The sequence below is a fragment of the Furipterus horrens genome, unplaced genomic scaffold, assembly GCF_987537825.1.
Source record: "Furipterus horrens unplaced genomic scaffold, mFurHor1.1.pri manual_scaffold_8, whole genome shotgun sequence".
Classification (NCBI taxonomy): domain Eukaryota; kingdom Metazoa; phylum Chordata; class Mammalia; order Chiroptera; family Furipteridae; genus Furipterus; species Furipterus horrens.
In genome coordinates, this window is record NW_028327178.1 from 62,673,032 (window position 1) to 62,743,885 (window position 70,854).

Genomic DNA, 70,854 nt, shown 5'->3' on the forward strand with positions numbered 1-70,854 from the left:
TGGCCTGCAAACTGAAAGATCAATTCCCAGTCAGGGCACATGCCTGGGTTGAGGCTGGTCCCTGGTTGGGGGCGTGTGGCAAGCAGCTGATCGAGGTTTCTCTCCCTTTCTCTCTTCCTTCTCTCTCTAAAAATAAATAAATAAAACCTTAAAAAACAAACAAACCCATAATCTTATTTTTTACACTGCCTGTAAAAACCGGGGTCTTTGTCATCTAACAAACAGCACCATCCTCCTTCGCAACACAAAGTACCAACGCCGCCGTCCAGCACTGCGGCGGTGCAAAACAGTCACTGCAGTCCTTGGCCGTCGCCAATGCAATGAAGTGAAAGACGGCAGCTCAGGGGCGGTGCCGCGCCCGCGCAGACCGAGCCGCGGGGACCCAGGCGTCCACTGGGTGTGGCTTCCGAGCCCTGAGACCAGCGTTGGGGAACCCGCCGGAGTTCGCGGGGAAGGCCCAGGAGCGAGGCTCAGGACGCCGGGAGGGGCGGGGCCCGACGTCACTTCCGTGCAAGGAAGTGGGGCGCTTGGCTGGCCCGTGTTCGCGTCGCCCGTGTTAATGCCGGCTGGTGGGCGGCAGCGGTAGTCGCAGAATGAGCGAGGCGGGCGGGCTGCGGCGGCGCCGGCCCCTGCGCCCGCACGTGGTCGCTGACGGCAGGCAGAGCCCGGAGGCCGAGGACGGCAGGTAGGCCCGGCCCCAGGCCTTTGCCCTGCAGCGGCGGCCGCGCCCCCCAAGCATGGTGGCGGCAGTAGGAGACAGCAGGGCGAACGCGGCGCCGGCGTGCGGTGTGGGATTTAATGCCCGCGGCGACACTCGTTTCACAGGGAAGAAACAGGCTCCGGCAAGCGGACGCACCAGCCCGGCCCTGGAGGCTCTGGGCACTCTGCTCCTTGTTGCCGCCGTGTCCCCGGGCCCTGCTCCGGAGGCCGCCTGGCGCCGCCCCCGCCCCTCCGGCCCCAGGCGGCCTCCGGAGCGGCGGTTTTCTCGCTTGCTCTCCCTCACACCGCCCCCCTCCTGCTGGCGCTCCTGAGCCAGAGCAGCGCCACCTGGCCGCTCCCCGAGTCTTCCGGGCTCCGCGCCCGTACATCCTGAGGGGGGGCCGGCGAGGTGTTTGTTGGGGTCGCAGCTGCGGATCCAGCGAGGCGCTGGCTGCTGCACCTAGACCCTCTCGCTGAGCTGGACCGGTTCTCACCGGGGTTTTCCGGAAAGAGTATCTAACAGAAGTGACTTACAAAGTCAGTGTCCGTGAGAATCCAGCCTTGCAGACTTTTCCTAACAGAGACCGAGAAGCAGAGGAAACTAGCTGTTGGTGCTTAATGAACAAAACCTCAGATTTTTGGCCTTTGCTTCTCCCAACCTTCTAGAATTATATATTCTGTTATTTTAAGTATGCTGTGTTTTGTTAGACAACAACTGAAACATGATTCTTAAACATCTATTTTAATATAAAATAAACTCCTGTTTTTAATTTTGCATCCTGAATCTCATAACTTTGAATATTTTTGGAGAACTAAGTGGCCCTTTATAGACCAAGCTCAAAGTTGTGGAACTGACTGACTTTCAAGCTGATAGAAGTAGTGGAGATATTTATTGCTGTGCCAAGGGGTATGGTACGTTTGAATGACGGACGGTTTTACCAGGACAGACTGAATTTATTCACTGGTGATAATAAGAGGGACACCTTTGAAGGAGAGATATAGCAGAGAGCAGTGTTTTGACTCGCAGAGAAGACTTTCTGGTAATATCTGACTCCTGGCCTCAGTCAAAAGGTCGGGAATATGATATAGTCCTGACTATAGGGTGACCAACCATCCTGGTTTGCACTGGACTCAGAAACTTCCAAGGAGGCAGGACTGTAAGTGCTAATCTTGGCTGAAAACCTAGGCATAGCCATGGCTGGTGAAGTTCAGTGGATTGAGTGCTGACCTGTGTGTGACCTGAAAAGTTGCTGGTTCAGTTCGGAGTCAGACACATGCTTGGGTTGTTGGCCCCATCCTCAGTTGGGGGTATGCAAGAGACAGCTGATCAATGTTTCTCTCCCTCTCTTTCTCCTGCCCTACTCCTCTCGCTAAAAATAAATAAAATATTTGAAAGAAAGAAAGAAAACTGAGGCATATAGTGCCTGAGTGCACTCACTGGATGGGCCCAAATCTCATCTGGGCTGCTCTGACATTCCTGGCCCTGCTGCAGAGGGGCAGAGTTAATTCAGTTGTTTTCCAGTTTTCCTGTGGGGATTTCTGACTTCATGGCAGGGTAAATAGGATATTCCAAAGTTAACTGCTGCTGGTCTTTTCTAGTGTGCCTTTTACATTGTGTTGATCTAAGATACGTTTTCTTTCAGGTTTTTTTTTTTTTAAATATATATTTTATTGATTATGCTCTTACAGTTGTCCAAATTTTTCTCCCTTTGCCCCCTCCTCTACCGGTACCCTCTATTCCCTCTGGCAATCCCCATCCTCTTAGCTCATGTCAGTGGGTCATGAATATAAGTTATTTGGCTACTCCATTCCCTATACTGTTCTTAACATCCTTCTGTCTATTCTGTAACTACCAATTTGTAGTTCTTAATCCCTGCATATTTTGCCCCATTCTCCCTCTTCCCCCTCTCAGCTGGTAACCATCCAAATGATTTCCATATCTATGATTCTGTTTCTGTTCTGCTTAGTTTGTTTTTTAGATTCAATTGTTGATAGTTGTGGATTTATTGCCATTTTAATGTTCATAGTTTTGATCTTATTTTTCTTAAATAAGTCCTTTTAACATTTCATATAATAATGACTTGGTGATGATGAACTCCTTTAGTTTTACCTTGTCTGGAAGCACTTTCATCTGCCCTTCCATTCTAAATGATAGCTTTGCTGGATAGAGTAATCTTGGTTGTAGGTCCTTGCTTTTCATCACTTTTGAGTCCCTTTTTGCCTGCAAAGTTTCTCTTGAGAAATCAACTGATAGTCTATAAAGGAATGTGAAAAATGAACAAATTTAAGGTGCAGTCACTTAAAAAGATGGACTTTGTTGCTGTTTGACTTTTTCAATTTCCAGAGATCACTTTGACACCTGCAATTTTTGTGCTCTATGGATTTGGAGCTTACAGGTTTCCCATAAAAATCACAGGTTGTTTTTAAACTTACAGGGTCTGTCGGTCAGGACTTCAGTCCATGACTCAGGGCTCTGATGTCCTGTGTACAGAAGGGGTTTGAGAATGCCCTTCATATTTGGCTGGTGAAAGTAAAGGATTTTGTAAGTTGTGGTCGAGCTACCAGTAATTGCATCATAGTAATTACATCACTGTAATTGTTCTGTTGCCTTTAGAGACTGGGAAATTTCAGGGTGCAGATGTCCACAAGGAGGTGAGCATTGCCCAGGGCTCTTCCAAGTTGATTTCCCAAACTACACCTGGGAAGAAAGTTGTCAGCTTTCCTGAATGTGTCAGCACAGACTGGGAAGGGGAGTGAGTGCAATGGGCTTTGTCAGTAAAAATGGACAGGGATAAATGGAGTATCCTTTACTTAAGCTACCATAATGCAGGGGTGCAGAGGAGAGGGACACACATGGAGGAAAGACGGAATTGTAGTTGACTGTGAGTTTGCAGGGATGGCAGTGACATGGGCCTGCCAGAACGTTAATGAACCGGGGAGTAAAGTGTGCCTGAGCACAAGTACAGAAACCCCAGCAAGGAACTATGCGCGGATATTCGGATTCACATGCCTCCGGGGAGCTGCAAGTCCTGGAACCCACCGCTTACTGAGAACTTCTGGTGTTCCAGACCCCGCTTTTAGCGTCTGTCACACTGGTTCTTGTACGAGCTTGATGTGGTACTGTGCAGCATGTATGAGGCTGGGGAGAACAGATATGTGCATGTCTGAAGGGTGGTACTCCTTGTGAGGCTGCCCTGCAACTTTGGGTTTCATAGGGTCAGATGTACTGCTTTTTCTGGAGAAGCTGGAAACCAGATTTTTCTGTGAAATCCCTTACTTTCTAGTTTGGGCAACTAAAGCCATTTTGTGGAGTGACAGTTTATGGTTTAGACTAGACCTTTGCCTTGAATTGTGGGCACCACATTTTGTGGGAGACTTTGGCAAACTCTGAAACAGCCAGGAAAGAGAGTTTTCTCAGGCTCCACCAGCAGCACCTCTAGTGTCCATATTTCTGCTCTTAACAGTCTGTTACGGACAATTTAGGTATTCTATAAGATGATATATATTTCTCTCCCATGCTTTTCACTTCTTTCTGAGCCGTTGTTAGCAGAGTCATTAATATCCATATTTCTACTAACAGTCTGTTCAAGGAAATCTAGACTTTTTCTACCCGGCTCCTCAGAATTTTTCTACCAACAGTGCGATTCTAAAGCTACTTTCACCTTTTAGGTGTTTGTTACAGCAGCAACCCACTTCCAGGTAGTAAAACCGGTTTAATGAGAAAAATGTAGTAGTTTTCTATGACTCTTGTGACAAATGACCATACACTTAGCGACCTCAACAACACATTGATTATCTTATAGTTCTAGAGGTCACAAGTCCTGACAGGTCACCTTGCTGACAGCAAGGTGTTCCAGGGCCATGTTTGTGGGGGCTCTAAGGGAGAACCTGTTTCTTGCCCACTCAGATTGTTGGCAGAATTCCCAAACTCTTCAGTCGTGCTGTTCCAAATGTCTGCAGGGTGACATGCTGTGTGAAAGTTTCTTCCTCTCCCCTCCTTTTTCTTTTATTCCTTTTGCCTTTTATTTCCACCTACCCCTATAGAAACAGAATGATTTATTTATTCTGCTTTATTCTAATTTAACACAATCATGCATGTTCAGAACTGGGCAGGACTTTGAGATTCCCTGCCCCACATCTGTGGGCTTTGGGTGAAGAAATACCTGAGGTGGTTTGGCTGGTTGTTGGTAAGTTAGGACTGGCAGCTAGGCCCCCATATTTCTACCTGGAACAGGTTTATGCAGAAGAAGATAGTCCTGTCAAAATCAAGCAAAACACTGGTCTTGAATCAGTTGTTTTTTTAGGTGATTAATTTTAACTCCCTTTCTTTTTCTTCTTTTATTTTTTTTTCTGGAGGGGGGGTTATATTTTATTGATTATGTGGTTACAGTAGTCCCAGTTTTTTTCCCTTTGCTCCCCTCCACCCAGTAACCCCCTTCCCCTCCAGCATTTCCACCCCCCTTAGTTCATGTCCATGGGTTGTGCATATAAGATCTTTGATTTCACCCTTTCCTGTATTATTCTTAACTTTTCCCATGTCTATTTTGTACCAGCCAATTATGCTTCTTAATCCTGCACCATTTCCCCATTTCTCCCCCTTCCCCCTCCCAGCTGATAACCCTCCAAATGATCCCCATACCTATCATTCTGTTCCTATTCTGGTTTGCTTAGTTGGATTTTTTTTTTTTTTTTTTTAGATTCAGTTGTTGATAGTTGTGAGTTTGTTGTCATTTTAATGTTCATAGTTTTGATCTTCTTTTTCTTAAATAAGTCCCTTTAACATTTCATATAATAATGGCTTGGTGATGATGAACTCCATTAGCTTTACCCTGTCTGGGATGCACTTTATCTACCCTTCCATTCTAAATGATAGCTTTGCTGGATAGAGTAATCTTGGTTGTAGGTCCTTGCTTTTCATCACTTTGAATACTTCTTGCTAGTCCCTTCTTGCCTGCAAAGTTTCTTTTGAGAAATCAGCTGATAGTCTTACATGCACCCCTTTGTAGGTAACTCTGCTTTTCTCTTGCTGCTTTTAAGATTCTCTCTTTATCTTGAACCTTTGGCATTTTAATTATGATGTGTCTTGGTGTGGTCCTCCTTGGGTCTAGCTTGTTTGGGACTCTCTGTGCTTCCTTCACCAAATTTGGGGAGTTTTCCTTCATTATTTTTTCACATAAGCTTTCAATTTCTTGCTCTTCCTCTTCTCCTTTTGGCACCCCTATGGTTCGGATGTTGGCACGTTTAAAGTTGTCCCAGAGGTTCCTAAGCCTCTCCTCATTCTTTTCAATTCTTATTTACTCATTCTGTGCTGATTGACTGTTTTTTGTTCCTTATGTTCCAAATCATTGATTTGAACCCCGGTTTCCTTCCCCTCACTATTGGTTTTGTGTGGGTTTTCCTTCGTTTTATTTAGCATAGCCTTCACTTCTTCCCTTATGTGTTTGCCGTACTTAAGCATATCTGTCAAGTCTGTGAGCACCTTTTATCACCAGTGTTTTGAACTCCACATCTATTAGGTTGGCTATCTCCTTATTGCTTAGTTCTCCCACCGGAACCTTGATCTGTTCCCTCTTTTGGGCCATACTTCTCTGTCTCCTCATCTTAACAGGCTCCTGTGTTTGTTTGCCTCTGTGTCTTAGGTACAGCTGTCACGCCTGTTATGTTGTAAGAGGTGGAGCCTTAGGTATTTGTCAATAAAGCGCTACCCATTTCACTACGTTGTGGTGCTGTTCCTTGGGGAGGAGTCCGAGAGGGAACAATGCCACTTACTCAGCACTCGCCCCTTTTCCAGGCACTTCTCCCACTTCCGTATGGGAGTGGCACCTCTCTAGCTGTTCCTGGCCGTTATTCCCAGAGTGGGTGGGTCTGCGGATGTTCTAGGACTGTGGGGGCCCTTTAAACAAGCAGACTGTATTGAGAGACCAGCAGTTTCTTTCTTTGCCCCAACCCCCACTGGTTTGCACAGTTAGAAGCAATGAGGCTTTATTTTCTCCCAGCTGGAACTGTGAGTTTTGTGGTCTGATCTGATGCTGGGAGCACTCCCCAGGTTTCGTTCCCTACTTTTGAAAATGTGTGACTGCACTTTCTGCTGGCCTTCCAGTGCCGCCACTGCTGCCACCATCATACCACATCTTCTCTGCCCTGGCTCCACGCCTCCTACCTTTCTGGATGAGTGTTTCTTCTCTATATTTTTGTTTGTTGGACTTGAATGCAGCTCTGTTTTCTGGAACTTCTGGTTGTCTCTAGTTTCGAGGTAATTGTATTCCTTCTTAGTTGTGGAGGGAGACCCAGCATGTCTGTTGAGGCATTTGTCTTAACTAGAAGTCCCCTGTATTTCCTGATTTCTAAACTCTAATTTCTTTCTTTCTTTCTTTTTTTTTTTTGATAGAAAAAGGTTATTGCCCTGGCCATTGTGGCTTAGTTAGTTGGAGTGTTGTCCCATAAACAGAAGGGTCATGGGTTTGACTACTGGTCAGGGCACATACCTAGGTTTCAGGTTCGGTCTGGTCAGGGTGCGTGTGAGAGACAACCAATTGATCTTTCACTCTCATTGATGTTTCTCTCCCTCTCTTTCTCCCTCCCCTTTCCTTTCTCTAAAATCAATAATCCTGTCCCTGGGTGAGGATAAACAAGAAATAAATAAAAGGAAAAAGATTTTCTGTCTTAGGAGCTCATAAGTTAATCTTGACGTCAAGTGTTTAATAAATTTGAATGCACTTAATGTAAGCAAATAATGATTCTGTGAAGTTTATTTAATACCAAGAGACTTAATGTGTTCACTTTTTTTACCAAATGAGTAATGTTCTATGTCAGGATCGTTTGAGAGAATTTTAGTCACCTTGTCGTTTGTCCAAAAATGTAATGCAAGATTCCCAAGGCAGCTTTCAGATCTTCCTGGGGTTTTAGTAGTGATGACTTGGAATTGTAATTTCTAAATAACTGTCAGTATCTGTCAGACTCTTCCAGATGGAAGAGCTGGGATAACCTTTTGAGTTCTTAAACGTGTGATCTACAAATGACTGCTTAATTGGATGCTCAGGAAGTTGTTCTTACTCTGCCTCATAAATTTGTCTTTGTCTCTTTTATTCACAGAGCCCTGAGAATCTAGGAACACACTGTACTGAGTTTTGCTGCTTTGACTTCATGTACCAGGAAATAGTGTCTTTTGGCAAACACCTATCTTCTCTGTAGATGAGTGTGTCTCCCTTCCCTTATTGCATTTCTTTATTCCCATTATGTTTTGTGTTCATCAGTGCTTTGAGTTTTCTGTCTTTAAAACTCTGCTAGAGGATTCAAGGTATAGCCTATCATACTGTCTGGAAAATAACTGATAAAAGAGTGCCCCACACAGCTGGAAGATTAAAAAATAAAAAAAGAACAAAAGCATGTTTGCCAATGCTAGCAAACTGTGCTAAAGTTTAATCACAAGCCACAGAAGTCAATGTGGCCTCATTGTGGAGACACTGGGTGAAAGGCCTTCTCCTGTTGAAAGGGCTTTGAAACCAGCCAAGTTGTCACTGTCTGAACCTCTGCTGATTACCTTTGTATATATTTCATTTCTGGCAGCTCCTTTAGTGGCAGAGTTTTCCGAGTGACCTTTTTGTTGCTGGCTGTTTCCCTCATCGTTCCCTTTCTTGGAGCCATGATGCTGCTGGATTCTCCTATAGATCCACAGCCTCTCAGGTGAGCTGCCCCAGCAATTCTCGGGAGGGGTTGCTCAGCAAAATATAATAGGCTGGGATGGTTTCTTGACTAATTAAACCAATATGATCTGACAGGTAAGTTATGAGAAAGAGAGCTTTGTGATTTTTTTTCCTGTGTTTTATATTGAATTAGATGTTCCACAGAATATTTGCATGGTGTTGCCCATGTTATTGTTTCAAAAACAAAACTATACAAACCAAAAACAAAAACTAGAAGAATCCCAAATAAGAGAAGCTTAAGTATTAGACATGGTTAACCTGAATTCATAAGAAGTGGCAAAAGCACACACAAATGGAGGTTACCTTTTTTAAATTTTGTAAGTAACTGATTTTTTAAAAAAAAACTTAATTAGTGTTATCTGTTTCCTGTTACCTTTCCTCATTGGGGATCTATGAGTAATGCAGTCTATTATGACGTGATAAAATAGTATGCACCTAAGGGGTTCCATGAAATGTGTTCACATTTTTAGTTATAGTAATACTGAGCCAGGCTCCAGCAAATAGGTATCAGTTAGATACAAAGAGGGTCTTAGACTGACTGATAAGGTATAGAAGAGTCAACTTTTTGTTGTTGGATTTGGCGTTAGTAAAGGTACATGGTGTGGTTAAAACACAATTAGCTTGCGTAAGATTGAGACTGAGTGGAGGCCTGGGCACTCTAGACTCATAATCATGTTTGTTCTGTAATTCCTGGTGTGCCAGTATTTACTTGGAAGGACATCCTATATGTTGTCTCTGAGAGGGTTCTAGGACACACTGAGGGGAGGGGCCTCTCTCTTGCTTATCCCTCTCAACATGTGGAAGGATGTAGCTCAGCCCACCCCAGATAGAAACTGACCCGGACTTTTCTATTCAGTTGGCAAGACGAGAAGATGAACTGTGTCCACAGCTGGAGATTAAAGTCCGGGTTTGGGAGTCAGCCTTGGGAAAGAGGAGGAAAGTGGAGAGAGCAGGTAAAGATGGAGTTTCAGAGTTGGAGTGGGAGGGATGGAACTTAAGTGACTGAAGACTTTTGATCTTAGTAAAAGTGAACTTACGTGTGGAAAGAGTGATGAAGAAACTCAGAGGAAAGATGCATGTGTACTCATGACCAGAAACTGAAAGGAAACATGGTCCACTAAGCATTTAAAGTTGTGCATGTGGGTTCTGCCTGGGCAGTAGATGAGCCTGATGAGGAAAGAAAAGAGGAGAAAATTAGTGAAATCAGTATGGCTGACAGGATCTCTCTCACAGGCTCAGATTTAGGGAATGACTTGCTCAAAAATTAGAAACATGGGCCTCGAAGTGCAGAACAAAAGCAGAAGAGTGATAGGGAGTGTAAGAACAGAAACCAATTGAGGTTTGGGAAGAGTATTAATGACAACAGCATAAAAGCCTTCTTTAAAACTCTTCAGAGCAAAATGAGCAAGGAAGGAGGAGACCCACTGTTTGGTGTGAGTGATGCAGTGTTGATGAGGACAGGAAAGCAGAGCTACGGGCTTATGCTCTGCCTTAGTCATCTCCCAGCCAAAGGAGACACCATGTTCAACAGAATCAGGCCAACTGGTGGGGTGGGAGGTCAGCAATGACAGTGCCTTGGGGACTGTACCTCCAGGGTGCAAATGACCTCTGTTTGAGCTTAGACCATGCTTAGAAATCTATTGAGAAATCAGAACAGACAGACCAGGGACAAGGAGGGGTGGAACCCTCCCTTCCAGAGCAGTTTGTTATGTTTCAATCCTAGGGAGTAAAGTCACCTGGAAGGCTGTAGAGCTTTACTGAAAACCTGCCATGCAAAGCCACTTTCTTTTACTTTTTGGAAGATTGGAGGGCTGTTATATACACAACATAGGTGACTCCTGATGTTGACCAGTGTTTTTCAGCATGCATTTGATACACAGAATTAGCAGGAGTAGTGGAAATTAATGTGAGTTAACAGGAGTTAATTAGTTAAAAAAAGATCACTGACCTTAACCAGAATCCGTGTGGCCTGGCTTGCTGTGAGTACTGATTTGGGCTTCCTGGGGCCACTTTCCTTGGTGCCTTCTGCTGCCAGAGCTGCAGGAATGTGGATTCTTTCCTGCCTATTCTTTGCATTTTCTGTTTTCTACTTGTCTCCCTGCTGAGATAATACTTAGGCTCATTGTGGGTAGGGACAGTGTGCCATATTCTGATTAGTTTGATTCTGCAAATGTTTCTTGAGGATTTCCTGTGTGTAGAGAATTAGACAAGGTCCAAGGACTGGGTGAGAGGGGCTAGTGTCAGGTGTACCCTTCTCTATACCTGGGCTTTATGTGTTTATTTGTGTTGTTCAATCTTCCCATATACCTTTGGGAAGTATGACCTTTCCAAGGTCAGAATTTCAAAGCAGATTTGTCAAACTCCAAAGCTCAGGTTTTTTTCACCAAACATTCAGGTTATAGTCCTGCTCTTCTTTTGGAAATAAAATTCCTAGTCAAATCAAGGGTTTTTTTTCCAGCAGGTTGAAAATCATAATGAGGGGTGGGAGGAACAATTTAACTTGAAGGAAGCTGTGCTGTGTTCTGCATAGGTGCCCACTCAGAGTAGGTGGCAAGGGTGAAGTGCTTTGCCAGCAAGACAGAAAGCTTTTTTCCACATCCTCTACCACCCCCTCCCCCTTGGTTCTCCTGCCCTAGTGCGTTGGCCGGGAAACTGTCTTGCTGGAAGGCAGGGTGGGGAGGGAATTGAGAGATAACCCCTCCATGCTCTCCTCACCCTCTTGCTCTTATAGTGTTCATTATGCCTCTCCTGTATGCCAGGTGGTTAGAATACAGCAGTGAAAAACAGAACAAATCCCTGATGTTATCTGCTCTAGTGGAGATAGACAGACAATAAACATAACAGAATTGAGAAGCTGAAAAGGGCTATGAACCAAATAGTTTCTGGGAGGGGGGACTATGCTTTTTGGGGCAGGTGTTAACCCTTTGCGTGCTAATGTCACTGAGCGATGCTGACAGATTTTCCCAAAAGTGCCAGCATCACTCCCAGCGACTCTTCTCGATGGCTATAAACATAAATAACAATGGAATAATTCATATTTTACGTTTTTTTCTCTTTTTTTGTACCTCAGGTTATATATTGATATAACTTTTTCTCATGTTGATCCAAATTTTGAACTATGCATGGCACTCAAAGGGTTAAATATTAAATTGGATGGTCAGAGTAGGCTTCCCTGAGAAAACGGTGGTGGAAGGAACAGCCAGTGTGAAGGACTTAAGATGAAAGATGACTGGTGCAATCAAGAACCACCAGGGAATGGCTGGTGTGGAAGGGCAGAGTGAACTACTGGGAGAGAAGGAGAGAGAACTGACGGGCCAGATGGTATAGGGCTAAAAGCTACAGCAAGGACTTAGGCTCTGGGTGAGTTGGAGCCATCACAAGGCTTTGAGCAGATAAATGCTATGATCTGACTGTAGTGCTCACATGGCCTACGGGGTTGAGAATAGACTCTAGGGTGGAAGCAGGGGAGAGAAGATGGTGGCCTGGATCAGGGTGGTAACAGAGATCATGGGGTCAAGGGGTTCTGTGATGTCTGTCTTTTGGAGGTGGCGTCAGCATGATTTGCTGCTGGTGGATTGGGAGAAAGGTCATATTTGCATGTGGAGGGAAGGACCTCAGGAGAGGAAAGAGTTCCTGGAGTGCTGAGTGAAGGGAGGGGGGCAGGGCCCAATGGAAGATGTCTTCAGAGAGAAGTCAGGTGGGTCCTGAGGGTGCACCTGTGCTGGATGATGGACCCGTGGCACCAGTTCCTGATGGACTCCTCTCATTTCTTCTGTCTTCTCCATGAAGCAAGGCTGTCAGCTACAAAATGTCCATACAGCTCTCCTCCAACTCCATTGGACTTTTTTTTTTTATTCTTTGTTTTATTTATGTTTTGATCAAGAAGAAGTCCATAATTCTCTTCAGAATATGAATTGTGACACCATTAGTAGTGGGACTTTTCATTCTCTTTCACCATCAACAAGCAATTTTGTTTTCTCCATTGTACTTTAATGGGAGGGCAACCGCTGGCAGTATAAATGCCAGGGTGTGTGAATCAGGGGGTGTGAGGAGGTCTAACCTGTTGTGAGGCATTGGATGGGTGATAAAGAGGTAAGGTGGGTGGAGGCCCTAGAGTGGTCTCAGGTGGCAGGTGATTACAAGATCACCTACCATCTGAGGACAGTTTTTTCTTAAACCTTATATTTCTGGCAAATAAAGATATTATTGGAATGAACCCTCTTTATCAAATGGAATTATGAATGTCATAGGTCCTTAGTAAACACTTTCTTCATGTATTTACTATAGACAAATCCCTATAATTGCATTATTTTACAGCTTTAAAGAACCCCCTCTCTTACTTGGTGTTCTGCAACCAAATACGAAGTTACGACAGGCGGAAAGGCTATTTGAAAATCAACTTATTGGACCAGAGTCCATAGCAAATATTGGGGGTAAGTTAAGCCCTGGACCAGCAAAGTCTGCCTGGGTTGTCTTTGAGGCTGTCTGTTGCTTAAAGGGGGGATTCTGTAAGAACAGCTGCTGGCACCCTGCTCCTGGTTTGGGGAGCCCTCAACATCTTCAGCTGCAGATATTGTAGACACCCTGTGGGAGCTTCTCAGCTCTTTGAGTTGTAGGCTATTTCAGTACTGGGGGATTTTGAGTTCTTGTCTAGGGAGCACTTAATTCTGCTCAAATTCTTGGACCAATTAAAAAGAAAGGAAAAATGCAGACATTGATGTTTAGTTCATTTATCAAAGTTAGATATTTCTTGACAGGACATTGTTTCTTAGCTAAGTTTGTATAGATTTCATTTTTGAAAAGAATATGAATGATTCTTAATATTTCCACTTTTTCTTTTTCTTCAGAATTGGCCAAACCTACGAACTAGAATTGGATCTGGTTCTAATACTAGAGTCTCTAACAACCTGAAACAAGGCACTTTCTATTAGAATGAGAATCAAGCTTTGGAATCAAAAGATAAAATTAAAGTTGCTGTATTTAAAATGGTGTGAGAATTTCTGAGCAGCTTAACTGGGCACTCTGCTCCTTACTTCAAACTACCATATGTTTTCTGTGAAGTAGTTGTGGACAGTTGCTTTTGCGGTTTTCCCTTTGTTTTGTTTTGAAGACGGGTCAAGACCACTCCTTCCATGTTATTGACCATTTATTTGTCTTTCCCAGACCTCCTGTGTGATGCAGGACCCAAACACTGGAGCATTTCTGCAATGGTTTGTTTTTCTGGCAGTCAGAATTGTTTTAAGAGGGATAGGTACTTCATGATAGAACTTCATATTTCCTCTAAAAAGGCATTGACATTCATTATTAATACAGTTTTGCAAATTGTTTTTTTGGTGAAAAATAAAATATTGGAAATCAAAACTAGAACTTGGAGGAGTTAAAGTGATTTATTTTTAAACTTTCAAAGAGAATTGTTTTCTTGCCTTTTTTCTTTCTCCCTGGTCAGATGTCTCATTGTACTCTGTCACCAGATCAAGGAACTAGTTATCTTCCTGGTGACATTTCTGGTTAGGCACGGGGCAGGGGAACGTTGCGGGGAGAGGGGCTGCTTAGTCAGCAGGGGAGGACCCCAGAGGCCTGCTGCTGCTGCCGTATTTAGAAGTTGTCCTGGGGGATGGCTGGCATGTTGCTGGCGGCTGCCAGAGGCACCAGCCCAAGGAGGTACTTGAGTAATCAGTCACCAATTAATGTGTTTTAGTTTTAAAAAAATAAACTTTATTTTTTAGAGCAGTTTTAGATTCACAATAAAATTGAAGTACAGAGATTTCTCATATACCCCTTCCCGCAACATATGCACAGTTTCCACCATTATCAGCGTTCCACACCAGATGGTATTTTTGTTATAGTTGGTACATCATCACCCGAAGGCCATAGTTTACACTGCAGTTCATACTTGGTGTTGTGTATTCTGTGGATTGGACAAATGTAAAATGTATCCATTATTTTAGTATCCTACAGAGTGGTTTTACTGTCTGAAATATCCTCTGTGCTCTGCATATTTATCCTTTCCTCCCTTTAACTTGCCCTGACACCCACTGATCTTTTTACTACTTTCATTGTTTTTATCTCTTCCAGAATTTTATATAGTTGGAATCATACAGCATGCAAATATTTTCTTCCAGTCTGTAACTTGTCTTTCCATTTTCAACAGTGTCTTTATAGAGCATAAGTTTTACATTTAAAAAAAAAAAATTATTTTCAGAGAGAGGGGAATGGAGGGAGAAAAAGAGGGAAAGAAACATCTATTGGTTGCCTCTCATATGCCTCCAACTAGGGACCTGGCCTGTACCTTAGGCATGTGCCCTGACCAGGAATCGAACCTTTAACATTTTGGTTCACAGGCTGGCATTCAATCCACTGAACCACACCAGCCAGGGCAGATGTTTTTAATTTTAGTGAAGTCCAGCTTATCAGTCCTTTCTTTCATGGACTGTGTCTTTACAATTGTATCTAAAACATTATCCCCACACTTAAGGTCAACTAGTTAATATTTATATTATCTTCTAGGAGTTCTGTAGTTTTGTATTTTATGTTTAAATCCATTTTGAGTTAATTTTTGTTAAGGTTGTAAAGTCTGTAGGTCTGTGTCTAGATTTTTTGTGTGTGCATGTGGTTTTCCAATTTTTCTAGCACAATTTGTAGAAAAGACTGTCTTTGCTCTGTTATACTGCCTTTGCTCCTCTGTCAAAGATGAGTTGACTGTATTTGTGTGGCTCTGTTTCTGGACTCTATTCTGTTCCACTGAATCTATTTGCCTTTTCTTTTGCCATTATCATGCTGTCTTGATCCTTGTATCCTGCAAAACCTCCTGGTTTTGTTGTTGATTCTTTTGGATTTTCTCCTTAGACAATTATGTCATCTGTGAAGAAAGACAATTTTATTTCTTTCTTCTCAATTAGTAGAGACATTTATTTCCTTTTCTTGTTTTATGGAATGAGCTAAGACTTCTATTATAATATTATAAATGAGTGGTGAGAGGGGACATTCTTGCATTGTTCCTGATCTTGTTGGGAAAGCTTCTAGTTTGTCACCATTAAGTGTGATGCTCACTGTATGTTTTCTTTTTTTTTAAGATTTTATTTATTTCTTAGAGAGAGAAACATCAGTGTGTGGAGAAAAATCAGTCGGTTGCCTCTCACACCACCCCACCAACTGGGTAGCTGGCCTACATTCCAGGCATGGACCCTGGATCTGGAATCGAACCGGTTACCTTTCAGTTTGCATTTGGTGCTGAAAATTTCTCTTGAAGCACTGCTTTTGCTTCATTCCACAAATTTTAATAAAGTGTTTTTTATTTTCATTTCGTTCAATTTTTTAAAAATTTCCCTTGAGAGTTTTCTTCTTTGACCCATGTGGTATATAGAAGTGTGTGTTACTTAATCTCCCAAGTATTATGGGATTCTTCCAGCTCTTTCTGTTGTTCAGTCCTAGTTTAATTTCATTATGGTCTGAGAGCCGGTATTATATAATTTCTAGCTTATTAAATTTGTTAAGGTTTGCCTTATTGCCCAGAATGTGTTCTTTATTTTATTTTTTTAGGTTTTTCTCCATTCACCTTTATATATTTGTTGAAGGAAAAGAGTATCTAATAAATATTTAATGGAATTTTTGTGATTCTTTTGTGTGTGTGTGCTCAGGTTTTTTTTATTTAATTATTTTTAATTTAAAAAAAATTTTGTTTTTCTATTACAGTTGTCCCACTTTTTCCCCTATTGCCCCCTCCCAACCCAACCCACCCCTTCTCCACAGTCAATCCCCACTCCGCTGTCCATGTCTGTGGGTTATTTATACTAGTTCATTTACTAAACCCTTCCCCTACTTACCCCACTTCTCTCCCTCCCACCCACCCCCTGGTAACTGTTACTCTGTTTCTTGTCTACATGTCTCTGGTTCAACTTTGCTTGTTTGTTTCTGTTGGTCTTTAGTTTCCTTTATTAGGTGATATCATATGGTATTTGTCTTTCGTTGCCTGGCTTATTTCCCTAAGCATAATTCTCTCTAGTTCCATCCATGTTATTTCAAATGGCAGGAGTTCCTTTATTCTTTCTGCTGCATAGTATTCCACTGTGTAAATGTACCACAGTTTTTTAATCCACTCCTCTAGAGATGCGCACTTAGGCTGTTTCCAGCACTTGGCTCTTGTAAACAGCGCTGCTATGAACATAGGGGTGCATAAGTTCTTTTGAATTGGGGTTTCAGGATTCTTCGGGTATAATCCTAGCAGTAGAATTGCTGGTTCAAAAGGCAGTTCCATTTTTAGTTTATTGAGGAAATGCCATACTGTTTTCCACAGTGGCTGTACTAATTTGCATTCCCACCAACAGTGCACTAGGGTTTCTGTTTCTCCACATCCTCGCCAGCACTTGTTTGTTGATTTGTTGATGATGGCCATTCTGACCGGTATGAGGTGGTATCTCATTGTGGTTTTTATTTGCATCTCTGATGGCTAATGATGTTGAACATTCTTTCATATGCCTATGAACCCTCTGTATGTTCTCCTTGGAGAAGTGTTTGTTCAGGTCCTTTGCCCATTTTATAATTGGGTTGTCTATCTTCTTGGTGTTGAGATGTGTAAGTTCTCTATATATTTGCAGATCAATCCCTTGTCTGAGATATCATTGCCAAATATGTTTTCCCATATGGTTGGTTTCCTTTTCATCTTGCTGATGTTTTCTTTTGCTGAGCAGAAACTCTTTAGTTTGATGTAGTCCCATTTGTTTATTCTTTCCTTTATTTCCCTTGCCTTAGGAGATATATCAGTGAAAATGTTGCTACGTGGGATATCTGAAATTTTCCTGCCTATTTTTTCCTCTAGGACTTTTATGGTATCACAGCTTACATTTAAGTCTTTGATCCATTTTGAGTTTATTCTGGTGTATGGTATAAGTTGGTGGTCTAGTTCCATTTTTTTGCATGTCCCTGTCCAGTTCTCCCAACACCATTTGTTGAAGAGGCTCTTTTCACTCCATTTGATGTTCTTTCCCCCTTTGTCAAATATTAATTGACCATATGAACCTGGGTTTATTTCTGGGCTCTCTATTCTGTTCCATTGATCTATAGGTCTCTTTTTATGCCAGTACCAGACTGTTTTGATTACCGTGGCCTTGTAGTATAGTTTGATATCAGGTATTGTGATTCCTCCTACTGTGTTCTTCCTCAAAATTGCTGTGGCTATTTGGGCTCTTTTTTGGTTCCATATAAATTTTTGAAGTATTTGTTCTAGATCTGTGAAATATGTCATTGGTATTTTAATAGGGATTGCATTGAATCTATAAATTGCTTTGGGTAGTATGGACATTTTAATGATGTTGATTCTTCCCGTCCATGAGCATGGTATATGCTTCCATTTATTTGTATCTTCTTTAATTTCTTTCTTCAGTGCTATGTAGTTTTCTGAGTACAGGTCTTTTACCTCCTTGGTTAAGTTTATTCCTAGGTACTTTATTTTTCTTGTTGCTATAGTAAGTGGGATTTTTTTTTTTAGTTTTTATCTCTGATTCTTATTGTTTATGTACAAAAATGCTTTTGATTTCTGAATATTGACTTCATACCCTGCTATTTTGCCAAATTCACTTATTATGTCAAGTTGTTTTTTAATGGAATCTATAGGGTTTTCTATGTACACTATCATATCATCTGCAAATAGTGATAGTTTTACTTCCTCTTTTCCAATTTGGATGCCTTTTATTTCTCTTTCTTGTCTGATTGCTATGGCCAGAACTTCCAACACTGTGTTGAATAGGAGTGGTGAGAGTAGACATCCTTGTCTTGTTCCTGATCTCAAGAGGAATGCTTTCAGTTTTTGTCCATTGAGTATGATGTTGGCTTCAGATTTCTTGTCCAGAATGTGTTCTAATTTGGTAAATGTCCCGTGTGAGCTTGAGAGGAATGTATATTCTCACCAGTTGGATTACCTAGTGGATTATCTATTACCTATCAGTTGATTGATAATGCTATTTAGCTCAACTATGTATTTTGCTGAAGTCTCCAACTCTTATAGTGGATTGAGCTATGTATTTTGACAATTTGTTATTAGGTATGTACACATTAAGAATGTCTTCATGGAGAATTGACCCTTTATCATTATGTAAATTCGGGGTTTTTTTCCTTCACACTTTTCCTTCTTCTGAAGTTGACACTCTGAAATTAATATAGCTATTTTAGCTTTCTATTGTTCAGTGTTGGCATGATATTTGTTTGGTCCTCTATTTTTTAAAAATTTATTTATTTATTCTTAGAGGAGGAGGGAGGAGGAAAGAGATGGAGAGAAACATCAATGTGTGGTTGCCTCTTGCACACCCCAACTGGGGACTTTGCCTGCAACCCAGGCGTGTGCCCTGACTGGAAGTCAAACCGGCGATCCCTTGGTATGTAGGCCGGGACTCAGTCCACTGAGCCACACCAGCCAGGGCCAGTGTTCTATTTTTAATGTATACGTGTCTTTACATTTAAAGTGGGTTCTTACAGACTATATATAGTTGTATATAGTTGTGTCTTTTTTTTTTTTAAATCTACTCTGATTTATAAGTCTTTGTCTTTTAATTGGTATATTGAGACCATTAATGTTTAAAGTAAGAATTGAAGCAGTTGGATTAGTAACTACCTTATTTATTACTGTTTTCTATTTCTTGCCCTTGTTTTTTGTTCCTAATTTTGTCTTCTGTCTCTTTTGTAATTTTTATGATTACACTTTCTGTCCTTTCTTAGCATATCAGTTACTTTTACAAAGAATTTGTTGATGGTTGCCCTACAGTTTATATTATACATTTAAAAATTATGTTATGTGCCCTGGGCTTGTATGGCTCAGTTGGTGGGAACATTGTGCCATTTACCTACTTAGAGCTGCTCAATTAAGTAGTTGAGGGTTTGATCCTGGTCTGGGTGTGTAAGATCCTCAGTCTGGGTGTATATGGGAGGCAACTGATCAATGCTTCTCTCTCACATTAATGTTTTATTCTCTTACTTCTTCTCTCTCTAAAAAAGAAATGAGAAAATGTTCTCGGATGCGGACTTTAAAAAATATATATATATATATATATATATATAAAACGTTTCATGAATCTGCATGTCGTCCTCCTGTGGGGCTGTGCTAATCTCTGTATTTTTTCAATTTTAGTATATGTGCTGCTGAATTGAGCACCTAATGTGCTTTAATTTTATCCTGAGGGACATCCTAGCAGTTCCTTCCATTTAATTCGATATGATCAGCCTCAAAGGCAGACACTGATATAAGATAGACATGAACATGTGTCCCTGAGTGCCAAGCCCAAGAGAGTAGAAAATACTCATGGTTTTATCACTAACTGGTGTCTGCTACACCCTTGCTCCAGTGTCAGGCTCAAGCCCACAGGCAGATGCCTCAGATGCAACAATTTTGCTGCTGCATGTTTTAAGGACTTTTTGTTCCCAGATAACACTTCTCCATCTTCAGAACTGCCATTTCTTCTCTGGAGATGAAAAACACCAGTAAGCTACCGTTGTTGTAGAAGGTAGTATGATTACAGTTCTTTGGCTAACCAAGTAATACTCATTCTTCTTTATTTTTTTAAACAGATGTGATGTTTACTGGTACAGCAGATGGGCGGGTTGTAAAATTTGAAAATGGTGAAGTAGATACCATCGCCCAGTTTGGGTCTGGCCCATGCAGTAAGTCAGTGACAATTTCCCCCACATATGTCTCTTAGTCATTCAGAAAGGTGCCAAATGGCCTGTGTAAGTCAGGTTCACCCTTGGAGAAAAAGAGCTCTGACCAACTGGCAGATAGCCTGATTTGGGTGTTGCCATGTGCTCTTCATTTGCCAGTAGTCCTTGGACCTCATGGTGCCTGGCTGTCATCCTTCATCTCAGTTTCCTAGGAAAGCAGTGGTCATGGCAACTGCTAGTTATTTCTCAGCCCTACCACTTGCCATTCTGCAGAGGCCTGTGCTCACTTTTGAGGTAACTTGAAGCTTAACAGATGTTGTTCGAGTGCTACTAGAGCAAAGCAGTCAACTTTGTCATTACTTGGATGCTTGAATGTAATTCCTGCATTAGCTTCTCAGAAATTTCAGCAGTGTCATTCAAAGTGAAAATACCCTGAAGTCACTTCAGTTTTAGAAAACTAGAGTGCAAGAATCTTGCTGTTCAAACACTGGGAGTCCTGACTTCATATTAGCTATCATTTTTTAATAGCTAGAATGTTTTTGTAAAAATGATGCATTTTCATTGTGAAATGCAAGCAACACAAAAGTACAAAGAAGAAAGAAAAAACTACCCCAGAGTCTTTTCAGATGTAACTGTTATTGGCATATTAATGACTAACTTCTCAGATATCTTTATGTTCATGGATGTTTACAGCCACCCATGGTTATATCAGATGGAAGCATACTCTACACTTGGTTCTTTAACCTGCCTTTTTCCACTCCATATTTTGACTCTAAATGCCTCTAAGTAAGCACCATGCAGCAAGCACCCCTGCTTCTGCTGTTAGCTTCTCTGCAGTGAACACTCTGCAGTAAACACTCCATGGTAAACACCTTACAATGGGCACCCTTTGGTAGGTACTCACAGTAAGCACCTTACAGGAAGCACCTTGCAGTAAGCTCTCTCCATAGTGGGCACCCTGAATTAAGGATCCTTGTAGTAAGTACCCTGCAGTAAATATGCATTGCCACTGGTTTTAAAAGAGTGTAAGTAGTAGAGCAAGGGAGTTAATCTAAGGAATTAAATAGTAACTCTTCCTTTATGCCAGTAGGGAGAAAACCATCATGCTCCAGGCTGTTGAGATTAACCTTCCAACTCCTGAGGTTCTGCAGGGATTCTGAAATTTAAGCCTGGTTCCTGATGACATCCCTGAGTTAACTGTTAAAATCTTGGGGTGCTGATGTGAACACAATTCTTTGGTACCTATTGCTGTGCATATGTCCAAATCTGGATTCTGAGGTGGTTCCTCTGGACATGCAGGACAATTGTCCTAAATTCTAGGGGACTAGAATACTGGGGGGTGGGTTTGTCTGCAAGGTTGTTGTCTTTTTTTGTTCTCTACAGCGCTGTGCATAGTTAGGAAGGGATGGATGAGGTGCTTGTATACTGATGGGGGCACAGGCAGAATCGGACCAGCCACCAATTTATGTCCATTTGTTTCTCTAGAAACCCGAGATGATGAACCTACTTGTGGTAGACCCTTGGGCATCCGGGCAGGGCCCAACGGGACCCTTTTTGTGGTTGATGCATACAAGGGACTATTTGAAGTAAATCCTTGGAAACGTATGTGACAATATTTTATTTCCTTCTGTGATGATTTCAGATTTTTAAAACAATATGTGCATAAGTGGATTTAGTAGATTTGTTCAATACAGTCTACTGGAGATGCTAATATTTTCTTATTCATTGATTGGAACTGAAAGCTTTGCCTTATGAATATCAGCTAATATAAATACCATATAAATTCCTACTCATGTTCATTTAATTAATATCTTAATTTCTTCTGGCGTTTGTGTTTTAGCCACAGGCTCAAAAGGACTTATTTTGAGGATGTTAGACCTACTCCTTCCATCTTTGTTTTTCTTGTCTCTCTTTATGTCTTGGCTTTCTGTATTTTTGCCTCTTAGACTTCTCTTATCCTTACCCTACATCTCTGTCTTTTCATCTTCTTTCTCCAGCTCCTCCACCCGTTCCTCTCCCTTGACTGGTCATGATATCACTTTGACCAGCAGTGTAACATTTGCTGTATGTGCTTTAGCAGGGGAGGGTCATGCTATAGAGGGGTTTGTTATCACAGGTGGTGCGTGGGACCCTGGGTTCAGGCACTACAGACTGACTGCATGGGTCTGCTCTGCCATTGGCTGGCTCTGTGACTATGTAAGTTACTTGGCTTCTCTGCGCAAACTTTCCTCATCCACGAATAGGGGTAATGTTGTCGCCTGCCATGTCGGTTGTTGTGAGGGTTTAATGTTATACATGGAAAGAGCTTAACACTTAATAAATGTTTATTCTACTCTTTAAAACACTTACTACCTTTCTTATTTATTTAAAAGCAAATTAATAGAACATTTTCTCTTTCTTTCAAACAAATAGAAAATTGCCTTTTCCTAAGACTTTTAATAGATTTTTAAGTCCGTTAGTCTTGATAAGAAAAAGTTCCTTATCCTTAAAGGAAGGGTTTTTCTTTAATGTAGTTAGTCTAAAAATAAATTCATCAGTTAACTGATGAAAGGAAGAAAAACATTTTTTTTACTATAAGAAGGAATAAGTCTTCTAACATGTGGCATGGAGAAGCCATTTTAGTTTTTCTTTTTAAATCAGTCTAAATAATATTATTTGTTTATTTATTTATTTTTAGAGAGAGGGGAAGGGAGGGAGGAAGAGAGGGAGAGAAACATCAATGTGTGGTTGCCTCCTGTGCGCTCCCAACCAGGGACCTGGCCTGCAATCCAGGCATGTGCCCTGACTGGGAATCAAACTGCTGATCCTTTGATTTACAGTCACTGAGCCATACCAGCCAGTGCTAAATAATATTTTTAAATAATTGACGTACAAGTTCTTAGAATGAAAGCAAGTCTTTTTCTCCCTCCTTTCCTTTTCTTTCTTTCTTTCTTTCTTTCTTTTCTTCCTTCCTTCCTTCCTTTTTCTTCTTTGCTGCTTCAGGCGAAGTGAAATTGTTGCTATCCTCTGACATACCCATTGAGGGGCGGAAGATGTCCTTTGTGAATGACCTCACAATAACTCGGGATGGGAGGAAAATTTATTTTACGGATTCTAGCAGCAAATGGCAAAGACGAGATTATCTACTTCTGGTTATGGAAGGAACGGATGATGGACGGTGAGTGTGTATTTTATATCTTCTGCTTAGTAAGATCATCAATCAGGTAAGGTAACTTTAGCAGAGCTGATTATTTCTGGGATTGGGTGTATTTCTGAGCATAACATTTCAGCATTTCAGATAGGACCTTAATGGCTTCTTGAAATGGGTGATGGATGCAACAAAGCAGAGCAAGATGGTCTTACTCTGTCTTTGATGAGAAGAAATAAAAATAGGCCAGTCCCTGTGCGGGTGTGGTCTAGGCAGTTTGGGAGAGTCCTACAAGCAGGCCTGGATTTTAGGTTGCCCCTCTAGAGGCTGGAACCATAGTGGCCTCCCTATGCTGAGCCAGCTCCCATGTCAATGAGAGAACTAACTGGGGCATGTCTGGAAGAGGATGCCTAGGGCTGCCATGGATGGGGAAGGGCCCCTAGGGACCAGCCTGGAACCAGATTTGAGCAGGGAACCACCAGGGGCCTTGTCACTCTAGTGTACAGTTGAGTCACCTTCCACAGGTCCCTGCACAAAGGGGAGCAAGGCCCCAACCCAGTAGGGGCGTTCAGTACTCTCCCTGTGTGACCTTTTGCTGTTGGCATCCACAGCCTACTAGAATATGATACTGAGACCAAGGAAGTAAGGGTTTTACTGGACCATTTGCGGTTCCCTAATGGAGTGCAGCTTTCTCCTGCAGAGGACTTCATCCTGGTGGCAGAGACAACCATGGCAAGGATAAGAAGGTATGTGTAGCATCTGCTGAGCTGTCAGTGTTCACCAGAGCTCTTTGTGCTCGGGATGGGCATGTAGGTGTTGCTGGACAGAATCTGAGAATCAGCAGGGCACTTTCTCCTTTGTGTAACAGTGATAATGTCAAACTCAAGGGTGCATTTTTTTCCTCCCATTTCTCAGACTACTTGAGCGTCATAGTCTGCGAGACTTAATTTAATGTTGACTGTGTATCCCAGGTCCCTTTCCCTACCAGTGGCTCTTGATCCACCACTTTTTTCAAAACTGTGTCTAGCTGGACCCAGGGCTCATGAGTACCTCTTTCAGTAGGTATATCTTTGTTTATAATGGACATGTTTATAGTTGTTTCCATAAACTTATTGGAACCAAGACTAATTCGGTGCTTGGTTAAATTTGGGGGCGGGGCGCTGCTGCTCACACCTGCTTGGGTGAATTTTTCAGATTCTACATTTCTGGCCTGATGAAAGGAGGGGCCGACCTGTTTGTGGAGAACCTGCCTGGATTCCCAGACAACATCCGGCCCAGCAGCTCTGGAGGGTATTGGGTCTGCATGTCAACCATTCGCTCCAACCCTGGGTTTTCAATGTTGGATTTCTTATCTGGGAGACCTAGTATTAAAAGAATGATTTTTAAGGTAACAGAAAACTGTAATTCCAAAAACCAAATAATTAGAAGATGCATCTAATTATGACTTCTTTTGATTTATATCTCTAGAAATTCTAGTTCTGTTTATAATATTTAGTACTTTTAGTGACTTCTTTAAAAGACCTTTTATTCTTCAACCTGACATGTAAACTTAAACATCTGAACTCTGATTTTTTTCTTCTGGTTTTCTGGTCTGGGGGTTTCTATCATTACTCACCATCCTGACCTTTTGGGGCCTCTACCTGCCTGTCATCTTTGCTTTTCTTGCTGTGAGATGGCTTTTTTCAGACCTTCTGCCCTCTGCTCCAAACTCTGCAACGTGGCCTCCCCCTTCCTGCTAGCAGGTGACACTGCTCCTCAAAGGGTTATCAGGTGTGTCTTCCTGTGGCCATACATGTAAACCCACTCACCTTTGGTTCCCATTCTGCCCTGCTCCCTTTTCCCTTCTTGGAACCTCCTGTCAGTCACCCCTCTCCACAGAATTTTGCTTTTTGACATTTTAGCACACTAAATTCTTTCCGTTAAAAAAAAAACTTCTACCCTCACCAATAGCCCTTCAGTGAAGCCTTTAAATGACCCCTCAGTACAGCCTTTATTAAATGTTCATCATTTTTTCAGTGATGTCAGTGAAATACCCCACATGTAACCTAACATGTTTTACAATGAGATTGAGTAACTTGATACAGACAGGTACTTTTATCAGACAGAAATCTTGTTTTTAAAAAACTCAATTTTATAGTCTGAATAGTATTTGAAATTGATATTGAATATTTGAATATATATTAAAATATTTGTAACTTAAAGTCCTGGAAGATACCAGGCAGCAATTACTGAGTCAATGTGGTGCCAGGCCCTGTGTCTGGGCCCTGGAAAGGGGCTGCTCAGTCAGGCTGGCCCATGGCTTTCAGTGTTGTTCTGAATTGAGTGGGTCATTGTAGAAAATCCTGATCTGTTCAGAAACGACACATTCCTCCTCTTTGTCTTCTTGGCTTCATAGCCAACATCTGTTCTCACTAGAACCTAGGAGAAGGCAGAATGATAGGGCGGGCAACAAGAGAGGTTTTGAAGAAGACTACATCAATTGTGGGACCATGGGCAGATATGGTCTCTCTGCCTCAATTTTTTTCATCAGTCAAGTGGAAAGAATACTAGCATTTCATTAGGTGCTGAAAAAAATGTAATGAGACTATACACAGTACACCCTTTGCTGAGTGTAGTAAGTGTTCAGTTTCTGTACCTGTCAGTTTTTCTTCAGCAAAGATGTAATCTCTTGGTGGTGGGTGTTTGTTTCTCTCCCTTGATAGAATGTGTGCTTCTTCAGAATGGGTATTTTTTAAAAATTATATTTTATTGATTATGCTATTACAGTTCCAATTTTTCCCCCTTGTCCCCCCTCCAGCCAGCACCCCCCACTGTGTCAGGCAATCCCCACATCATTGTCCATGTCCATGGGTCATGTGTATAGTTCTTTGGCAACTCCATTTCCTATACTGCACTTTACACCCCCCATGGCTGTTTTGTAACTACCTATCTATACTACGTTTTTATGTTTCATTTAATTTTTTAATTATATTTTATGATATGCTATTACAGTTGTGCCAATTTTCCCCCCTATGCCTCCTTCCATCTGCATCCCCCACTCCTTCAGGCAATCCCCACACCATTGGTTCTTTGGCTACTACATTTCCTGTACTGTACTTTACATCCTCATGGCTATTCCATAACTACCTACTTGTACTTCTTAATCCCCTCACCTCTTCACCAATTCCCCTACACCCCCCTCCCATCTGGCAACTATCAAAACACTCTCTGTGTCCATGATTCTGTCTGTGTTCTTTTTGTTTGCTTAGTTTGTTTTTTAGATTCAATTATTGATAGATATGTATTTATTGCCATTTTATTGTTCATAGTTTTGATCTTCTTTTTATTAAATAAGTCCTTTTAACATTTCATATAATAATGGTGTGGTGATGATGAACTCCTTTATTTTTTTCTTGTCTGGGAACCTCTTTATCTGCCTTTCAATTCTAAATGATAAATTTGCAGGGTAGAGCAGCCTTGGCTCTTGGTCCCTGCTTTTCTTGACTTTGAATATTTCTTGCCATTTCCTTCTAGCCTGCAAAGTATCTTTTGAAAAGTCAGCTGACAGTCTTAGGGGAACTCCCCTGTAGGTAACTATCTTCTTTTCTCTTGCTGCTTTTAAGATTCTCTCTTTTAAAAAAAAAATTATTTATTTATTATTTTTAGAGATGGGAAGGGAGGGAGAAAGAGGAGAGAAACATCAATGTATGGTTGCCTCTTGCATGCCGCCAGCTGGGGACCTTGCTGGAGACCTGGCCTGCAACTGAGGCATGTGCCCTGACTGGGAATCAAACCAGTGACCCTTTGGTTCGCAGGCCGGCACTCAATCCACTTAGCCACGCCAACCAGGGCTTAAGATTCTCTCTTAATCTTTAACCTTTGGCATTTTAATTCTGACGTGTCTTGGAGTGGGCCTCCATCTTGTTTCAGACTCTGTGCTTCCTGGACCAAATTAGGGAACTCTTCTTTCATTATTTTTTTTCAAATACATTTCCAATTTCTTGCTCTTTCTCTTTTCCTTCTGGCACCCCTATGTTGCAAATGTTGGGATGCTTGAAGTTGTCTCAGTGGCTGTTTACACTATTCTTTTTCTTTTATTTTTATTCTTTGTTCTTGTTCTGATTGGTTGGTTGTTGCTTCCTTATATTCCAAATCATTGATCTGATTCTCAGCTTCATCCACTCTACTGTTGTGTTCCTGTAAATTGTTCTTTATTTTAATTAGTGTATCCTTAATTTTTTTTTTTTAATTTTATTTTTTGGTTATTCAATTACAGTTGTCCCATTTTTCCCCCGTTGCTCCCCCCTCCCCGCCCATCCCTTCTCCCACAATTGTATCCCTCCCCATTGTCCATGTCCATGAGTGATTCATATACGTTCCTTGACTAGACCCTTTCCTTACTCATCCCCCATCTCTCCCTCCCCCCTCCCCCCTACTGACTACTATTCTAGTCTTTGCCTATTTAGTTCGTTTGTTTGTGTTGCTCTTTAGTTTCCTGTATTGGGTGATATCATATGGTATTTTGCTTTCTTTGCCTGGCTTATTTCACTAAGCATAATTCTCTCTAGTTCCATCCATGTTGTCGCAAATGGCAGGAGTTCCTTCTTTCTTTCTGCTACATAGTATTCCATTGTGTAGATGTACCACAGTTTTTTGATCCACTCATCCACAGACGGGCACCTAGGCTGTTTCTAGCACTTAGCTATTGTAAAAAGGGCTGCTATGAACATAGGGGTGCATAAGTTCTCTTGAATTAGGGTTTCAGGATTTTTTGGGTATAATCCTAGCAGTGGAATCACTGGTTCAAAAGGCAGTTCCATTTTTAGTTTTTTGAGGTAATTCCATACTGTTTTCCATAGTGGCTGCATCAGTCTGCATTCCCACCAACAGTGCAGTAGGGTTTCTGTTTCTCCACATCCTCGCCAGCATTTGTTGTTTGTTGATTTGTTGATGATGGCCATTCTGACAGGTGTAAGGTGGTATCTCATTGTGGTTTTTATTTGCATCTCTCTGATGGCCAATGATGTTGAGCATTTTTTCATGTGCCTATGGACCTTCTGTATGTCCTCTTTGGAGAAGTGTTTGTTCAGGTCCTTTGCCCATTTTTTAATTGGGTTGTTTGTTTTCTTGATGTTGAGTTGTATAAGCTCTTCATATATTTGGAGATCAGTCCCCTGTCTGTGATATCATTGGCAAATATGTTTTCCCATATGGTTGGTTTCCTTTTCATCTTGCTGATGTTTTCTTTTGCTGAGCAGAAACTTTTTAGTTTGATGTAGTCCCATTTGTTTATTTTTTCCTTTATTTCTCTTGCCTTGGGAGATGTATCCGTGAAGATATTGTTACGTGGGATATCTGAAATTTTCCTGCCTATGTTTTCCTCTAGGACTTTGATGGTGTCACGGCTTACATTTAAGTCTTTGATCCATCTTGAGTTTATTCTCGTGTGTGGTGTAAGTTGGTGGTCTAGTTTCATTTTTTTGCACGTCCCTGTCCAGTTCTCCCAGCACCATTTGTTAAAGAGGCTCTTCTCACTCCATTTTATGTTCCTTCCTCCTTTATCAAAGATTAGTTGACCATAGAGGCCTGGGTTTATTTCTGGGCTTTCAATTCTGTTCCACTGATCTATATGTCTGTTCTTATTCCAGTACCAGACTGTTTTGATCACAGTGGCTTTGTAGTATTGTTTCATGTCTGGTATCGTGATTCCTCCTGCTGTGTTCTTCTGTTTCAAGATTGCTTTTGCTATTGGGGGTCTTTTTTGGTTCCATATGAATTTTTGGAGGATTTGTTCTAGGTCAGTGAAATATGTCATTGGTATTTTAATAGGGATTGCATTGAATTTGTAAATTGCTTTGGGTAGTGTGACCATTTTGATGATGTTGATTCTTCCCATCCAAGAACATGGTATTTGCCTCCATTTATTTGTATCTTCCTTAATTTCTTTCTTCAGTGTTGCATAATTTTCAGTGTACAGGTCTTTTATCTCTTTGGTTAAGTTTATTCCTAGGTACTTTATTTTTCTTGTTGCTAGAGTAAATGGTATTTTCTTTTTTGCTTCTGTCTCTCAGATTTTATTGTTGGTGTACAGAAATGCCTTATATTTCTGTATATTTATTTTGTACCCCGTTTTTTTTGCCAAATTCACTTATTCTATCAAGTAGTCTTTTAGTGGAGTTTATAGGGTTTTCTAGGTATACTATCATGTCGTCTGCAAATACTGATAGTTTTACTTCTTCTTTCCCAATTTGGATGCCTTTTATTTCTTTGTCTTGTCTGATTGCTGTGGCTAGGACTTCCAACACTATGTTGAATAGAAGTGGGGAAAGTCGACAGCCTTGTCTAGTTCCTGATATCAGGGGGAATGCTTTCAGTTTTTGTCCATTGAGTATGATGTTGGCTTCAGGCTTCTCATATATAGCCTTAATGATGTTAAGGTATGCTCCCTCTATTCCCATTTTGCTGAGTGTTTTCAACATAAATGGGTGTTGTACTTTATCAAATGCTTTTTCTGCATCTATAGATATGATTGTGTGGTTTTTGTCTTTCATTTTGTTTAGGTGATGTATTATATTTATTGATTTGCGAATATTAAACCATCCTTGCATCCCTGGGATGAATCCCAGTTGGTCATGGTGTATGATCTTTTTGATGTATTGTTGAATCCGGTTTGCCAAAATTTTATTGAGGATTTTAGCATCTATGTTCATCAGTGATATTGGCCTGTAGTTTTCTTTCTTTGCTGTGTCTTGACCTGGTTTTGGGATGAGGGTAATACTGGCTTCATAGAAAGAGTTTGGGATTTTTCCCTCTTCTTGGATTTTCTGGAATAGTTTGAGGAGGGTAGGAGTTAGTTCTTCCCTAAATGTTTTGTAAAATTCGCCTGTGAAGCCATCCGGTCCAGGGCTTTTGTGTGCAGGGAGATTTTTGATTACTGTTTCAATTTCCTTCTTTGTTATTGGTCTGTTGAGACTTTCTACTTCTTCTTGATTCAGTTTTGGAAGGTTATATGTTTCTAGAAATCTGTCCATTTCTATTAAGTTGTCAAATTTCTTGCCATATAGTTGTTTGTAGTAGTTTCTCATAATTGTTTGTATTTCTGAGGTATCAGTCGTGATTTCTCCTCTTTCATTTCTGATTTTGTTTATTTGGGTCTTCTCTTTTTTTCCTTAATGAGCCTGGCTAGAGGCTTGTCAATTTTGTTTATTTTTTCAAAGAACCAGCTCCTAGTTTTGTTGATTTTTTGGATTGTTCGTTTCGTTTCTATGTCGTTTAATTCTGCTTTGATCTTGATGATTTCCTTTCTTCTTTTTGCCCTAGGCTTTGTTTGTTGTTGCTGTTCTAGTTCTTGTAGCTTTATGGTTAGGTTTTTTATTTGAGATTCTTCTAGCCTTTTCAGATATGCCTGTATTGCTATGAACTTCCCTCTTAGGACTGCTTTTGCTGTGTCCCATAGGTTTTGGGCTGTTGTGTGTTCATTGTCATTAGTTTCTAGAAATTTCTTGATTTCTTCTTTGATGTCATTGTTAACCCATTCGTTATTTAAGAGCGTGTTATTCATTCTCCATGAGTTTGGGTGTCTTTGATTTTTTTCTCTGAGGTTGATTTTTAGTTTCAAGGCATTGTGGTCTGAAAAGATGCTTGATTTAATTTCAATTTTCTTGAATTCGTTGAGGCTTGTTTTGTGTCCTATTATGTGGTCTATCTTTGAAAATGTCCCATGTGCCTTTGAAAAGAATGTATATTTTGCTTCTTTGGGGTGAAAAGTTCTATATATATCAGTTAAGTCCATGTGGTTTAGTGTGTTGTTCAATGTCTGTATATCCTTGGTGTTTCTTTGCTTGGATGATCTGTCTATTGTTGGTAATGGAGTGTTAAAGTCCCCTACTATGAGTGTGTTGTTCTTAACATCCTTCTTGTGGTCTTCTAGTATTTGCTTTATGTATTTGGGTGCTCCTATGTCGGGTGCATATATGATAAATGTTTATCAATGTTATATCTTCTTGATGAATCGTTCCTTTAAGTATTATGAAATGTCCTTCTTTGTCTCTTTTTATTGCCCTTGCTTTGAAATCCGTTTTGTCTGATATGAGGACTGCTACCCCAGCTTTTTTTTCAGGTCCATTTGCTTGGAATATTTTTTTATATCCCTTTACTTTCAGTCTATGTAAATCTTTTGTTTTGAGGTGTGTTTCTTGTAGACAGCAAATATGTGGGTCCTGTTTTCTTATCCATTCCGTTACCCTATGTCTTTTAATGGGAACATTTAATCCATTTACATTTAACGTTATTATTGACATGTATTTATTCATTTCCCTTTTGTATCTCTGTTCCTCTACCCTTTTTTTGTTTTTTCTCTTCCTTTTTCTTAGAATATTCCCTTTAGCATGTCTTGCAATGCTGGTTTTGTGGAGATGTATTCTTTTAGTTTTCCTCTCTCTGGGAAACTTTATTTCACCTTCCATTTTGAATGAGAGCCTTGCTGGGTAGAGTATTCTTGGTTGTAGGCCTTTGTTTTTCATTGCTTGAAATATTTTTGACCGTTCCCTTCTGGCTTGTAATGTTTCTGTAGAGAAATCGGTCGATAGCCTTATTGGAGCTCCCTTGTATGTTATTTGCTGTTTTTCTCTTGCTGCTTTTAGGATTCTCTCTTTGTCTTGGAGTGTTGCCATTTTAACTATGATGTGCCTTGGAGTGGGTTTTTGGGGTTCCTCTTTATTGGAACTCTCAGTGCTTCTTCGACTTGCATAACTTTTTCTCTCATCAGGTTTGGAAAATTTTCTGTCACTATTTCTCCTATCAGTTTTTCAATTCCATGCTCCTTTTCTTCTCCCTCTCTTATTCCTATGATCCTTAAATTATTTTTTCTACTGCTATCCTGTAATTCCCTTACATCTTGTTCATATTTTTTCAATCTTTTTTCATTTTGCTGTATCATTTGAGAATTATTACCTACATTATCCTCTAACTCACAAATCCGATCCTCTGCTTCGTTTAGTCTGCTTTTGACTGATTCTACTGTGTTTTTCAGTTCAGAGATTGCATTCTTCATTTCTTCCTGGTTCTTGTTGATAGTTTCTATGTCTCTTTTTATGCTGGTGTAGTTCTCTGCAAGTTCCCTGTAATTTTTTTGGAGCTGTTGGTAACTTCCTTGGAGGTTGTCATAGTTGTTTTTGAGGTTTTCGAGCATATCGAGCTTCTTCACCACCATAGTTTTGAATTTCATGTCTGACATTTGGGCTATGTCTATTCCATCTACCTCTCTTTCTGGGGATTCCTGTTTTTTTTTCATTGAGAGGTTGTTTCTGCGTCTTACCATGTTGGATTCTTCTTGTTTGTTTTTGTTGTTTGGATTTGTCTGCTTTGCCTTCCCACCTTTGTGGTATGAGATTTTTTATGGTAGATCTGGGGGTTTCAGTGGTGCAGTCTCTTTGATCTCCTGAGCCTGATCTTCTTGGGGTTCCTTTTATATCGTTTGTTTATGCTGTCTGGTTATATTTCAGATTTTTTTTTGTTAGGATATTCCTTCTGGCTTGTTGATTGAGCGTCACTCTAGCCACTTTATCGCGAATTCTTTTGTGGAGATGCTGTTAAAAACATAAACACACAGCCCCAGCAGGAGACCCGCACCCTCAAAAATATCCCCCACCCTCTATCCTGCTATCATCAGCCAACGAGCCAGTATTAATATAGATGTAGAGAGATTAGAGCTTTTACACTACAGGAAGAATAGATAAGGGTTGTTTTAGTGAGGGAAAAATATGATTTTTTGAGAGAGGGGATAATAGGTTAATAATAGATGAGACTGTGCAAGACAGTAGGTAATATTTACGTTGTATGTTAATAAATATAGAAAAAAAAAGGGGGAAGAGTGCAGAATATAGTAGGAAAGTGGAATTATATAGTATTGGATTTAAATAGTAGTTACAGTCTATTTATTTTGAGTGAAAGGGAGGCTAAACTAGGTCCACAAATAAATAAACAACAATTGAAGAAGAGGGATAAGAGGGAAAGATTATATAAAACAGATTAGAGATATAGTTTGTTTTTCTCTCCTTCCTTCCCCTCCCACTTCTCCCCCCTCCCCTTCTCTTTCAGGAAGAAAAGAAAAAGGAAAAAGGGAAAAAGGAAAAAAAAAAAAAGGAATGTTTTTACTCAGTTCAGCCTTCTTGTGTCGTCTTCTTTTTCTGCGTCCACAGCTGGTCTAATGTGATGGGTCAGAGATTCCTATTCCTTACAGGAGTGGTGTGCGCGTGGTGGCCGGCAGGGCGCAATGCAAGGCAGCCAAGAGCCCACCTCAGGTCTGCCACGCTGTGTTCCAGGAAAGCAGGCCACGTTGCGCTCTGGGGAAGCTGCCCGGCAGCACGCTGTCTCCTGTCCTCCGGCGCCAATGCCACTCGGTCGAGTCCCGTCTCTGCTGGCAGAGACCCGCCCTCCTCCCGACTCCTCTCCGGGGCAGTCAAACAGGCCGTCCCCAGATGGATTCCATCCAATCCAGCAGTGCCCTGGCTCGACTCCTGCCAGTGTCCAGCTGCTGACCGAGACGTTCTGTCCGCAGCTAGTCCAAACTGCACATGGGTCTCGGGAGCCCGAAACCGCAGCCTCTCCTCACTCCTCCGCCATCTTCCCTCCTATATATTGTATCCTTCATTTTTGAATGGATCTTCTTTATGCTGTTGAGGTCCTCACAAAGTTTGAACATCCTTATAACCAGCCTTTTGAACTCTGCATCTGATAGATTGCTTATCTCCATTTCGTTTAGTTCTTTTTCTGGAGTACTGATCTGTTCTTTCATTTGGGCCATGTTTCTTTGTCTCCTTGTCTTGGCAGCCTCCCTGTGTTTGTTTCTATGTATTAGGTAGAGCTGTTATGACTCCTTGTCTTGATAGCATGGCCTAATGTAGTTGGTGTCCTGCAGGGTCCAATGGCACAGCTTCCCCTATCATCCAAGCTGGGTACTTGAGGTGTACCTTTTGTGTGGGCTTGGTACACCCTCCTCTTGTAGTTGAGCCTTAGTTACTGTTGGCAGGTCAATGATACAGATTTATACAGGCCAATCAGCTGCAAGGACTGGCTCTGGGGTTTCGCAGGTGGTGTAGGCCAAGGTCAGCCCCTACCTGTGTTTTGCCTGGATCTACCCTGCCTGGGCTATAAAGCAATCTGAGATAGCTGCTACTTGTGCTGGGCTTTGGAGATTCCCAGGTAAAGCCAAGTTGTGAATCTAGGATGGCTGCTGCTAATGCTGGGAGTGGGGCTACTTAGCAAGAGATACAGGGTTTGGGGGCTTACTGAGGCTGGCTGTTGCTTTTTTGAGAGGATTTAGGAAGTTTTGAAGCATGAGCTAAGACCAGTTGTTCATATGGAAAAGTTTCTGTTAACAGCTTGGAGTCTCTGGATCTCCAGGGCAGGGCAAACAGTTATAGCCAGTTAATGGAGTCTCAGATATGGCACCTGCCTGCCAGCTCTGTTGCTCTGTTGGGAGAGGGTTCAGAAAAGGGACAATGGCCTCTGCCTGCCTTTCTGTGTGGGAGAAAGGTGTCCCCAGCTCTCACTTCAATGGCAGACACCTCAGTTCCTCCCTGTATGCCACTGATGCCTTTCAAGCTGTTATCCCAGTGCTGGAGCTCAGAGGAAGTGAGTTTTAGTGGGTGAGTCTGTGTGTGGTTTCTTTAAGAGGAGCTGCTTGGGATTCCAGAAGTTTCTTCCAACAACTCAGTCCCCAGTGGTTATTGCAGCCAGAAGTTGTGGGGACTTACCTTCCTCGCACTGGAACCCTGGGGTGAGGGGCCTGGTGTGAGGCCAAGACACCTTGCTCCCAAGATATCCCTCCCGAATTTTTATCCACCACACTTGGATGTGGAATCAGGTCATCCCACATCTCCACCCCTCTTACCCATCTCAATGGATGTGGATTCTTTAATTACATAGTTGTCAGACTTCCATTCAACTCAATTTCTGACTGTTCTGAGTGATGATTGTTCTTAATTTTTATGTGATTGTGCAAGGAGGCTAGCCATGTTTACCTATGCTGCCATCTTGACCAGAGGTCCCGTAGTGGGTTTTTTGTTTGTTTGTTTAGTTCACTCCTTTATTCTCAGCACTGAGAACAGTGTCTGGCAACAGTAGGTACTCAGAAGTTATTGTTGAGTAAATGACTCAGAGCACTGAGACTATAAATATGAGACAGAGCTAGAGTGGCAGGATGTGTTCCTCCTGAAAAGTGATTGAAGTCATCAAGTATTTTTTTTAAGTTTTAAGACAGTATCAGACTTAAAAAAGTAGCAAGAGGGTTACAAAGAACTTTTTTCATGAACTATTTGCAAGTAAGTTGTTGACCGGATGCCCCATCATCCTCAGATAGTTCCAGGACCACAGGCCTTGTAGTAAGTTAGATTTTATTCAAAATGTAATCGAAGTCACTGAGGATTTTTTTTTAAGCTTTGAGACAATATTAGACTTAGAAAAATAGCAAGAAGGCTACAAAGAGTTTTCTTCCTGAACTGTTTGCAGGTAAGTTATTGACCTGATGCCCTGTCATTCTCAGATACTTTAGTTATTTCCTACAACAAGGACATTCTCCCTTATGACCAAACAGGAAATTTACATGGGTACTTGCAACTGTTCATCCCACACATCCTATTTAGGTTGTTCCAGTTGCCCCAGTGATGTCCTTTAGTTATTTAGCCCAGGATTAGGCTTGGCCTCTAGTCAACATATCTCTTTATTCTCCTTCAATCTGGAATAGCTTCTCAGTTTTGACCTGTTGGAGGATTATAGGTCAGTTACATTTCAGGATGCCTCTCCATTTGAGCTGTCTAGTGTTTCTCATGATCAGATTCAGGTTATGAATCTCTGGCAGGGAGACCACAGAAGTGAAGTTGGGTTTTCAGTTATGTCTTGTCAGAAGGGGACTGATGTCACCTTGTCCCATGCTGGTAGTGGCAGCATTCATCACTTGAATCAGTGGTGAATGCCAGGCTTCTCCACTGTGAGGTCATTCTTTTTCCATTTGTAATTATTGCATATTTTGTGGGGAGGTACTTTATCACTGAGTAAATATCAGTATGATCTCATGGTTGCCTACTGTACTCAATGGGTTATATACGTAATCTGTTACTATCATTATTTTAATGCTCAAATTGTCCAACTTTGGCTGTAGGAGCCCCTTCAGTGTAGCTCCTTGACCATTGAACATACACCTATCATTCTTAGGGTCGTCCCTTGCTTCCTGGCACCACATTGTTCAGTCTCATCTTGTACTTCCTTGCCTCAACTCTGGAATCAACTATTTGCCCAAGGATTCCTAGTTCTTTCTAGAAGAGATCTGGGTTAAGTGCACATGTTACATTTGGAGCATCACTGCTCACAAATGTCCCTCAGTGGACAATGCAGAGAATGTATACTTGTGTAGTCATATATATACCTATGTACAATATGCATAAACACATTTACACCAACATTTATTTATCATCTGTTTATTTAAATTGAAAACCAGCCCTGGCTCGTACTGGCCTCCGAACCAAAACGTCACAGGTTCGATTTCTGGTCAGGGCACATGCCTGGGTTGCAGGCCAGGTCCCCAGTGAGGGCACGAGAGAGACAACCAATCAGTGTTACTCTCACACATAGATGTTTCTCTCCCTCTCTTTCTCCCTCCCTTCTGCTCTCTCTAAAAATAAATTTAAAAAACCTTAAAAAAAAGAAGAAGAAAACCATAAGTAACGCTGATATCTCTTCTTCCAGTCTAATACCACAGGATTTATTCTAGTTTTTTCCCTTTCTATGATTGTACTTCCTTTATCTAATAATGAGAAACCTGGATCCCATTATCTTTCATACCTACTTGATCAGTTCCTCAAATGTCACCAATTTGTAATGTCCCCATTACATGGCCCCTGCTAGGGCTCTAGCACCCACCTTCTTCCTCCTCTCAACTATGTGAAGGGGCCAGCCTTTCTCCTGAAGGGCTCTGATACCTGCATAAGCTGTCTCCCATGTAAACACCCTCCTCATCCTGTCTGGGCTCTTGATGGCGAGTGCTAGGCCACCCCGCAGTGGAGACACAGTCTCAGCCTGCTTGAGCTCTGATACCGTACTCTGTATCACTGCCCCCACCCTCCTCCGGCGTGAATACTTCCTCACTCAGTTCAGACCTACTCTCCAGTCTGGGCCACTGGGGTTCTACCACCCTCTGTACATACCATCCCTCCTTGGCCCCACAAGCTCCTTTTTGACTGAATTGTTTCAGAGGGGAGTAATGTACTACAAAGAATGGTTTAAAAAGATAACTGTAGCTGCTCTGTGGAGAACAGCCTGTAGTAGGGCTCCACTGGATTGGGGAGCCTGTGTGGAGGTGGTTGGAGTGGCCAGGAGAGGTAGTTGGCAGAGCAGATGACAAGACCCCTTGGTGCTAGGCTTGCAGTGTTGGAGAGAGAGGGATTAAGTGTGAGGGCTGAGTTCCTGGCATCAGCAGCTGGGGTCAGGAGCCCCATCACCTAAGCTGAGGAGTCTGTCGAGTTTGGAAAGCTATTAGAAAAGTACAGATGAAGATTGGTCCCGAACAGTGAGGAATTTAGCACTGGGCATCAGAAAATAGAGGTAGAAAATTGAGAGCTTTCTAGAAAAATGACTAGTTAAACTAATGAGAGGGTATGAGATCTCTTCAGGATAAAATGGAGAGAGTGGAGGGAGAGAACCAATGGCTGAAGGGAGGTGGCATTTCATGGATCCTGGGGAGTTTTATGGAATATTTTGAGCTGTAATGCAACTTTGATCATTTGCTATAAAACCTTCTAGAACACAGTTGACTTGTATATCTGAACATTTTTGTGACTAGGAGATATTATTCATTGGACATTTGTGATTGTGTAGCTATTTCCCCTTATATTAGAAGGTAGAGCCCTGGCCAAGTAGCTCATTTGGTTAGAGCATTGTCCCCATATACCAAGGTTATGGGTTCAATCCCTAGTCAGGGCATATACAAGAATAAACCAATGAATGCATAAATAAATGGAACAACAAATTTATAATAAAAAAAAAGGTAGAGATCTGCCTATTAATTTTCATTTGTTGGTCTTATGCAGTGGTGTCCTTTGTCATCATTTCCTACCTGGTATCCTTCTGTTCTGCCAGAGGTTGCACCATCTGTTTTTCTTTGCTTAAAATCCTTCAGTAGCCTTGTGGGCCTTTTGGCCTAGCTGAACCAAGGGCTAGGCTTCTAGAATGTACCCGCTCAGCATAGGTGTGTTTGATCTCTACACTGTCTACAAGGAGAGCCTAGAGCCATTGTCATATTTCATAGGACATGTTCATTTGACCTGCTGAGTTTCTTTTTTCTTTAGCAAGAATCACATTTAGCTCTCCATCATTTGCACTTCACAGTTAAAACATCTTAAATATAATCAGAGGGTTTGGCATTTATTCTGGTTGGGCTGTGCTGGCTTTAACCCAGCATTTTGGGGTTGATATCAGTCTAGGGCTTGATATCATGTTGTGTCTTCCTCAGAAGGTAAACTCCCCTTATACTGTGCTTTCCTTTCAGCTGTTTAGTCAGGAGATGGTGATGAAGTTTGTGCCACGGTATAGCCTCATTCTAGAACTCAGCGACAGTGGGGCCTTCAGGAGAAGCCTACACGATCCTGATGGGCAAGTGGCCACCTACATCAGTGAAGTGCACGAACATAATGGGCACCTATACTTGGGCTCCTTTAAGGCCCCCTTCCTCGGCAGACTCAACCTTCAGTCTGTCTAGCTGCCCTGATTGCAGTCCTCATCATGGTTGTGCCAGGAGTCACCACACTGGGCACCACGCCTGGTCCAGGACACCATGGACAAAGCCCTTTTCACCTGTAGTACTGGTCCTTGGGAGTGTGGTGTGACACTGTGGATGTATGGGCCCCTGTCGGACAGCTCTCACCTGGGTTTGACTTCATATTTAGAGGGAAGCGTAACATCTGCCATTGGAACATAATAAGTTCATGTAAAACCATTTTCTCTTTAAGAATCCTTTTAAGTACGATAATTCTTTTGTACTTCGGGGATATCATGTACTTTCAGCAGCCCTCAGGGTTTGGTGGATATAGCAGTAGATGAGTTGTTCATGGATCTTGTTTTAGCTACTGGCTCTGTCCTACCAGCCTTGGTATCTTTATTATAAAATGGGGTAATGCCTGTCTTAGGGGGAGGAGCACAGGAAAGGCAAGAATTGCTCAGTGCAAAGTGCATGGAGGCCATTGGATGGAGCTGTGCAAGCACTGATGTTAGCTCTGCATTCTCCAGAGTTGTGTGGGCCTCGGGCCCTTGACCCCTGGGCTTTCCCTTCCATTGTTCCCACCCTCTGGCCTACTGTGGCTCATACCAAGGTTTTTATTAAAACTTCCCAGTCCCTGTCAATCATATAAAGGTAAGGACATGAATAAGTGCATAGGAAAAGCACGTAGATTTCAATAGCTCCAAGAGGACTCATTGGATTTTTCTCTGAAAAACCTACCACCCATATTGAATGACCCAGCAGCTGAGCTAATTTAGGGCAGTCCTGTTGACACACCTTTGTTTCTTACCTCTAGACCTACCACATAAATAATGCACGTGTTAATGTCATATTTACTTGAGTGTCACAAACCCAAAAGTTGGTGTATGTCTACACACTGGTCATAATTTTGTTAGGGAGACCCATTTAATGATGATAATTAAACTTTTATTCTGATTAACCTTTTCTGATGGTGTTGCTGAGGAGTTTCTTCTGTACTTTATAATTATTTTAACAGTGACTGAAATTTGATTCCATCCAGTGTTCATATGAGGATTGTTTTGGCTAGGGTCTTGTTTTAGGGACAAGCAGTTTATCTGATATGCTCAGGACCTCTCATGAGGTAGCAGCCAGCCTCATGCCATTGTCTCCCCTTGTGCCTCCCAGCATAGATTCATTCTTGGGCAGGCTGATACTACACTGCTCTCTTGTTTTCCAGCCTACAAAATGGGTCTATTATCTGTTCCTTTTCTGTTCTGAAGAACAGATTGTGCCTCTGGGATAGTTTTTTTTTTTTTTTTTTTAAGATTCATTTTTAAAGATTTTATTTATTTATTTTAGAGAGTGGGGTAGGGAGAGAGAGGGAAAGAAACATGGATATGAGAGAAAAACATCAATCAGTTACTTCTTGTACATGCCCTGACTGGGGACTGAACCCACAACCTAGGCATGTACCCTTGACTGGGAATTGAACCAATAGCCTCTTGCTTTTGTGGAATGATGCCTAATCTACCGAGCCACATCAGTCAGGGCTCTCTGGGATAGTTTTTAAAAACTTGACAAAGACAATATTTTAAATAAGTAATGATTCTAAATTCAAAGAGGATTGAGAGCTGTGGTAAAATCTGAACCTTTGTGTCTTATTGCTCTGGCTGGCCTTCAACCCCTTAGCTCCCTTTGTCAGCTTCAGCCCCTCACCCCCAACCCCATGTGCTGGTTGGCTTCATTTGGGGGGAAGGTAGTGTCTAGTGGTGGGCTCATCTTGTGTTGCCTCAGGCTAGCTTTATGTGCAGCAACAGTGGAACAGTAGTTTATGCAACCCATATAGTCTCAGATGAATGACAATATTATTTATATAACTTTATAGGAAAGGAAACTGAGTAGTGATTATTAAATATTTTAGTAGATAATGTTGTACCCCACATATTACATATACAAGACTACTAGAGTAAAACCCCATTATTCTGCCACAAAAGTCAATTTATGTGTGCTGGGCCTAAATAAGTTGACTCCTTGACCAAGAATAGAGGGCTTTGCTTTTAGTTCTTAACTTTTACCATTACAAAGAAGCCGGTAAATTGCTTTTTATAGTTTTCGGTAAAGGAGTATTGATTTGACTCAGATGTTAATTTTCTGTCCCAAAGTGTTATTTTCTGCATTTTACTTGTTAGTTTGCCATGGCCAGGTGCAAAATATAGCCTTATTAGGTTTAAATATGTGGTATGTTTTTATTGTAAACATAAAATGGATTTGCTTTAATGTGAATTACTAACGTGGTTTTAAAATTAAATCAAGTTGTTCATTCATTCTGTGCTTCTTTATTATCTATTATAAAAACTCCATCATCAAGAGCCCAACCATAAGAAGGTTCACAACTAACCTCAAAACAAAAATCACCCAGAATTGCCAGAAAATCGAACTGTATGGAAGTCTGACAAGGATTTTAAAGAAGTCATATTCATCCAGATGGGGAACCAGGGTGGAGAGGACATGGTTTGGCAGGGGTGAGGCAGCAGCAGTGGTGGTGGCTGATGGAATGGGCAGACCCACGTTCACATATAGTGAATAAAAAATTGGAAGGGATACCTTGACAGTGAGTGATCTCAGCCCCAGGCCAGACTGCACAGCCCAGGGTTCGAGTGCCAGGAAAATAAGGCCCATAATTTCTGACTATAAAAACCAATGGGCTGCCCTGGCTGCTGTGGCTCAGTGGATTGAGCATCGGCCTGCAAACCAAGTGTCACTGGTTCGATTCCCAGTCAGGGCACATGACTAGGTTGCACATCAGGTCCCCAGTTGGGGGCGCAAATGAGAGGCAACCACACAGTGATGTAAAAAAAAAAAAAAACAAAAAAACAAAAAAGAAAACCAGTGGGGGTTGGGGCAGCTGAAGAAACTGCTGATGTCTCAGGAGAGTCCATTTAAAGGGCCCACATGGTCCCAGAATGTATGCAAACCCACCCACTCTGGGAACCACCACAAGGGCATCAGCCAGAAGAGTGCCAGTTGCATATGGGAAAGGGATGAACTGACTGGAAATGGGAAGAGCTCCAAGCAAGCCTCCAGCAACCAGGCAGTAGCACTGTCTCTTCTCCGACCCCTCCCCCACCTACAGAGCCACAAAGCAGTGAAGCAGGTTGCCCCACCATGATGAATACCTAAGGCTCTACCCCATACAACTTAACAGGTGCACTAGGACGGGAGTCAAAGCAGCTCTACCTAATACACAGAAACAAACACCGGGAGGCTGCCAAATTGAGACAAAGAATTATGGCCCAAAAATAAATGAAACTGAAATAGCCAACCTATCAGATGCAGAGTTCTAAACACTGGTGATAAGGATGTTCAGAGAATTCATTGAGTACAGTAAAAGCATAAGGGAAGAAATGAAGGCTACAGTAAGTGAAACAAAGAAAAATCCACAGGGTACAAAGGGTCCTAATATTTGAGGGGGGGGGATAGTTAATTTTTACGAACCAGGGGTATGGACTTGGAGGGGATTGCTGGGGGAGGGGGGTGCTGGGTGGAGGGGAACAAGGGGGAGAAAATTGGAACTGTTGTAACAATATAATCAATAAAAAACATTTAAAAAAAAAGGCAAGGGGAAGATAGCAAAAGTAAAAAAAAAAAAAAAAAAGAAAAATCCACAGGGAACCAACAGTGAAGCAAAGGGTGCTGGGATTCAAATGAAAAATTTAGAACATAAGAAAGAAATAAACATTTGACCAGAACAGAAAGAAGAAACAAGAATTGAAAAAAAGGAGAGAATAGGAAGACTCTGGGACATTTCCAAAAGTGCCAACATCTGAATGATGGGGATGCCAGAAGAAGAAAAAGAGCAAGAAATTGAAAACTTATTTGAAAAAGTAATGAAAGAAGACTTCCCTAATTTGGTAAGGAAGTAGACATACAAGTCCAGGAAGCACAGAGAATCCCAAACAAGTTGAACCCAAAGAGGACCACACCAAGACACATCATAATTAAAATGCTAAAGTTCAGAGATAGAGAATCTTAAAAAGCAGCAAGAGAAGGGAGTTACCTACAAAGGAGTTCCCATAAGGCTATCAGCTGATTTCTCACAGGAAATTTTGCTGGCAAGAAGGGGCTGTCAGGAAGTATTCAAAGTGATGAAAAGCGAAGACCTGCAACCAAGATTACATTATCCAGCAAAGCTATCATTTAGAATGGAAGGGCAGATAAAGTGCTTCCCAGACAAGGTAAAGCTAAAGGAGTTCATCATCACTAAGACTTTATTATATGAAATGTTAAAGGGACTTATTTAAGGAAAAGAAGATAAAAGCTATGAACAGTAAAATGACCACAAACTCAACTATCGGCACTGAATCTAAAAACAACTAAGCAAACAACTAGGACAGGAACATAATCATAGATATGGAGATCATGTGGAGGTTTATCAGTGGGGAGGGGAAAGGGGGAGAATGGGGGAGAAGGTACAAGGATTAAGAAGCATAATAGGTAGTTACAGAATAGACAAGGATGTTAAGAATAGTAGGAAATGGAGAAGCCAAAGAACTTATATTCGCAACCCATGGACATGAACTAAGGGGGCAGGGGATTGCTGGAGAGAAGGGTGGTACTGGGTGGAGGGGGGCAAAGGAAAGAGAATTGGGACAATAGTATAAGCAATGAAGTATACTTTAAAAAAACTCCAAGATTCAGTTACTGTTTTTTATATGATACAGATCCCACTTTTATTTTAAAGTTTTTCTTTTTTTTACTTTATAGAGAGAGGGGGAGGGAGGGAGAAAGAGAGGGAGAGAAACATCGATGTGTGAGAAAAACATTGATTAGTTAGTTGCCTCTTGCATGCCCCCAGCTGGGGACCTGGCCTGAAATGCAGGCATGCGCCCTCAACAGGAATTGAACTGGTGATCTTTATGTTTGCAGGCCAGCACTCAATCCACTGAGCAATACCAGGCAGTGCGGGATAGAGGTCCCACTTTGATGTTTTTATCATCAATATATACTTGCAGAATGGTTTCCAGTTTTGAAAGTGTTTTCATGTACTCTGACCTTTTGTTTTGTTTTGTTTTATTTTTTTTTATTTTTAGAGAGAGGGGAAAGTAGAAAGATAGGAAGAGAAACATCACTGTGTGGTTGCCTCTCACTCGCACCCCCAGCTGGGGACCTGACGTGCAACCTAGTCATGTGCCCTGACTGGGAATCGAAGCAGCGACACTTGGCTCGCAGGCCGACACTCAATCCACTGAGCCACAGCAGCCAGGGCTGTACTCTGACCTTTTAATGCTGCAAGGAGATAGAGACAAGTGGTGTGGTGTCATTGTGGTTTAAAGTTTCACAGGTGGTCTCTGTGGGTAGTGGTGAGACATTTATCGCAGTCTGGGTCCATCTGCAACTTCAAGAGGGCCTAGACTGTGTGAATGCCTGGAACAGGGCAGTAGCAAATCTGTGCAACTGGTGAGGAGGTGTGGGGGCTCGAAGCTTAGAACACTTAGGACTGCCCATTAGAATTTTGACGGGTTTGGTGGTTGGTTCAAGTTTGAGAACATTTCTTCCTTTGGGTCATAGTTCTGGTCTTAGAATTGTGGGTACTTACCATTTTCTCTCTGACAGTAATATTAGATGATGGAACAGCTTCCCTCTGAGTCAGAGTAAAGGTGATGAGTTTTAAAAAAACAAGTAGAGTTTGGTTGGCAGTGCAGAACTTGAGGTCATCACTCGTTGACATCTAGTACCTGTGGTAAGATAGCCTAGCTCCACGTGGATGTTTGGTTCCATCTGTTTGAACCCACTGCAGTGTTCTCTGGCAGTTCCTTCTCAGGTGGGGCTTTGGTGTGCTGAGTCTAGAGAGAACAGTTTCTTAACGGTAGTCAGTTATGATGATGAAAAAGGTGAGTGGAGCCAACACAGTCACTGCACACACTGCCCGCAGGGCCTGCTCTCCAGGAAGTTGGAGCAAAATGTCTACAATGGTTGGATTGGTAGATGTGTCTCTGCTGGTGTCAGGTATGCTGCTGGCTTCCACGTTTCAAAGTACCTTCACACTGGCTTGCCACCCAGCCCCTTTCCTTTTGGTGTTACCATGGCAGGTTTGAGAACTATTTAAAGACAAGCATTTACTTGATTGGGACTGGGGATGATAGAACTGTGGTTGCATTATAAAATAGATCCCCTTTCTACCTGGAATTCAGGCCCTGAGGTCTTCAGAGAGGTTAGGTTTGCAGAAGCCTGAGGTCGTGGGCAAAACAGTCTACTGGCTTCTGTGGTGGCTGGTTTGCCATAGTTCTAAGACTTCTCTTTGTTAACTGTATAGGGAGGCAATAAATACGTGGCCCCAAGTGATGTTTTAAAAATCATGGGTATAGGTTAGAGTTCAAACCTGAAAATTTTGAGATGGGAATTTGATTTAAAGTTTTCTCCTCCCTTCTCTAAGGGAAGGTTAGCCACAGCTTTCTGGCTGGGCAGAGGAAATGGGGGACTGGAGGAGGGGGTTCATATGCAGCTCCAAGCAGGGGTGCTGTGAGACTGAAAGGCTGCTCTACCCCATAGCTAGATGTGCATTCTCATATCTGATACTGCAGGTAAAGCCAGTGGAGTAGGGACTGTCTGCAGGTGGAAGTAATTTTTAGCTGGCCTTTATGAACTCTGGTCCATATTTAAATGTAAATGAAGACTGGGAGCTCAGAATCTGGTATCCTCCTTTTATTTGCTGCATCATCTTGCATAACTCACAAAAGACCCCTTGAGCTGTGTCCTGAAGACTTGTCTTGCTTACACTCCTGGTATTGGCGTCCCTGCTATCTTATTAATATAAGGTGTCAACAGCTCTGAGTGAACTCATTTATCCTTATGAAAGAGTTGCCTTCAGGGTCCTTCAGAATCATAGGATAAATTAAATGTTTTGTGGCATAGTTGCCACCACTGTCCCTGAATTAAATGACCAAAAGGGGTAAGTCAGGACAGCCAAAAAATTTGAGGATTTGGAGTTACAGTTTTACTGTCATCACTGAAGGTAGCTGAGGGTCATTCATTGTGCTTATTCACATCGATCAAGTTTATGACAGTGTGCTACATTGCCATACATATTTAATTCACGTTTTCTCTTTCCTGTGAATTACCAGGTCCATATTTTTTTAAAGGCAACAAGATATTTTGTACTAATCCGTAGCTGGAAGAGGGCCTGGAGAGGAGGAATTCCAAAGTGAGGGGCCCCTGCATTTGCACCAGGCTTACTGGCACAACTGGGCTTCTGCTCTGTGGTCCAGTGTTAACACTGTTTTCAGTGCAAGTGCAGGTCCTGTCTTCCCTTCCTGGGTGGGTCTGTGTGGGGGACCCTCCTGGATGGGGCTGTATGTGGGGTATGGTGCTCCCACTCCTCGGTGGGTCTCTGTGGGACATTATCCCAGCACTCTATCCTACCCCACTTGTCCAAGCACAGCTGCGCATATGCTGAACCTCAAAGGCAGCAGAGAGAATTGAGTGAATAGCCCCCAGTCGGAAGAAAGCACAGCTGGAGGACGAATGCACTCTGGGTTGCTACCTACCCTGCCAGTTCATGATATGGACATAGGCTGGTCTGTAGCTGGCTGCTTTGGTCTCTAGTATGTTGTAGCCATCAGCTAATGGCTGGAAAAGCCATCTGCTAATGGCTGGGGCACTTTATGGAGGTATCTTAGATTGCTCAGACCACTGAGTGAGAGGGACTCCTCAATGCTCACCTCATCTTCCTGAGTCTCCCTTTAACAGGTAAAGCAACAGCATTGCTTTGAGATGATCAGTTCTTTATTCATATTTATAACTTTCATCACCCATGAAAGGTCTAGATGCTTAATAGCAGACTTGGTCCCTTTGTTCAGTGCTGTAACTGTTCAGATGAAAGGACAGATCTCTGGACTTTTATCATCGACCTGGAACCATGGAGTAATCAGGTGCAGACCACTGGGTAATTGGGTTGAGAACCCAAAACATTCCCATTGGAAGACTCAGTCCCATATGTTTAGGCTCTGAATTCAGGTGCACAGCATCAGTAAAATTAAGTGTAGAAGGGAATGCAAAGTATTTAACTGTGCGACAGTCATTCTTCCATCCCAGCTACTCCGTAATGAACCCATAAGCACTTCATTCTGCTTGCTGGGAGATACTACTTCAAGTGACAGCAGCTGAAGTATTGCTGAGAGCCAGAAGTCAGTGACAATGGAGAATGAGCACCTTGAACTTCTTGAGCCAGGGAATGACCCAGACTTCAAAGTAGCAACTGAGAGTCTGAAACAGAGAAGGACACCCTAAGAATCGTGCTACCTGTCACAAAGGCTACCCTCCCTAGTGAGGTTGCCCACTCACTACACAGTTTCCAGTGCTGCTGCCTGTGGGCTGTGCCTGTGTTTGTGCATGTGTGTGTACATGTGTGTGCGTGGGCATGCATGCATGCATTTTCCTTACTGAGGAGTAATATCCTTGCACTGAAATTGTATTTAAAATGATTTCAAACCTACAAAAAAGTTGAAAGAATTAAAGAGTTTATACTCTTTGTCTATATTATGAATTAAATTTTGCCACACTTGCTTTCTCCCTCTGTGTGTATATACATTTTTGAATTATTTTAAAGTTCTCTTTTTACTCTAACCTGCCTTCGAGTGTAGATTTTCTCTCTGGCAGGGGGAGTCTCCTTTCCATGTCTGTTGGGTCTTGTCAGACGCTGGGAGGCCTGACCTCAGGAATGAGATCTGGAACTGTGGGGCCAGAGAAGGAATGAAGGAGTTTTTGCCAAAGCCCTGGAGAGTGGGTGGGTGGGCTAGAAAAGCAGTGAGGGGTGTGAGGAGGTGACACCCCTTTGTTTTACCTGCTTTAAGGTGTGGTTGGTCTGGAAGTCACAGCTGTCCAGACTGGGGTGCTTGGTTTTCTTGCAAGTAGTTCTGCCAATTTGCACATCCAGCATGTATTTCAGGCCTTTCACTATCTAAAAAGAGCAGAGAGCACGGCCTGGTTCAGGTCAGCAAGAGGTGGCTTGAAGACAGGTAGTGAGTATACCCTGATGGGACCTGTCCATGTCCTGAAAGGGGGTGAGTGGTGGAGAGGGAATGTGGAAATTATATTAACCTCTGTGGGAAGAAAGCCTGTAACTGGACCCCAGACCCCTCCCTGTTCTCTCCTGTATTCACTCATCTTCTCATTCCTGCTCAGGATTTAGCTGTTGGTCCTGGGGGCAAAACATGTACCCTGTGTCCTGTCTTAGGACATCTCCTTTCTGCCTAGGACTTCCCATCAGGCATTAGGAGGGTGGCAGACTAGGGTTGCCCTGGGCTTCCTCTGGCTCCAGGGCAAAGATGAAGTCTGCCTCCATCCCCCATGCCCTGACCATTCACTGTTGCCTGCCTTGTGTGGACTTTACATGGGATGTATCTGTGTATCTGCTGGTTCCCCTCACCATGCCTGGCAACAGTGTGGGTATTTCATTTTTCAGTTTCAAAATAACCCATTTTCACTTGGATGTGGCAACAACTTGGTTCATTCCCCTCGTTTGTGGTCTCAGAGGAGTTGGAGAAAAAGCCCTTTATTTTCAGTCTCAGCCCCACCAACTACCAAGTGAAATAAAGTCCCCAACATCACTGAGGGATAATGTACCCCTCCCTCCAAAGGCACTGGGCACAGGGCATCTTGTACTTGTAGTGTTCCTGCAGGAGGCCACAGCCTTATGCAGTCCATGGCGCTGGGTCCTTGGAGTGATGACACGTGGGCTGTTTCCATGGAGAACCTAATAAAAAGCCTTCCCCACGCCAGACAGCTTGCTACATGACACTTTTCTAATCAATAAAAATACAGTGCTCTCAAAAAAGATTCGCAAAAGCCAAAAAGAATGAAGAACATTATAAAAACCACTTAAAATTCTGTGATGCAAAGGGAACCAACCATTAATAGTGTGTAAAAACTGTCAGTATCTTTCCTCCTTCCCTCAACACCACACATCCCTGGAAGTGTAGATTTTGTCCAAAGCCAGTTTCCCACATCTGGGAACTTCCTTTTGAGTGGCTGTACAGTATCCCTGGTTCTAACAGAGGCAGGGACTACCAGGGAGCCACGTTCTGATTGTGCCTTGTCAGCATTCTGCATCCCTTATCCCAGACTGGCCCTGTGTTCTCAGGTTACAGATGAACAACACCTGGCTTTGCCCTGTGGGGTTGCCTCTAGGAGGGAGAGTGCTGAACCATCTGTGTGAGAACTTCACAGGGTATGACATTCAGGTAAGACTGGAGGAAGAGGAGTACATCTTGAGCAAAGCTCTGATGTGAAAGAACAAGTCCCAGGATGGGAATGTCAAGAGGTCCTTTGGGGCTGTGGTTCTGTTAAGGCGGTCAGGCAGGGGCACCTCTGGCAGGTGATGCAATAGGGTCCTCTGAGAGGGCAACATCCTCACTAATTTCATTCCTGTCGCCTAGCTTCTAGTTTCTCCCCACCCACAGCCTTCAGCATGCCCACCTCTGGTCCCAGTTCCACTCCTGCCCTCCTCGGCTGCTCCTGGAAGCCCCACCCAGGAGACGTTGGTTTTTGTAAGAGGTAGCTCCAGGATTTTTTGCTCAACTCTGTTTACACTGGTTTGACCTACTTGTGGGTCATCTGTGACTGCTACTGTCAGCATCTGGGCCTGGTCTATGTTCTTGATGGCCAGAGTACTAGATGGGGGGGCCTCCGGTAGGAGAGGAGCCTCTGCAGCCTGGCCTCCTAGCCCTGAGATGCTGGGCACCAGAACCCAGACCCTCACCTGGACCAGAGCTCTGATGACATGGGACTCCTTGAACAAGAAGATGTCATTTGTGCAGTTGTTGAACCTTTCAACACTATGTCTGGCTGCTTTGAGGACTCCTGGGTCATTGGTCTTGATTATTTCGGGAAATCCTGGCTTCACATCTGAGTTAAAGATCTGGGAACAAAAATCTGAAAGAGAAATATCAGGTTGGTGCAAAAGTAACGTCTGACTTTTTTAAAAGAAAGTTTTAGATAGTATTTATTAAATTTGTGCCTCTTTTAATTTTTTGATGTCACAGTGACTAATTTATACCTTTTTTTTTCAGACTATTGAAGTATTGTTCATAATCGTCCACAATATTTGCGCCCATGTTTGTCCCATCTAAAAACAACATTAGAAATGTTTTACTCTATGAGTTTCATAAAGGTGCCAATGCAAGTACAGCAGCAAGGTCTATTCAGATTGCTTAAGGGGATGATGCAGTGACTGAAAGAAGTGGCAGGAAGTGGTTTTCCCATTTCTAAAGTGGGGATTTCAGTTTGAAAAATGAGCCAAAAGAGGGTCATCCAAAAAAACTTGATTCTGAAGTGTTGGAAGCTGTTGTCACAGAAAACCCCACCATTACCTCTAGGGAACTTGCAGAACAATGTAATGTAGCCCATACAACCGTGCTGTGCCAACTGAAAAGGATCGGAAGGGTTTCAGTAGTTGGAAAATGGGCCGCACACAAACCGCCTCCAGAGAATCTGTAACAGCGTGTTGCTTGTTGTGAATCATTGCTTTCACAACACCTTCAGGCACCATTTTTAAGCAGGCTTGTTACAGGTGCTGAGAAGTGGATCCTTTACCATAACATTAAATGCCGCTGATTGTGGATCAGTCAAGGGGGAAGAGTTCGACAACCAAGAGGAGGACTTCATCCAAAGAAGATCATGTTGAGTGTACGATGGGATATGGAAGGAATTGTCCATTATGAACTGTTAGACAACAATCAAACGATTACTGGTAATCTTTACTGTGAACAACTTTGTCGTTTGAAAGCAGCTTTGAACCAAAAGCGACCCTCCTTTGTTAACAGAAAGGGTGTCATCTTCCATCATGATAATGCTCATCCTCACACAGTTCCACTCACCAAAAATTTCTTGAAAGAACTTGGTTGAGAAATACTGCTTCATCCTGCATATTCTCCTGACCTTGCTCCTTCTGATTACCACTTGTTTCGGGGACTACAGAACCATTTTGATGGTCTTAGGTTGACATCAAGAGAAGAGGTTGAAAATGAGTTGGATTCATATTTTGCTTTAAAACCTAAAGAATTTTACAAGTGTGGCAGTTATAAGCTAGTTGACAGATGGAATGAGGTCCTAGAAAGCAAAGGAGGTTATGTTAACGAATAAGTATTTTTATAATTATGGGCTATTTCATTTTTAAAATAGACCTCGAAATTGGGCATTATTTTTGCACCAACCTTATAGAACCAGACAAAAAAAACATTTCTGTTAGTGGGGACCTTAGAACCAGTGTCACGCTTCACACCTTGGTACTTAGTTCTCATCTCTGCTCCCAGTGTGGACCTTAGCCTGTCAAGCTCCTCCCTTATCTGCCCTCCTCTCACTGGTCCATCCTCCTTTCATCCATTCACCCTCCACTCTCCTGTCCCCCCTCTAGCCCATCTAGCCTTCACCACATGCAATTCTTGTGCGTTCCCATGGTTGCCTGTACTGAAAGCTGAGGACGAGGAGAGGTGGCTGGTGCAATGATAGAGCAGGTATAGTTTCTGTCCTCCTTCCCTGCCCACACAGCCTCCTTCAGAACCCAAGGCTGTTTCCAGTGTTAAAGAAAACCTGAACATGTCTAAAGCAGCCTCAGGGTGTTAGGAGATGTTGCTCCAGTTGGCCTTCTGGCCCTGATCCCTCAGCTTGTCCCCAACAAGTGGACCATGAGGAAGTGCCCGAAGGCTGGTTCTGCCTTCTCACTTGTTAAGGAGGATGCTGTTATCCTCTCCCTCAGGGACACTTGATAGAACTTACCCAGCTTCCAGGCCATGCTCCCAGGGGCTCCCATCCCCCAGGCAGCACCATAGCACCTGGTACTCTTTACATCATGCTACTTTCACGCTGCTTCCTTATGCACTGTTTTGGGTACAAGTTTGAGGACAGGGCCAGGCCTGGATGATTTAATTCCACACAGCTCCTCTATGGAACTGGCATGTGGTGGAAGGAGGGTGGCCTGGATTTCTTCTATCCACGGTCTTCCTGTCCTGAGGAGACCCATATTTGGATTAAAGATGATGGAAGCAACATGAGGGGCTACCCCTACCATCACATACCCCCACCTCTGACAATCAGGCAGAACTAGGGACCCAGTTCCCCTCCTGTGCTCTCCACATCCTCCTCTCCCCGTTCCCACAGCAGCCAGGTGGACCCAAGGCCCGTCCCTGAAGAAGAACCTGACTTCACTTTTTTAGTTCAGCTCCCCATGGGCTGAGCCCTCATCCTGCAGATGCAGGGGGCTCAGAAGCTTATGCTCGTTGGGGCTTATGTTCCACAAATAAACAGGCAGGAGCTGTGCAAGGGTCTGTCTGCAGAGATGCAGGGTCCAGCTGCACCATCTACACGGATCTGGATGGAGTGCCTAAGAGCCAGTTGTGGGCCATGGGCAGAGGTGTCTCAGGGCTTAGGGCACCAAGTGGCTGAAGTGAGGAAGGCACAGGGTGAAGTGCTGAGAGGCAAGGCTAGCCTGGTGTGGGTGTGCTAATTTAGGTTATGAACAGTGGATTTTATCATAAAGAAAATAGGAATGTAAAAACCCACAAGTTATGTGAATTGCAATAAGTAAACATGGCCTTTTTACTTTGTTGGCTCATGCATGAATTTGTCAGTTTCACAACAATGGTCATGCACTACTTGTGTATGAAAATAACAAAAAGTTAAAAGTTTGGAGGGAAGTTCTAAATAAATTGGGGGCTACAGAGAGTGGGAAGAGGGTTTTTAGGTCTGTGAATTGTTCTCTTTACTAAGACTTTCCCCTAGATTTTCCTGAAATGTTAGCATGGCAGACATGATCCAGAGCTGAGCTGTCCCACAAGGCTGGCACTGACCCAGTCAATGATTTTTTTTCATTAATTAAATGGAGTGTAAAGTTCAGCTTTTTTGTGGCACAGCTGGTGTCAGGTGCTCTGTATAGCCACACGTGGCAGTGACTGCCATCTGGGCTGGTGCAGACACAGTCCTTGCAGAGGTAGTGGGTTTAGCATGCAGCAGAGGTGCCCAAGCAACAGGAAGTGGAGATGGGATGTGAGGGTAATAGCAGTGCTAACCAGACAAGCTTCCAGCTTAGAGATTCCTGCTACCCTGTGCTCCCCCACTCTTCTCCACACAGACACGTCTTGCTGAGATTGGAGACACCCAGGTGTATTTGGGCTGTAGACATGTTCTGTCTGAAAAGATAATGGTGGCAAGGGATGTGGGTTTTGTGGGGAGTCAGGGTACCAGGTGGTTCCCTGGGTTGTGAAAAAAATCAAAATTTAGGGAGAAAAACAGCAGCATGTATTCAGCAGAGCTTGGGAGCTTTGAAAGAGAAGCATAATTCCAGGGGCTGAACTGGTACTACCACTAGGGATAAGGAGTACCCCACTCATGGGGACTGACAGAAGGGGAATACTTCTTAACTTTTACTTGTACTGGAAGTGGGAGTATATAGGGCCAGTGAGCTGGCGAGGCTGGGGAACCTGGAAACCTGAACCACTTGAGGGTTTGTCCTTGGCAGGATGGCACCCTGGGCAGCTGTGTGCCAGCTATTGCCTGCCTGTAAGGCTGTGCCTGAGAGCCCAGGGAACAAGAGCTCTTGTTGGGGGAAGGGGGCTTTATAACTGGGCGCAGGGTTTCTCAAACAGACTGTCCATATGATCCCAGGCTAGAGTTGGTAAAGCATGTTGGAACGTTTCCCATGGGACTGGCATGGGTTACAGTGGTCACAGCAAGGGGTGAGAAAAGGGAGCCACATGCTCAGCTCAGCAGGGAGGTTTCGCCCAGGGTGTCAGTGATCTCATCAATATAAAATGAAGGGTCCAAGAGGAAGCTATTTGATGGTGTGCACATGAGGCGCCCACTGCCTGAGAACTAAGATGGCTGAGCATCTGGCTGGCTGGTCCCATGGAGCCCACCTGCAGGGTCTCCTCTCCCCTGTGCGTGGTGCAGTGGAAGGAGGCTGGGAGTGGGAAGAGAAGGTATGGGTCTGTGTAAGTTCTATTACTCTGAGGGGTGTCCTGCTGTATCCGGAGGACCCACACTGCCTGACCAAGTGCACTCCGCTTGGCCAGTGGGTCTTCCCCAACTGGTTCCCTGAGCCAAAGACAAATGTTAAGATTAAGTTTATGATTCCTCTGCAGGGCTCCCTATGCTTTAGCAGCCTACAGGATGTGGCTCTTCCCAATGGAGGACTGTGGCCATCTGTTGGTCCAAGGTTTTTCCAGAGCTTTGTCCCCTACCAATGTCCCGTAGATTCTCCTTTGCAATGATCCAGCCCTTAAATGACATCCTCACAGAACCTGGGCTGAAGTTTTCCCTTGAGGTGTCTGAAGACTGAAGTAATGAAAACTGCTTTAGCCCCTGAGCAGCAGGAGCTGGGTTGATGAGGCTGCATCAGGCCCTGGGAAGTTCATTTCCCTGGCTCCTCACGTGGCTCTGACTCAGGAGGTGACCCCCTTGCATGCTGATGCTAACATGGTGGGGAGGACCTGTGGTACCTGGGGTACATGTGCATGCTGACCATAGGAAGATAGGTGCAGATTTCAGTTTCAACCAAAAATTATTTTGGAAAATAGCTTGGTTTCTACTCATCACTGAAGTCTATGCAGCAGAGAAAGGAAGAAGCCCCTTACTTTTGAATTTCCAGTTATTACATGGCCCCTGATCCCCCATTGTGGATTAATGTATTTATTGCTTTGTAAAATTGCATTTATTGCTTTTTCTTATAATAAGCTTACCTATTTTGGGTAGGAAATTTGAAAAATACAGAACAGTTTAACAAAAATATTAGACATCATTCTCAATATATCCAGGGTAGCCCCTGTTAATTTTTAAAAATAAAATATATTATATTTAATTTTGCTTGAATTTAGCAGAATTAAAATAATAAAGTGAAATCAGGTGAAGCTGAACCTCACATGAATTTGATGTCATTTCCTAAGTGATTTTGGCCAAGTTACAGAAAAGTTAAGAAATATATTGAAGTTGCTTTACTTTTATTTAACTACATGTTTTCTTAAGGATCAGTTTCAAGTCAGCATGGAGGTCCAGACAGTAAAAGCTCCATTTTTAATTTTAAAAAAGTTGATTTAAACCTATTTTTAGGATGATTCAAGAGAACTTAATAGGGAAAGGCTGATCATGGAGAAAAACATCCCAAAGAGCGGATTCCCTTTCAAGGAAGAAAACAAACAGATGCTGACAACATGGTGAGGTCCCTGAGCCCCAACCCAGGAGTCAGCCCCTCCCTATCCACTGTCCTCTGGACTGGGATCTGTAGTTTGTGGAGGGGAGCTGAAGACTGGAGGAGCAGAAGAAGCATGGTCTGCAATATCTTCCTCACACCTCTTCAGGGGCAGTGTATGCATCTCCATTCTACAGGTGAGGAAGCTGAGGCCTCAGAAGAGTGCAAGGCAGGTTTAAATCCAGGTTTGACTAATTCTAAAGACCATGCTCTTTTTTTTTTGTCATTCAAGAAGTATTTTTGGCAGCTGCTATGGACAATGTCAAGATGACTCTGATACTAGGGAGTCTACAGTACAAGAAGTGAGGCAGCATGGAGACCAGGGCTGGGCAGGTTCCAGAAGAGTGACTGTAACCTGCCAATAAAGAGAACACTGAGAGAGGGGAGCTGGGGGTGGAGAGAGCACTGAGAAAGCCATAGCAGGAAATGACCTAGGTGAGGAAGAGAGAGAGCTGAGTGTGAAGGTAGAACAGACAGCACTTAGTGTGGTGGTGGCATTGTGGTGGCCTGGGTGACATGCACTGAAAGGACAATGAGGGGAGGAGCAGGTTGGTGAGAAGAAACAAACAATTTTTTCCACAAAAGACCAATGCTGGGCTGGGGACAAATTGTGCACAGTTGGAAAGAAGTGAAGTTTTGCCAAATGAGGGGTGACTCCCCCGCTCCCTCCCTACCTCCCAAGAAGCATAGAGGATACTTCAAGGCCCAGGGTTTGGACATGCAGTGCTGGGCCTGGCCCTGGGGACCTGAGTCACACACAGCTTCATCTACAGTCATGTGGGAAGTGAGGTTGAATGCACCCAGAAAGGAGAGAAGCAGGACTCTCTACAAAGGACTCCCTACTGCTAATAGAAAAGAAATTGCTCTTTGGCTGGTTTTGAAAGCAATGACTCCAATGGCAGGAGATCAAGGCGTGGGGAGGTGTCACTGAGGAAGCGGCATCCTCACCCCAGCAGGGGTGAGGGGCTGGAGGACATGGAGAGGACGTCATTGTGACAAAGGGGCTGTCCTGGGCGCTGAGCAGTGTGCTATGCTTGTGAAGCACATTGTGCAGATGTAAAATGCTGAAGACCTTGGAGGAGGATAGATGAGTTCCAGCACTTAGGGCAACAGGATGCAGCTAGCTGCCCTGGCAGCATGGCTCAGTTGGATGGTTGAGTGTCATCCAATGCACCAGCAGAGTGCAAGTTCAATCCCTAGTCAGGACACGTACCTAAGTTAAAGTTTGAACCAGAAGCAATCAACTGATAAATGTTTTTCTCTATCTCCCTCCCTTCCTCTCTCTCTAAAAATCAATGAACATATCATAGAATGAGGATTTTTTTAAAAAAGGATGCGACCAGCTTTGTGCCCCTGGGTATGTACACTTGCCAGGGGCAGTACAGACAGTGTTCTCAGAATAGGCCCTGGAGAGCTGGCACTGAGACCCAACATGTGGGTAGGAACCAGCCACATAGCTCAGAGATGCAGACCCTCCCTACCTGTCTATGAACACCTCAGCCTGGCTCCAGGAACTGAAACCACTAGGGGTACCCCTCAGGCTCCTTGCTGTGCCAGGCCTGCACCAGTGGTTTCCTGGGCCATCCTCTCTGTGTAGTCACCCCTAGTCCTCTCCAGCCTCCCATAAATCAAAGATATCCAGAGATCTCTGCTCCCACTGGTGATCAAAATGGGAAACAAAGTTGAATTCAAGGAAATATTCTGATGTTTTTTACTTAAAAATGGGATTTTTCTATACAAATTACAATGATCCCTACTCCAGCATCCTGTTCCTGTTGCATCCTTACTCCCTTCTTTAGAACTGTGATACTAACCCTGGATTTACTTTTAGGGTGCTGGGCTCTGCAAGCCATCGTAGGGCACTGCCTCATTTTTTTTTTTTTGTGAGCAGAGGACTTCATTTATAAGCCTGCTCATCTGTGTTGACTCTTCAAGAAAACAGCTAGAAGTTTAAATCAAATCCACAGGTGAACGGTGACACCAGAGCTTGGGAACACTGTCAATAACCAGAATATTAGTTGTAGCAACAGTTAAATGTTTCCAGGCAGATTAAAGAGGATATAATCTGCCCTCGAATTACCATGAACATAAAGGCAAATGTCCCATAAAAGGTGTGGGACAAGGACTTCCTGACAAAGAACGGTTGGTAAAATAATCAAGTAGTAAATGCTTTTCATAAACAACTCTTAATTTACTTTTCTGGAAAACTAAGACAAGCTGGATATATGTCCAGTACGAGGCACTAGAACCTGGCCACATGTTCATATCCTGAAGCCACATGGCCACATGTCCATATGCTGAAGCCATATGGAAGACCAGACCCTTTGGAGAGAGCTCCTGCCCCCTTGGGCCTCTCTACCCTGTACACTGTCCTGCATGTGGAGGGAAAGAGGGTGATTGAGAGGCTGGGGTTCCTCACCACCTTCCTCTTTCACAGGAGTGTTCTAGGTGTGGCCCGGGAGATAGACAGAACTCCAGCTTGTAAAACCATGCCCGAGAAGAGAACCCCAGGGTACCCAAGAGTCAAATACTGGCAGTCTAGGCTGGTATCCACCCTGTGTGACCCAGGGATGGTTTTCTCCAGGTAGATGCTCGGGCTTCCCCCAGCGGCATCAGGGAGTCCTTGTTGTGGGCAGGGTGCTAGGTCCCTTGGGGAAGTTACCCCCCATTGGACCCCTGCTCCTGAAGCTCACAGTCTGGAGGTCTAGACCCAAGGACTGAGTTGGTGGGTCATGACTGTCACGTTCAGTGGTGCTGGTATCCACTCTCTGCCTACCTAGAGATGATGTCCTGAACCCTGTACCCCTCTATGTCTCTTGTGTGACACCAAAATTCAGTAAGTGTATTATTGCCATTAGTTTCATGGAGCTGCCCCCGCCCAGCTGTGTTCTGGTGGATTTGAGAATGAATAGACCTATTCTTTTGAGGGTACATGTGTTCCTGTGACATAAACAGGACATGCCCAGAGTTTGAATCCCAGATCTGCCTCTCTGCACACTAGATGTGCAATCTTCAGCAAGCTGCTTAACCTCTCTGAACTTTTTATGTCCTCACCTGTAAAATGGGGTTGATGATGGCTCCAACCTCACAGGGTAGTGGTAAGAATATACAAGATGTTACAGATAAAGATGTTATGCAATAGTGTAAATATTATCAAGGATTATATTGAATATGCATTATGACTACAGTTGGGGTTTCTGAGAGCAAATTATTGTTCTCCATTGGAAAAAGAATAATCTCAGGATGCAGAGAGTGGACCCAAACACAGCCTGCAGCGGTTCCCAGAGCCCCTCCCCAGGATGCAGGGGCAGTGTGGTCCCTCCTTCACTGCAGGTGGTCTCTGGGTTTCACAGGTGCTCGCAGCTCTTGCTACTACTAATCAAGGACTGATGTTACCTGGCAGGTGGAAGGAGTGATGGCTGCTGGACCCCTGCCCAGGTGGCTCTGAAATGAGAAGGCTGGGGGACGGGGGAAGAGTGGGAGGAGCAGGCATGGTGACCAAGTCGAGTTTTTCAGGAGAGCTAACAGGGTGAGAAAGAAAAGCTTTTCATTTTCCTTAAGTTCTTCAGGGCTGCGGTTGTTGCAGGGGAGGGCTACTGTAGGCATTGCATTTAGGTTAGTGCAGTTTAGTGCTTAGGCATTGGGAGAAGTCAGATGCCCATATGGTGCCACCCTAGGGGTCTCTGTCAACCCCCTACCTCACCACAGAAGAGCTCTGGAATCTGTTCTCTGAAGGCGAGCAGGAGACTGTGGGAGCCATAGGGCCAGGGAGAGGGTGTTTGGAGGAGAGAACCAAGTCTGGGGCTGAGTTCCCATTTCTGTTCCACCACTAGACAGAGGCGTCTTCAAGCCCCTCATTCTGAGGCCCTCATCTGTCAAATGAAGGAAGCACCTGAAAATATTGAAGCTGGGGTAGAATGGGGTGGGGTGGTATGGCATGGGGGCTTCCAAGACCAAACAGACTCAAGAGCAGGGCTAGGCAGGCAACTACAGATCATCCATGTCCACCACAGTCAAGCCTCTCCAGGGCCTAAGAGGAATAGCTTATTCACCCATTTCATGGGTCATGAGACTGATGCTCAGGTAGGCTCCAGGCTCCACAACAAGTAGGCTCAGGGAGTCTGCATGTCCTAAGGTCCTCTGTATGTGAGTATGGACTCTGGGCCCTAAATCTGGGGCTCGGTAGCAGAGAGCAGGTCTAATGAAGGAGGGCCCAGGCTGGCTGAGAAAGGCTTTGGCAGGGAAAGGCAAGAGCAGTTGTAGACAAGGGAGTGTATTGGAAAGGGCTCTGTTCAGTATGAAATACCAGCAGATGGTTGGCAATCCTGCTGGTGAAAGGGCACTCACTAATAGTTGGCTAAGGATTTCCCATGCAATCCTGGTACTGTCCCTGCTTTGTTAGCAGAAAGAACTCAGCAAATAATTGCCGATAATATAAATAATTAAATCTAAGTACAGTTGAGAAGGCAGGTGTCACATCCGTTCACTAAAGTTTGAGAAAGAGTGTGCTTTTCTGGTCTGAGCATCCTCTCTCTTCCCTTGGCTTGTTCCCTCCTAGGGACCCTAGTGAGGCACAGGAAGACATTGGCATCCAATCAGGACAGGACATGCTGGGACGGGGTAGTGGTCAGGACTTCACTGTGTGAGCTAAGAACAAATCTCCAGGAGAGGGCTGAGGTAGGGTGTCCTGTCCCCATAGTCCTTGCGTGCAGCCTCCACCTGGGATGGTCCAGGGGGCTAAGGCAATGTCACCATTAGGGCTGTGACCCCTCCACAGACTGAGAGGCTCTGGGGCTGTCCCCTCGTCACCGGTACTCCCTGAACACCCTCGACCTGTTGTCCTGTGGCCAGGCTCCAGCCCCCTTGCAAAGAGGAAGTAGGACAGAAACCAGCCACTGCCCCTGCTCCTTGGCTGTGTGACTTGAGCAGTTAACTTCAGTCCACCAGCACCATTTCCTCGTTGGTTAAGGGAGGTGGTAAAGGGGCCCTCTAGGTCTTCACCAGCATCCATGGCCTATGATTCTCACGTGGAGAAGGCATCTCCAGCTCCACATGTGTGTGTGTGTGTGTGTAGGTGGGGGGAGTCTGAGGGTAGGTGCTCACTGGCTGTGTGACTTGAGGAAGTCACCTACCCTAGCTGTGCCTCAGTTTCTGGACACAAAGGCTACGTCTCCCTTCCTCCCCTTCCCTCCAGCACTGGCCTGGCAGGAAGGATGACAGTGTCTGATCATCAGGGTCCCTAATGCCAAGTCACAGGACAGCAGCCAGCAGGCAGGAATGAGCAGCCCTAAGACAGAAACCACTTAAGCACAGCCAGTCCTCTGCTCCCTCCATCCCTCCTTTGGGAAGAAGATCCTCAGGCATGGGTAGCAGCGGGGAACATAAGCCCCTTCCCTGGACCCCAGTTGGCACTCAGACTCCCATTCCTGAAGCCCTGGAAGGCAGTTGCCGCCAGCACTGAGGCCTTGGTTCCCCGCCACGGCATGGTCTGCTGGGGGACTACCCAACCAGAACTGTGCTTCATAGACCTCCGTAATCATGGAAGGAGCTCATGGCACAACAGCACCCTCCAGCAATCTTGGGGGTCGTGCAGAACAGAGAGGAGACCCTCTTACCTGGGGACAGGTCCACCGTGGTGCTTAAGACGAGGCCGCAGAGAGCAAGCAGCACCCAGACAAGCCGCATGACTGCGTGAAAGGCACTGCTGTCTGTGGGGCCCCATGGGCGGTGCTGAGGAGTGTGGTGGGAGGTAGGGGGGCAGGGATACCTCTGCAAACTGCCCTGGCCCGGGTGAGGGCTGCCTGCCTTGTTACTGGGCGGGGGTGGTGGTTTCTTGCTAAATCATTTTGACCAGAAGCTCTTCAACTTTACATCTATAGGCTGCAAAGTCAACCACTTCCTTTATTAGTTTCTAAAGTGCGATTCTTTGCAAGAGGTGGAGGAAGAGAAATAAAACGTGAAAAAAACCGCTGTCTTCTACCCTCAAAACACATGGAAGAGACGTTGCATTAAAAAAAAAAAAATTATCAAGGATTTTCAGTAGACAAATCACTTGAATTTCCTTTTCCAAACCATACTTCTCTGGGCCAAGACTTCAGTTTTCTGAGATTTTGAGTGGCCCTCTGCAGGAGACTCTCTGCCTGCTGGTGTGAGTGGACATTGTCCCACCAGGAAGTGGATAGGAAACAGGGTGCAGATTGCAGTTTCAGTAGGTGAACATGGTCAGGGCACACACTGCCTCTCATGATTTCTGCACATGGAATTGGTAGAGGAGCTGTGTTTGCTGATTGATGGATCCATGGCCCATCTTTGTCTTGAAGCTGGTGAAGGAGAAGAAAGAACACATGTGGCCCAGAGGTTCTAGCCTCTAGCAGAGTGCCTGTTTGTGTGACAGCTCAGCTGTTAGAAGTGGGGCTCTGGAGCCAAATGGCCAGAGTTTGTTTAAATCCAGCTCTGTTACCTGGGTGATCTTAGATGTGCAACAGCCTCTATGCTTCTGTTTCCCCCTGATAGGGTTGTGATGTGGATTTGGGGATTTTCTCAATGTAAATGCGTAAGGCCTGGATAGAGCAAGCTGTGTGGACAGTTCATGGGCAACACAGGAGATGCCTGAGCTTCAATGCTCCCAGGGCTGTCTGGATCATGCATGCACCGCACCCACTGTGGTGGTTGGGTGGCATACTCTCTGAAGCAGAACTTGCATGTTAACACCATCCAGGGGAAGATCTGCCCTGGATGGGTCCTACGAGGTTCTACTGGATTCCAGGGAGGGGATCTGGGTTTGTGTGACTTGGACAAGCCATATAACCTCTTGGAGCCCCCCAAACCCCTCAGGTTCCTGGCTACCATGAGGAGTGTTATCAGCAAAGCACATTCAACACAGTGTGGCATTCTACCGATGGTGGCATTTGATAAACTATGGCTGCTGTGACAGCCAGAATGTTCTGCTGGGCTTGCTCTGCCAGTCCTGGCTACTCATGCTCTGGCTATCAGAGGCTGTGGAATGAGGACTCCAGGGTGGTGTCTCCTTGACAGGCTCTGGGCCCTGATTACATGTGACACATCTAGGATTCATCCCTGGTAGGGGTCTGGGCTGGAAGGGAGGCAAATGCAACAGCACTGATGTCTGCCTAACTCAGGTGGCAAGTTGTCCTTAATGCTGTGGGTTATTTTCACTTTCAGAAATATTGGGCAAGGTTCAGCACAGTCTGGGGACTTTCTCCAGTCACTGTATCTTCTTCAGGCTTTGATCCTTTCATCTGTGAATATCAGTGACAGTCATTCACATCCCCAGTCCTGCAACTCTCAAGCTTATGGGGCAAAGGTACCAGGAGCCCCAATTAAGTCACAAAGTGCCTTGGCAGGAACGAGCTGATGTTGCATCAGCATTGCTACAGAGTTCTCCAGGAAGTGTGTGTGTGTGTGTGTGTGTGTGTGTGTGTGTGTGTGGTGTGCATGTGTGTGTCTGGGTCTGTTTGTGTCTCTGTGTATATGTTCGTGTGTCCAGGAGTCTATTTTTGTTTTAGTCTGTATATGGCCTGAATGTGAATGTGTGTTTCTGAGTATGTAAAAAAGATAACTGTATGTGCTTATGTGCACATGTGTGTATATTTAGGTATGTATGTTATAATGATTAATTTTATATGTCAACTCAACTGGGTCATGGGGTGTTCAGATATTTTGTTAAACACAATTTCTGGGTGTGCCTATGAGCATATTTCTGGAAGAAATTAACATTTGGTTGGTGCACAGAGCAAAGCAGATTGCCTTTCCCAATATAGGTGGGATTCGCCCAGTCAATTGAAGACCTGAGTAGAATAAAAGGCTGAGTAAGAAAGAATTCTCTGCCTGATTGTCTTCAAGCCAGGACATCAGTCTTTGCTTTTAGGCTCACACTCAGATTGGAACTTAAACCATTGGCTCCTCCTGCTTCTCAGGCCTTTGGACTTTAACTGGAACTATACCACTGGCTTTCCTGGGTCTGGACTTCTTAGCCTCCATAATTGTGTGTGCCAATTCCTTATAGTAAATCTCTTCACACACACACTCTATTGGTTCTATTTCTCTGGAGAACACTGACTGATATATTTGTGCATATGTGTGTCTGTGCTTATGTTGGTGTCTATATATGTAAGCATATATTGTTTGTGTGTCTGTGTCCCTTTGCTTGTATGTCTGTATGTTCATGTGTCTGTGTGTGTTCCTGTGAACCTGGGTGAAAAGCTTTATATGTGTGTTTCTGTGTATGTGAGCATGTGTGTGCACATGTGCCAGTGTGTAAAGTCTGTGTATGTGTGTGATTATGTGTATGTGTGCTATGTGCACTATTTCTGTACTATCCAAGGAATTTCTGAAATGCTTCAGAGTGATGGGCTTCATGTTAAGTCTTGTTAATTCTTTCATTCATTCATTCATCACTCACCCATCCTTCAACCCTTTGCTGCTTAAAGCATGGTCCCTGGAACTTGACGGAAATGCAGATTTTCAGGTTCCACCAGACCTTATGAATCAGATTCTCTGTGACTGGAACCCAGGGCTCTCTTTTCACAACCCCTTAAGGAGAATTTTTGGCCTCTAAGGTTTAGGAAGCACTTATTGAACCCTTTTTATTGCTCTTGTCCTTTCTTGTGAATGTGCATAATGTACTTCTGTCCTTCATGCTATGTCCACTGCTAGCTTTGGCCAGTTGTCATCTCACCATCTGAAGAACATCGCTTTGTCCACTAACTGGTCATAAAGCAGGCCTCCTCCATGAAATTCTTAGTCCCCAGGGGTGTGAATGGATGCAAGAGTAGCACAGGGTGGATCAGGGAAGCCTGGCTAGGTGAAGTCAAGGTGTGTGCATGCTCCTTCTTCCCAATGGGACTGGCCACACTGCCAGATCCATCTTTCTGCTGGTTATGGAAACACAGAGTCTGTTTTTCCAGAACCTCCAGAGCAAGGACTTCTAAGGTCCAGCCACATAGCTGGAGAGCCTCTTATCTCTCACTCTGTGAACAGGAAATGCTGTCATCTAATTTGAGGAGTTAACAGAATTATAGACCTTCATGGTGATAGGGTGGTTTGAATCCCCTCTTCCTCAGGCTGAGTCTCCTGGGAGCTCTCCCTTGCCTCATCTTGGAGTGAAAAGGAAGGAGGTGCAGATTAGGTGGCAGGGACCCTACGTACCTGGTCCCCTGGACCCTCCTCTGACGCTTCTCCTTCCTGTCATCCCATTTTGTTGCAGCTTATGATATCCCACAGTTTATTCAAACACATTACATTTTACTACAGAGGGCACATCTAGGCATAGATAACATTGCTGTGTGAACTTCATGGCAGACCTTTCTCTATCATGAATAGAGACAATTTGAAAGGAAAATCCAATGAAGTGTATCAAGCTATTGGGTGGATTATATATTGCTGCATAACAGATGGCCACACATTTAGCAGCTTAAAACAGAACAAGTCTATTATCTCACAATCATTGTGGGTCAGGGTCTGAGCATAGCTGAACTGGGTTCTCTGTTTCAGACCTCACCACACTGAAACCCAGGCATGCAGTCCCATTTGAGGGCTGAACTGGGGATGATCGACTTTCTTTTCTTATTTTTTTTCAATTACAGTTTTCCCATTTCCCCCCCCATTTCACTCCCTTACCCAGCCCACCCCTTCTCCCACAATCATATCCCTCCCCGTTGTCCATGTCCATGAGTCATTCATACACGTTCTTTGACTAAACCCTTCCCTTACTTATCCCCCTTCTCTCCCTCCCCCCTATTGACTGTTATTCTGCTCCTTGTCCTATTTAGTTTGTTTGTTTATGTTGTTCTTTAGTTTCCTGCATTAGATGATATCATATGGTATTTTGCTTTCTTTGCCTGGCTTATTTCACTGAGCATAATTCTCTCTAGTTCCATCCATGTTGTTGCAAATGGCAGGAGTTCCTTCTTTCTCTCTGCTGCATAGTATTTCATTGTGTAAATGTACCACAGATTTTTGATCCACTCACCTACAGATGGGCACTTAGGTTGTTTACAGCACTAAGCTATTGTAAACAGTGCTGCTATGAACATAGGGGTGCATAAGTTCCTTTGAACTAGGGTTTTAAGATTTTTCGGGTATAGTCCTAGCAATGGAATCACTGGTTCAAAAGGCAGTTCCATTTTTAGTTTTTTGAGGAAATTCCATACTGTTTTCCATAGTGACTGCACCAGTCTGCATTCCCACTAACAGTGCAGTAGGATTCCCGTTTCTCCACATCCTCGCCAGCACTTGTTGTTTGTTGATTTGTTGATGATGGCCTTTCTGACTGGTGTAAAATGGTATCTCATTGTGGTTTTTATTTGCATCTCTGGACTCTCTATTCTGTTCCACTGATCTATATATCTGTTCTTATGCCAGTAACAGACTGTTTTGATCACAGTGGCTTTGTAGTATTGTTCGATGTCTGATATTGTGATTCCTCCTGCTGTGTTCTTCTAACTCAAAATTGCTTTGGCTATTCGGGGTCCTTTTTGGTTCCATATAAATTTTTGGAGTATTTGTTCTAGGTCTGTGAAATATGTCATTGGTATTTTAATAGGGATTGCATTGAATCTGTAAATTGCTTTGGGTAGTATGGCCATTTTGATGATGTTGATTCTTCCCATCCAAGAACATGGTATTTGCTTCCATTTATTTGTATCTTTCTTAACTTCTTTCTTCAATGTTACGTAATTTTCAGAGTACAGGTTGTTATCTCTTTGGTTAAGTTTACTCCTAGGTACTTTATTTTTCTTGTTGCTATAGTAAGTGGTATTTTCTTTTTTGTCTCTGTCTCCAATATTTTATTGTTGGTGTACAGAAATGCCTTAGATTTCTGTATATTTATTTTGTACCCTGCTATTTTGCCAAATTCACTTACTATATCAAGTAGTCTTTTAGTGGAGTTTATAGGGTTTTCTAGGTATACTATCATGCCATCTGCATATAATGATAGTTTTACTTCCTCTTTCCCAATTTGGATGCCTTTTATTTCTTTGTCTTGTCTGATTGCTGTGGCTAGAACTTCCAACACTATGTTGAATAGGAGTGGAGAGAGTGGGCAGCCTTTTCTAGTTCATGATTTCAGGGAGAATGTTTTCAGTGTTTGTCCATTGAGTATGAAGTTGCCTTCAGGCTTCTTATATATAGCCTTAATTATGTTAAGGAATGCTCCCTCTATTCCCATTTTGCTGAGTGTTTCCATCATAAATGGGTGTTGTACTTTATCAAATGCTTTTTCTGCATCTATTGATATGATCATGTGATTTTTGTCTTTCATTTTGTTTAGGTGATGTATTATATTTATTGATTTGCGAATATTAAGCCATCCTTGCATCCCTAGGATGAATCCCACTTGATCGTGGTGTATGATTTTTTTGATGTATTCCTGGATCCTGTTTGCCAATATTTTATTGAGGATTTTAGCATCTATGTTCATTAGTGATATTGGCCTGTAATTTTCTTTCTTTGTTGTGTCTTGACCTGGTTTTGGAATTAGGGTAATACTGGCTTCATGGAAAGAGTTTGGAATTTTTTCCTCTTTTTGGATTTTTTAGAATTGTTTGAGGAGTGTAGGAGTTAGTTCTTCCCTAAATGTTTTGTGAAATTCACTTGTGAAGCCATCCGGTCCAGGGCCTTTGTGTGCAGGCAGATTTTGGATTACTGTTTCAATTTCCTTCTTTGTTATTGGTCTGTTGAGACTTTCTACTTCTTCTTGATTTGGTTTTGGAAGCTTATATGTTTCTAGAAATTTGTCCATTTCTTCCAGGTTGTCAAATTTCTTGCCATACAGTTGTTTGTAGTAATTTCTTACAATCCTATGTATTTCTGTGGTATCAGTCGTGATTTCTCCTCTTTCGTTTCTGATTTTATTTGGATCTTCTCTTTTCTTCTTTTTTCTTTTTTTTAAGTCTATTTTATTGATTATATTGTTACAACAGTTCCAATTTTCTCCCCTTCACTCCACTCCACCTAGCACCCCCCTCCCCCAGCAATCCCCCCCTCCAAGTCCATACCCATGGTTCATACATACAAGCTCTCCCACTTCACCCTTTCATATATTCTTCTTCTCTCTCTCTCTTTTTTTTAGTAAATATGTGATTAATTAATTATTTTAACAATAAAAAATTACTATCCCTCCCTCTCAGATATTAAGACCATTTGTAATTTTATAAAGGACAATGGGCAAAGGTCTCAAGTTCCTCTATCTGCTTCAAGCTGGACATGGTCGTCGTCCTACCTACCCTTGGATCCAGAAATCCCTAATAAGGGTGGGGGTGTAGAGGGGAGGGTGGCCTTCCCACATGGGGAAGGATCGTGCAGACTCCAGGTCAGTTGGCTGTCTCCGGACAATGGCGTGCTTGGTTTAACAGGCTGGCATCCTTGTTGTATTCCGGGGGCAACAGATTTGGCAAAAAGGGTTAAAAGACATCATTCAATCCATAACTACTAGATGACAAAAGGCAGGGATTAATTTTTCAATGTTCCACATTAGGGGGAAAAAAAAAAAGGAAAAAAGAAAAAAAAAAGGGGCTCCTTTGGATGAAGGTGTGCTAGGCACATCTCACCTGTCCAAAACCCTTTTGCCCATTATATTTAGTTTGGGTTGAGGGAAATAGTTTATGTTTTCCCCCTCTAAGACCTCTGGGTCCTTTCTATCCAAGCCATTAGGATAGAAAAGAGTAACCAGTTTTAAAGTGAAGCCCACAGACCACCCCATTCTTCACCAACCCAGCCACTTAGTTCGGCCAAACCATTGAGTCTCAGGAGGCAGCGCTGCAGAGAGGATTAAGTGAGGCTTATACGTACAATCACTCAGGTGATGCAGTCATAGGCTTATGCCCCTTGAATACAGAAAACACGTGTTAATTTATGTAACATAACCCACAAACAAGTCTCTAAATCTGTAAGACTGTCTTATTGGGGAGACATCCAGCTGCAAGGCACTTGACATTCTACTTGCCTGCAACTTAAATATCTTTGATGATATCACAGACACGGTTTAACTTTCAAGTGAAAACATATTTTAAATGAAACTTTTAAGACAGTTAGCTGCACTACTTTATAGTCTACCACTGATCATTGTGATTTTCCTTGAATAATGATTTTTCTCCCTAAGATTACCCTCCTTGTCATTAAATGGACTGCATTAAGTTCATTTTTAATTTATCCTGTTCATTTGCATAAACACAACAAGAGCAGCAAATGATCACTTATGATCTTTATGTCTGCTTTGCTGGACCTTAGTCAAGGAACCTTTAGGGTGACCCTCAGTCTGTTCTTCAGGGCACAGAAGCTGAGCCACATAGCTGGCATTCATCCTTGCCTGTACACACTTGTCCTTTCCAAGTCTTTCTGGTTTTTCATTGTGCCTTAAGGTCCCTTCTAGCCATCTTTCAGGAAAACAACCTTTGTTCCTTCCCTGGAAAGATTGCTGTGGACCGCACAACCAACCATGGTACCAGGCCTTTTATCTCGCGGGCTTTTATTACCTTTGAAAATCATTCCCAGTTCCTCAGGGCTTTTTGGTAATAACCTGAGTTCAAGCATGTCTCCTTTAGGCTTGACATTCCAGTCAAAGACTTGGTAAAAAAAAAAAAAAAGGAACCTCTATTAACAACTGGTCTTATTAATTTTATGCAACAAAACTTATGTCATTACTTACTTGTTTAGAATGCCAAACTCTGGAGGGATCAGATAGGGAGAAAAATATACAACGTGAAGGAAAATCTTTGTCCTAATATTCACCGAACTGGCATTTGCATTCTTCATATTTTCATTTTTCCCCCACTAAAAAAAAATTTTTTTTTGTTTTTTCCACTACAGTTGTCTCACTTTTTTCCCCCTCTTACTTCCCTGCACCCTGCCCCTCCCTTCCCCCGCATTCAGTTCCCACTCAGCTGCCCATGTCCGTGGGTCATTTATACATGTTCTTTGACTAGACTCTTCCCCTTCTGACCCCCTTCTCTCCCTCCCACCTCCCCTCTTGTTTCTGTTAGTCTACTTCTTGTTTACATAGCTCTGGTTCAATTTTGTTCATTTGTTTGTGTTGTTCATTAGTTTCCTGTAATAGGTGACAGCATAAACTATTTTTCTTTCATTGCCTGGCTTATTTCGCTAAGCATAATTCTCTCTAGTTCCATCCATGTTGTTGCAAATGGTAGAAGTTCCTTCTTTCTTTCTGCTACATAGTACTCCATTGTGTAAATGTACCACAGTTTTTTGATCCACTCATCTACAGATGGGCATTTAGGTTGTTTCCAGCACTTGGCTATTGTAAATAGTGCTGCTATGAACATTGGAGTGCATAGGTTCTTTTGAATTGGTATTTCAGGATTTTTTGGATATAATCCTAGCAACGGAATTGCTGGTTCAAAAGACAGTTCCGTTTTTAGTGTTTTGAGGAAATTCCAAACTCTTTTCCATAGTGGCTGCACCAGTCTGCATTCCCACCAACAATGCACCAGGGTTCCAATTGCTTCGCATCCTCTCCAGCACAAGTTGTTGATTTGTTGATGATGGCCATTCTGACTGGTGTGAGGTGGTATCTCATTGTGGTTTTTATTTGCATCTCTCTGATGGCTAGTGGTGTTGAGCATTCTTTCATATGTCTATGGACCCTCTGTATGTCCTCTTTGGAGAAGTGTTTGTTCGGGTCCTTTGCCCATTTTTTAATTGGGTTGTCTTTCTTCTTGGTGTTGAGTCGTATGAGTTCTTTATATATTTTGGAGATCAATCCCTTGTCTGAGATGTCTTGGCGAATGTATTTTCCCATATGGTTGGTTTCCTTTTCATCTTGCTGATGTTTTCTTTAGCTGAGCAGAAACTTTATAGTTTGATGTAGTCTCATTTGTTTATTCTTTCCTTTATTTCCCTTGCCTTAGGAGATATATCAGTGAAAATATTGCTACGTCGGATATCTGAAATTTTCCTGCCTATTTTTTCCTCTAGGACTTTTATGGTATCACAGCTTACATGTAAGTCTTTGATCCATTTTGAGTTTATTCTGGTGTATGGTGTAAGTTGGTGGTCTAGTTTCATTTTTTTGCATGTCTCTGTCCAGTTCTCCCAACACCATTTGTTGAAGAGGTTCTTTTCACTCCATTTGATGTTCTTTCCCTCTTTGTAAAATATTAGTTGACCATATGAACCTGGGTTTATTTCTGGGCTCTCAATTCTGTTCCATTGATCTATATGTCTGTTTTTATGCCAATACCAGACTGTTTTGATTACCGTGGCCTTGTAGTATAGTTTGATATCAGGTATTGTAATTCCTCCTACTGTGTTCTTGTTCCTCAAAATTTCTGTGGCTATTCGGGCTCTTTTTTGGTTCCATATGAATTTTTTAAGTATTTCTTCTAGGTCTGTGAAATACGTTGCTGGTGTTTTAATAGGGATTGCATTAAACCTATAAATTGCTTTGGGTAGTATGGACATTTTAATGATGTTGATTCTTCCCATCTGTGAGCATGGTATATGCTTCCATTTATTTGTATCTTCTTTCATTTCTTTCTTCATTGTTATATATTTTTCTGAGTACAGGTCTTTTACCTCCTTGGTTAAGTTTATTCCTCTTATTGCTATGGTAAATGGGATTTTTCTTTCAGTTTCTATCTCTGAGTTTTTATTGTTGGTGTATAAAAATGCCTTCGATTTCTTAATATTGACTTTGTATCCTGCTATTTTGCCGAATTCACTTTTTAGGTTGAGTAGTTTTTTTGTGGAGTCTATAGGT

At 43.0% G+C, this 70,854-nt stretch overlaps 2 protein-coding genes and 1 non-coding gene across 5 annotated transcripts; 1 reads left to right on the forward strand and 2 right to left on the reverse strand.

Moving 5' to 3' along the window:
• Positions 1 to 467: 467 nt before the first annotated feature.
• Positions 468 to 41,205, forward strand: APMAP (adipocyte plasma membrane associated protein). 3 transcript variants are annotated; one of them, XM_090285949.1, is made up of 9 exons: positions 470 to 685; positions 8,266 to 8,382; positions 12,720 to 12,835; positions 19,956 to 20,048; positions 21,531 to 21,647; positions 23,028 to 23,202; positions 23,784 to 23,918; positions 24,367 to 24,559; positions 38,693 to 41,205. In XM_090285949.1, exons 1-9 carry the CDS (start codon positions 594 to 596, stop codon positions 38,900 to 38,902), a joined length of 1,248 nt encoding a protein of 415 aa, XP_090142075.1. In that variant the 5' UTR covers positions 470 to 593; the 3' UTR covers positions 38,903 to 41,205. The 3 variants fall into 3 exon arrangements, with proteins under 3 accessions (XP_090142077.1, XP_090142075.1, XP_090142076.1); XM_090285950.1 differs by lacking the exon at positions 8,266 to 8,382; XM_090285951.1 differs by lacking the exons at positions 19,956 to 20,048; positions 21,531 to 21,647 and having other exon boundaries at positions 468 to 685.
• Positions 19,440 to 19,542, reverse strand: LOC150003044 (U6 spliceosomal RNA). The gene has a single exon (XR_016512840.1). It is a non-coding gene; the product is annotated as a U6 spliceosomal RNA (small nuclear RNA).
• Positions 41,206 to 47,060: 5,855 nt separating the features above from the next.
• On the reverse strand, positions 47,061 to 51,668 carry CST7 (cystatin F). The gene is made up of 5 exons (XM_090285015.1): positions 51,653 to 51,668; positions 49,638 to 49,810; positions 47,721 to 47,837; positions 47,505 to 47,610; positions 47,061 to 47,143 (listed from the first exon to the last, which is right to left on the reverse strand). Exons 1-5 carry the CDS (start codon positions 51,666 to 51,668, stop codon positions 47,124 to 47,126), a joined length of 432 nt encoding a protein of 143 aa, XP_090141141.1. The 3' UTR covers positions 47,061 to 47,123.
• Positions 51,669 to 70,854: the final 19,186 nt, after the last annotated feature.

Excerpts from the sequence above, each read along its gene's own strand:
- APMAP (XM_090285949.1), top strand. The coding sequence starts at position 594 with ATGAGCGAGGCGGGCGGGCTGCGGCGGCGCCGGCCCCTGCGCCCGCAC. Across the intron at positions 21,648-23,027 it reads TGAAGTAAATCCTTGGAAAC|GCGAAGTGAAATTGTTGCTA; the intron begins GTATGTGACAAT and ends TTGCTGCTTCAG. Across the intron at positions 24,560-38,692 it reads TTAAAAGAATGATTTTTAAG|CTGTTTAGTCAGGAGATGGT; the intron begins GTAACAGAAAAC and ends CTTTCCTTTCAG.
- CST7 (XM_090285015.1), bottom strand. Across the intron at positions 47,838-49,637 it reads TCATCAGAGCTCTGGTCCAG|ATAGTGAAAGGCCTGAAATA; the intron begins GTGAGGGTCTGG and ends TGCTCTTTTTAG. Across the intron at positions 47,611-47,720 it reads CCAACCACACCTTAAAGCAG|TTCCAGATCTCATTCCTGAG; the intron begins GTAAAACAAAGG and ends CTGGCCCCACAG.